Below are 72,089 nucleotides of genomic sequence, written 5' to 3'. Positions count from 1 at the left end.
GAACAGTTACTGTTCATTTGGTCATTCTGCAGGGGCTATTTGCAGGGTATCCGGATTGGGGCCAATTTTTGGTCCTCTTGCTTTGGTCTTTTAGGCATGGTTTCTTGAGAAAAAATGTGCCATTATAAGCCTAGTTTCATGTCCAATTGGCCAAACACCAATTGGACCAACACAGCCAAAGATATGGCAGTCCAAGTGGACTGAAATTTCAGTCACCCTGCTGCACTCCTTAGGCAGCCTACACATTCACTTTGGCATGCTATATTTTAGTCCAAATTGTGTTCAACTTACCTAAAATGGTCACTAATTGACCATTAAAATGTTCTCTAACAATTTCCTAAGCCAAGTCAAATTTTCACTCCTAAACCCTAGCTCAAAGTCATGGTTTTCACAATTTCTTTAGTTAACTCTTTCATTCTTTGTATATATATATGTATACACTTTAAACATAATCTCCAATTCACTCTAAGTCCATTAATACAATCAAACTCATTCCTTCCTTAGGGCTGCCAAAATTCAAGGGATGCATACACTTAACTTTTATTCATTTAATTTACAATTTCTCACTTATTTCAAGCTTCTAACATGGAATCAAAGAAGTATATATATAAGTAGGCACTAACCTCACTTTAACCTCTTGTAGGGCAGATTTCTCCAAGATAAAACTTCACTTTCCTTCACTTTCTAGGCTGCCAAACACTTGCCAAGAGGTAGAGACAAGTTTTTAGTGAAGGGACTTAGGAGAGTTTGTGGTAAAATAAGGATGAAAATGGAGCTTTGGTTGAGATTCAATGGAGGAAGAGGGGAGGGGATGTAAAACGTTTTTGAAGGAGAAGAAAGGGCTGCTGTTTTCTTTTTAATTTCTTTGGTCCTTATTTGTCTCTTTTATTAGTTAATTAAATGGATTGCTTGCATGTGATTGGTGGAGCTTTTAAATGACATCATAATGATGTCATATTTGGCATTTTATTGATTTTTCTTTTCTAATCATTTTCAATTCAATTTTCAACAATATTTATTCACATTTTATGTCATAATAATTATTTACTCAACTGGACAAGTCAGCCAAAAATCGTCTCTGAAGGCGAAACGACCAAAATGCCCTCCGTTTGGCTTAACGGGTCAAAATTGTCTGTACCGATTGAAAAATTTTTCTAGGTATTTTCTTGCCATTATAATGCCATAGGAACCTCAATGACCCTTCTCTGGAGTCCCGAAAATTATTTTATGAATTTTTACCCGGGTCTAGGGTTCCTAGTTGCGAGAACCGCAACTTCCCTCTAGTTACCCATCGCTTGGGCACCAGCTCATTTGACTTGGTTGTATTTTATTTCTAAAATTTTTACTAAATGTTTCTTATTAATATTTGAGTAAATTTTGGTTTCTCACTTAAGTTTAAATATTTTTCCGAACGTTCTAGCTGTTCGGACCGACACCGGTCACCGGAACAGTAAAATGTACGGAGTTGCTACGGGGAGGGTGTTACATAAATAGACACCTATTCAAATACAAATATCATTAGAAATATCAAGGAAAAATTAAATAATTAGTAAAAAGAAAGTGAGAAATCGAAAAACGGATAAAACCTGGTGTTACAGAAAAATCGGGAATACAACCCGAACAGGGGCATTGTGGTCATTTGACATCCCGAGTTGTCTTTTGACCCAAATTTCCATTAAAAATAAATAATATTACACTTGGAAAATATAATGAAAAATTAATTTAGGGGTACCTAATATAAATAGTAAAAATGGAGGGTAAATTGACTAATTAACACATTTAAACATATAATATAGTTTATAATTGGTGAGTGGAGCACTAAGGATTATAATAACCATTAAATGGGCAGATTTCTCCACTAACTAACTCATTTTCTTCAAGCTTCCAACAATGGCTGATTGTCACTCCCAATTCTCCATGGAAAATTTTCCATGCAAAGCTTAATTCTCTCCCATTTTCAACATAAAACCATAAATTCTCTTCATTAAACTTGGTCCACACCTCTTGGGCAGATTATAGGGAACAAAAAGGAAGAAATTTGGTGAAGATTTAACAACCCCCAACAATAGTGTTTAAATTATGTTCTTTCTTAAGTAAAGTTTATGGGAAGCTTGAGATAAAATGATTGATGAAGAAATTTTGAGTTTTTGGTGAGTTATGATTATGTGTACTTTTGGCAGCCATGGAAGCACCTTGAAGGCAGTTTAATTGTGCTTGTAAATGGTGAATTAAATGATTGATTAAATGTATATTGTGTAGGAAATTGTTGGGTAATGTATACTTAGTGTATGTAAATATAAAATGAGATTTAAAGCTTGGAAAGTAATGGAATGTAAGTGTACCATTGTGGCAGTTTGCTAACTCTTGAGGAATGCTGGAATTCATGCTTGGTTTATGGAATAATGATGTTAAAATGTGTTGGTTGTTATGGCAGTTTGAGTGCATGTATGATGGTGTAAAGTTGGACATGAAAATGAGCATGAATTGGTGATTGAATTGTTGTTAATTGAATTGGACAAATTCTGCACTTGTTGGTTCACATTAAATGTAATTGTAAGCTACCAAAATGACCTATAATATGTTGTAAATTATGTTTAGGTTGTGGTACAACCAGAATTGGTTTGAATGTTAAGTTTGGTGAGCATTAAAAGTGATGCTTGATGTGTATACAAGAATTGCAATAAGGCAGTTTGTATTTTAGGCCTATAACTTTAAGTGTGTGGCTCCAATTGGTATGAGATCAATTGGAGGTGAAACTAGGCACAAAATGTGCCAACTTTCATGAAGGAAGCTTGCCAAAATTCTGCTTGCAAGGTAGCTTGAAAAATGACCAAATCCGGATTAAGTGCAAATGAGGCTTGAAAATTGACCATTTGGGAAGCAGTTAGTGTTTAGGCCATAACTCACTCAAAACAGGTCCAATTGACCTGAAATTTTAACCATGAATAGTTAAGACCCATATCTACAAGTCTTATGAAGACACCAAAGCCCAGAAATGACCATAAGCAAGTCAAACTGCTTGCACAAGTTCGGGTCCAAAAACTGGCCGAACCTAAAATGACCTAAAGTGACCTAAAATGACCAATTTTGGTGCAATTTGACCAGCAATAGTAAAATGACCATAACTTGGTCTACATAACTCATAATGACCTAAAATTTTTCCCCGCGTTCCATAACACATAGATCTACAAGTTTGTAGTTTAGACCGAAACCCGAAAACGAGGGAACTAGGTCGTCCGGCTAGGTCAAACTAGTATCCCGGAATCCAGCAAATTGCAAGAAAATGCAGTATACACGGAAATGAACTTGGTAACATGTACCAACCCTAAAATACTATCGAATGTGACATATTAATAACATTAAAACCTAATTTACCTAGAATGCATCGAGGGTTGACATCTTAGGTTGACTAAAGAAATAATAGAATTCGTTAAATTAATTATTAAAACTTATTCTTAGAGACAGTTTAAATGAGTACTGAAACACTTCAAATTGTGTTTCTCAGTTAGCAAAGACTCAGGGAAGGGGAAGGAAACACTGAGTCAGAGCCAAGAAACAGTTATTAGAGGTTTGTGCACAGCTAGTTTTTAATTGATTTTGTTTTGAATATTTCAGATGATTAAATGACATAATTTTTCTTATGTACTATGTTTAACAAGCATTGGATTTGATTCAATGATTATTGAAATTGTTATAGTATGTATGAATTTAGCTTTGTGAAATGGTATTTCCACAAGTATTAGGCATTGTTATGGATTGAATAATTATGTTTTGGAAAATTGTGATAGAACATGTTTTGAATTGTGATGGTAATTTTCATGGAAAAATGCAAATTTATGATTTCAATTGTGATGAGCATAAAAATTATTAGATATTGGAATTGACTTTGAATTGAATTGTATTGTGATTTATGCTCACTAAAAGGATTGTGATATTATTTTGTATCTCACTATAGATGCTTGACTAGGTTATTACCCGTCTCTCTCATTTGTTGAGAAGACAATGGAGTTAGTTGTGTTTTGATTACCATGGTATGTGCACAGGCTTAGATTTTCCTCTGATTTGAGGTTAGATCTAAGTTTATTTTATCGTTATGGCCCTTGCGGAAGATTCATTATTGTGATGATGCATGCACGATGATTCGACCTCCCCGACCATAGGGAGTTAGAATCTGATTCGACCTCCCCGACCATAGGGAGTTAGAATCACATCGAATATGGCCCTTTCGGATTAGTCTTGCATAGTTAGTGAGATAAAGAATGATTTTTGAGATACAGAAGGATTTTTGAGATAAAGAATGATTTTTGAGATACATAATGATTTTTGAGATATAGAATGGCTTTTGAATGGTAAAGAATTGTGATTTCAATTATGGTTTATGTATAATTGATTTTGTTGGAATTACTTAAATGGTTTGTCATGATTTGATAAATTGAATTTTGTGATCAAAGTCATTTATACAAATGATTTACATTATTGGCAATGAATATTTTGAGTTTTGGAATTTGATGAGTATTCAGATTTCCAAATTATTTACTGTAAATTTTGTCAATGTATATTGTACTATGTTTTAAATTATAGTTGTGCACCACTGAGTTCACCACTTAGCGATAGCTTTGTATGCTGTCGCAGGTAAAAAGAGCATAGAGCAGTGAATAAGTTTCTTTGAAGACATATTCATATCAGCTCCAGGTATATCATAGGTATACCCATGTACATAGGTTTTGATGTATGCATGTAATAATATGTATGTAAATTATTTAAGCAGCAGTATAAAAACTCTTGTAAAATATTTTGGTATGTAATTAAATGTAAATTATTATAAATATAAAGTTGAGATTTCATTTACTTGAATAGTTTTGTATTATAAATTTTGAGTCTTGTAATCAATGAAATGTTTCTTTATGATGAGAGTAGTTTGAAAATGAATTGATTGTTTATTGAGAATTGAATTGTGAATTGAAATGAAGTTATTGAAGTTGTATTTGAGAAAACATATTGGGAGCATTTTCTTTTGCAGGATTGAAGAACTATTTTCTTAAAATACAGCCGGCACTTTGCCGAAATTCTGAAAAAAAAAAATTTATAACACCGGATTTTAACTGGTGATTTAAATTTCACGAAAATTGTTTTAAAATCCCTTGTAGTATATCTAATGGGTTATCGGTAAGCGAAGTACGGTAATTCATTAGGTGTACTACGGGATCATGTTGCATCTTACAGGGGAGTAGGGTGTGATAATATGTGGATGACATACTGTTGATGGATAATGACAAAGGTATGTTGACAACTATAAAGGTATGGTTGTCAAATACATTCTCCATGAAAGACTTAGGGGAGGCAACCTATATACTTAGGATTCGCATCTATAGAGATGGAGCGAAAAGAATAATTGGTTTATCCCAAAGTCTATACTTGAAAAAGGTGTTAAAGAGGTTTAACATGCTTGATTCCAAGAGAGGATTGTTACTAGTGACACATGGTATCCACCTTTCTAATGAGATGTCTCCAAAGACACCCGAAGAAAGAGATAAGATGGCCAGGATTCCATATGCTTCGGCTATTGGAAGTTTAATGTATGCAATGTTGTGTACCAGGCCGGATATCACATATGCTGTTAGTTTGACTAGCAGGTATCAATCCAATCAAGGTTTGGAACACTAGATAGCTGTCAAGAATATCCTTAAGTACTTGAGAAGAACTAAGGATTTATTCTTGATTTATGGAGGTGGAGACTTGCAATTGGATGGTTATACTGATTCTGATTTTTAACCAGATATCGATGATAGAAAGTTTACCTCTGGATATGTGTTCATTTGTAATGGAGGTGCAGTCAGTTGGAAGAGTTCCAAACAGAGCACGACTGCAGATTCCACTACAGAGGCTAAGTATATTCTTTGTATCGGATCTTTGCAAAGGAAAATTTGGATAAAGAAGTTCGTGATAGAACTTACAGTAGTTCCTTCCATTGAGTCACCAGTTCCACTACACTGTGATAATAATGGAGCAGTCATACAAGCTAAGGAACCAAGGTCTCACCCAAAATCCAAACACATAGAAAGTCCCTACCTCATTATCAGAGGAATCCTTGGGCGAGGCGATGTAGCCACGCAAAAAATAGCATCAGCTGAAAATCCAGCTGATCCATTCACTAAGCCTATGTCACAGAATCAGTTAGACCGACATCTTGAGAAGATAGGTCTAAGATATTGTAATGAATGGCACTAGTGCTAGTGGGAGATTGTTAGTAGTATGCCCTAGAGCAAATGATTTAGTATGTATCTTGTACATATTTTTATTAATAAAAGGCATTTCCACTTTTCCGTTTACATAATATATTTATGTGTAATATAAAAGGTCCATTGATATTTTGTTAGAAATATTATTCTTAAGTTGTTAAGAATATGAGTGACAATATTTTTAGCACAAAGTATCATAAATAGGTTCACAATCGAGGATACTTCACAAAAAGGACATGACTTATCCAGAAAGGTTACATTCATGTTTGTTCCCAAGTTATTTATATGAGATATAAATAAGATGGAATGGTGAGTCTCATGCCATATAACAAACATGATACGCACTTATAATGATAAGTAGGCCGAACCAGTGATACTTATGACAAGCACATGGAGTTTACTCTTGTCAATGTTTTGTCATAAATCATATCAGTGCATATAATCTTTAAACCTGAGATAAGCACAATTATCTTGTATATAGGTAGTTTGAGTTTGATACTGCTTTCATACTTGTACTATGTATGGGTATATGGGCATATGTTGGCTCCTACTAGTTATATATGGAGATAGGTGTTGATCAAGATAGAATTTGTTCCTCTACGTAAATAGAGATAAAAATCATATGTTCATTTAATTGTTCTTGATGTTTCAAGTTCCTGGCCAGGACAGATAGATTTATTCAGAAAAGAGTTTCTGATGAGAAAATCTTTTTAACCAAGAACTGAAATTAAAAGAAAACATAATATTCATAGCAAATGGAGTTTGACATAAACCATGACTCCAGCCTGAGTTGGGATTTTATAACAGAGAGATTCTAGTGCATGGTAACATATGATTATAGGTTCATTTAAGGTAAACCTTATTACTAATTGGGTGGCCATGGCATGCTATGCTAGGTGTTAACCATGGTCTATGAGGTTCATAAAAAGATTTAGAGAAATCATTTATGGTAAGAAAGAGTGATGATGATATTAAGAGTTGATATCATGTCTCATTGCCAATTAGTGATGAGCCTAGTAAGTCACACATATACACAAGTTATCACCTATTTAAATATGATTTAATTAATTAATTAAAGAGTTTAATTGATTAATTAAATAGGTTTGGTTTGTAATTAAATTGTGAAGTCCCTAGCATGACTTGAAACCAAATGTAGATTATTGGATGTGTAGTATAAATTAAATTTGTATTTAAAGTGTTTAAATATGAATTTAATTAATGAGAAATTAATTAATAGAGATTAATTAATTAATTTATATTTGATATAAATTAATTAGAATTAGAAAAATAATTATTTTGGGTTAAGAACTCAAAATTGAGACACAGGGGCATTTTGGTCATTTCACAGTGTGACACGTGGCACCATGAGATGGTGACACATGGGATTACACATAAGCTTGCCAAATGTTTTTTTAATCATGTGAGATGATTAAAATCATAATTAAATATAGGTTTGACACTTGGCATAATGTGATTGTGTCACTTAAACCTAGAGCTAATCAAAGGGTGACATGTGGCAAGGGTTTAATGTGTTAACCTAGCTATTTAAGTGTTGCTATGAAAAAAAATAAATAACCAGCAGCCACTCCTCTCCTTTGTCACGCCACTTTGAGGCTTTTCATCTAGTCTTCTTCATCTCTCATCAATTCAAAGAGATTAGCCATCAATCTCTTGAATTAAGAACGCTATAAATTGTTTCTAGTGTCCTATTTACATCTCTAATCTCTTAAACGGCAGAACTTGAATTTCTAATTAATAGAAAAGGCTTTAGAAGCTGTTCAAGGGCTGCCATAGGTGTTCTTGGTGTAGATAAGCTAGAGGGACAACATCTGGTGTCCTGAAGAAGAAGCTCAAAGGCGCAGACACGCTGCAGTGCATCAAGAGGTTAGTGTAATCGTTCTTGATTTAATCTAGGGTTCTAAAATTAATCTGATTAATTTTAAAATCTTAAATGGCAAATACAGATCCAAAACATATTAAAAGTGTTTTAATATGTTGTTTATTATTGAAATCAAATAGATAAAAAATAAATCTTGCATGATGCATGTGACCCTAGGTGAAAATTTTCAAATTCAATGGTATAAACTTGTGTTTTTCACGCTTCCGTTCCTTCAATTGGTATCAGAGCCACTATATTTGCCATTTAGATTGTTGATTATATGATTTAATTGTTGTTAGTAGTATGCCCTAGAGCATATCATTTAGTATGTATCTTGTACATATTTTTATTAATAAAAGGCATTTCCACTTTTCCGTTTACATAATATATTTATGTGTAATAGAAAAGGTCCATTGATATTTTGTTAGAAATATTATTCTTAAGTTGTTAAGAATATGAGTGACAATATTTTTAGCACAAAGTATCATAAATAGGTTCACAATCGAGGATACTTCACAAAAAGGACATGACTTATCCAGAAAGGTTACATTCATGTTTGTTCCCAAGTTATTTATATGAGATATAAATAAGATGGAATGGTGAGTCTCATGCCATATAACAAACATGATACGCACTTATAATGATAAGTAGGCCGAACCAGTGATACTTATGACAAGCACATGGAGTTTACTCTTGTCAATGTTTTGTCATAAATCATATCAGTGCATATAATCTTTAGACCTGAGATAAGCACAGTTATCTTGTATATAGGTAGTTTGAGTTTGATACTGCTTTCATACTTGTACTATGTATGGGTATATGAGCATATGTTGGCTCCTACTAGTTATATATGGAGATAGGTGTTGATCAAGATAGAATTTGTTCCTCTACGTAAATAGAGATAAAAATCCTATGTTCATTTAATTGTTCTTGATGTTTCAAGTTCCTGGCCAGGACAGATAGATTTATTCAGAAAAGAGTTTCTGATGAGAAAATCTTTTTAATCAAGAATTGGAATTAAAAGAAAACATAATATTCATAGCAAATTGAGTTTGACATAAACCATGACTCGGCTGAGTTGGGATTTTGCAGAGAGATTCTAGTGCATGGTAACATATGATTATAGGTTCATTTAAGGTAAACCTTATTACTAATTTGGTGGCCATGGCATGCTATGCTAGGTGTTAACCATGGTCTATGAGGTTCATAAAAAGATTTAGAGAAATCATTTATGGTAAGAAAGAGTGATGATGATATTAAGAGTTGATATCATGTCTCATTGCCAATTAGTGATGAGCCTAGTAAGTCACACATATACACAAGTTATCACCTATTTAAATATGATTTAATTAGTTAATTAAAGAGTTTAATTGATTAATTAAATAGGTTTGGTTTGCAATTAAATTGCAAAGTCCCTAGCATGACTTGAAATCAAATGTAGATTATTGGATGTGTAGTATAAATTAAATTTGTATTTAAAGTGTTTAAATATGAATTTAATTAATGAGAAATTAATTAATAGAGATTAATTAATTAATTTATATTTGATATAAATTAATTAGAATTAGAAAAATAATTATTTTGGGTTAAGAACTCAAAATTAAGACACAGGGGCATTTTGGTCATTTCACAGTGTGACACGTGGCACCATGAGATGGTGACACATGGGATTACACATAAGCTTGCCAAATGTTTTTTTAATCATGTGAGATGATTAAAATCATGATTAAATATAGGTTTGACACTTGGCACAATGTGATTGTGTCACTTAAACCTAGAGCTAATCAAAGGGTGACATGTGGCAAGGGTTTAATGTGTTAACCTAGCTATTTAAGTGTTGCTATGAAAAAAAATAAATAACCAGCAGCCACTCCTCTCCTTTGTCACGCCACTTTGAGGCTTTTCATCTAGTCTTCTTCATCTCTCATCAATTCAAAGAGATTAGCCATCAATCTCTTGAATTAAGAACGCTATAAATTGTTTCTAGTGTCCTATTTACATCTCTAATCTCTTAAACGGCAGAACTTGAATTTCTAATTAATAGAAAAGGCTTTAGAAGTTGTTCAAGGGCTGCCATAGGTGTTCTTGGTCTGGATAAGCTAGAGGGACAACATCTGGTGTCCTGAAGAAGAAGCTCAAAGGTGCAGACACGCTGCAGTGCATCAAGAGGTTAGTGTAATCGTTCTTGATTTAATCTAGGGTTCTAAAATTAATCTGATTAATTTTAAAATCTTAAATGGCAAATACAGATCCAAAAAATATTAAAAGTGTTTTAATATGTTGTTTATTATTGAAATCAAATAGATAAAAATAAATCTTGCATGATGCATGTGACCCTAGGTGAAAATTTTCAAATTCAATGGTATAAACTTGTGTTTTTCACGCTTCCGTTCCTTCAATTGGTATCAGAGCCACTATATTTGCCCTTTAGATTGTTGATTATATGATTTAATTGTTGTTAGTAGTATGCCCTAGAGCATATCATTTAGTATGTATCTTGTACATATTTTTATTAATAAAAGGCATTTCCACTTTTCCGTTTACATAATATATTTATGTGTAATAGAAAAGGTCCATTGATATTTTGTTAGAAATATTATTCTTAAGTTGTTAAGAATATGAGTGACAATATTTTTAGCACAAAGTATCATAAATAGGTTCACAATCGAGGATACTTCACAAAAAGGACATGACTTATCCAGAAAGGTTACATTCATGTTTGTTCCCAAGTTATTTATATGAGATATAAATAAGATGGAATGGTGAGTCTCATGCCATATAACAAACATGATACGCACTTATAATGATAAGTAGGCCGAACCAGTGATACTTATGACAAGCACATGGAGTTTACTCTTGTCAATGTTTTGTCATAAATCATATCAGTGCATATAATCTTTAGACCTGAGATAAGCACAGTTATCTTGTATATAGGTAGTTTGAGTTTGATACTGCTTTCATACTTGTACTATGTATGGGTATATGAGCATATGTTGGCTCCTACTAGTTATATATGGAGATAGGTGTTGATCAAGATAGAATTTGTTCCTCTACGTAAATAGAGATAAAAATCCTATGTTCATTTAATTGTTCTTGATGTTTCAAGTTCCTGGCCAGGACAGATAGATTTATTCAGAAAAGTGTTTCTGATGAGAAAATCTTTTTAATCAAGAACTGGAATTAAAAGAAAACATAATATTCATAGCAAATTGAGTTTGACATAAACCATGACTCCAGCCTGAGTTGGGATTTTGTAACAGAGAGATTCTAGTGCATGGTAACATATGATTATAGGTTCATTTAAGGTAAACCTTATTACTAATTTGGTGGCCATGGCATGCTATGCTAGGTGTTAACCATGGTCTATGAGGTTCATAAAAAGATTTAGAGAAATCATTTATGGTAAGAAAGAGTGATGATGATATTAAGAGTTGATATCATGTCTCATTGCCAATTAGTGATGAGCCTAGTAAGTCACACATATACACAAGTTATCACCTATTTAAATATGATTTAATTAGTTAATTAAAGAGTTTAATTGATTAATTAAATAGGTTTGGTTTGCAATTAAATTGCAAAGTCCCTAGCATGACTTGAAATCAAATGTAGATTATTGGATGTGTAGTATAAATTAAATTTGTATTTAAAGTGTTTAAATATGAATTTAATTAATGAGAAATTAATTAATAGAGATTAATTAATTAATTTATATTTGATATAAATTAATTAGAATTAGAAAAATAATTATTTTGGGTTAAGAACTCAAAATTAAGACACAGGGGCATTTTGGTCATTTCACAGTGTGACACGTGGCACCATGAGATGGTGACACATGGGATTACACATAAGCTTGCCAAATGTTTTTTTAATCATGTGAGATGATTAAAATCATGATTAAATATAGGTTTGACACTTGGCACAATGTGATTGTGTCACTTAAACCTAGAGCTAACCAAAGGGTGACATGTGGCAAGGGTTTAATGTGTTAACCTAGCTATTTAAGTGTTGCTATGAAAAAAAATAAATAACCAGCAGCCACTCCTCTCCTTTGTCACGCCACTTTGAGGCTTTTCATCTAGTCTTCTTCATCTCTCATCAATTCAAAGAGATTAGCCATCAATCTCTTGAATTAAGAACGCTATAAATTGTTTCTAGTGTCCTATTTACATCTCTAATCTCTTAAACGGCAGAACTTGAATTTCTAATTAATAGAAAAGGCTTTAGAAGCTGTTCAAGGGCTGCCATAGGTGTTCTCGGTGTGGACAAGCTAGAGGGACAACATCTGGTGTCCTGAAGAAGAATCTCAAAGGCGCAGACACGCTGCAGTGCATCAAGAGGTTAGTGTAATCGTTCTTGATTTAATCTAGGGTTCTAAAATTAATCTGATTAATTTTAAAATCTTAAATGGCAAATACAGATCCAAAACATATTAAAAGTGTTTTAATATGTTGTTTATTATTGAAAACAAATAGATAAAAATAAATCTTGCATGATGCATGTGACCCTAGGTGAAAATTTTCAAATTCAATGGCATAAACTTGTGTTTCTCACGCTTCCGTTCCTTCAATTGGTATCAGAGCCACTATATTTGCCATTTAGATTGTTGATTATATGATTTAATTGTTGTTAGTAGTATGCCCTAGAACATATCATTTAGTATGTATCTTGTACATATTTTTGTTAATAAAAGGCATTTCCACTTTTTCGTTTACATAATATATTTATGTGTAATACAAAAGGTCCATTGATATTTTGTTAGAAATCTTATTCTTAAGTTGTTAAGAATATGAGTGACAATATTTCTAGCACAAAGTATCATAAATAGGTTCACAATCGAGGATACTTCATAATAAGGACATGACTTATCCAGAAAGATTGTATTCATGTTTGTTCCCAAGTTATTTATATGCGATATAAATAAGATGGAATGGTGAGTCTCATGCCACATGACAAACATGATAGGCACTTATAAATGATAAGTAGGCCGAACCAGTGACACTTATGACAAGCACATGGAGTTTACTCTTGTCAATATTTTGTCATAAATCATATCAGTGCATATAATCTTTAGACCTGAGATAGCACGGTTATCTTGTATATAGGTAGTTTGAGTTTGATAATGCTTTCATACTTGTACTGTGTGTGGGTATATGGGCATCTGTTGGCTCCTACTAGTTATATATGGAGATAGGTGTTGATCAAGAAGGAATCTGTTCCTCTAAGTAAATAGAGATAAAATCCTATGTTCATTTAATTGTTCTTGATGTTTCAAGTTCCTGGCCAGGACAGATAGATTTATTCAGAAAAGAGTTTTTGATGAAAAAAAAATCTTTTTAATTAAGAACTAGAATTAAAAGAGAACATAATATTCATAGCAAATGGAGTTTGACATAAACCATGACTCCAGCTTGAGTTGGGGATTTTGTAACAGAGAGATTCTAGTGCATGGTAACATTTGATTATAGGTTCATTTAAGGTAAACCTTATTACTAATTGGGTGGCCATGGCATGCTATACTAGGTGTTAACCATGGTCTATGAGGTTCATAAAATGATTTAGAGAAATCATTTATGGTAAGAAAGAGTTCTGATGATATTAAGAGTTGATATCATGTCTCATTGCCAATTAGTGATGAGCCTAGTAAGTCACACACATACACAAGTTATCACCTATTTAAAAATGATTTAATTAATTAATTAAAGAGTTTAATTGATTAATTAAATAGCTTTGGTTTGTAATTAAATTGCAAAGTCCCTAGCATGACCTGAAACCAAATCTAGATTATTGGATGTATAATATAAGTTAAATTTATATTTAAAGTGTTTAAATATGAATTTAATTAATAAGAAATTAATTAATAGAGATTAATTAATTAATTTACATTTGATATAAATTGATTAGAAGAAGAAAAATAATTATTTTGGGTTAAGAACTCAAAATTAAGACATAGGGGCATTTTGGTCATTTTATAGTGTGACACGTGGCATCATGAGATGGTGACACATGGGATTACACATAAGCTTGCCAAAGGTTTTTTAATCATGTAAGATGATTAAAATCAAGATTAAATATAGGTTTGACACTTGGCACAATGTGATTGGGTCACATAAACCTAGAGCTAATCAAAAGGTGACATATGGCAAGGGTTTAATGTGTTAACCTAGCTATTTAAGTGTTGTTATGAAAAGAAAAAGCAACCAGTAGCCACGCCTCTCCTTTGTCATGCTACTTTGAGGCTTTTCATCTATTCTTCTTCATCTCTCATCAATTCAAAGAGATTGGCCATCAATCTCTTGAATTAAGAACACTAGAAATTGTTTCTAGTGTCCTGTTTACATCTCTAATCTCTTAAACGGCAGAACTTGAATTTCTAATTAATAGAAAAGGCTTTAGAAGCTGTTCAAGGGCTGCCATGGGTGTTCTTGGTGTGGACAAGCTAGAGGGACAACATCTGGTGTCCTGAAGAAGAATCTCAAAGGCGCAAACACGCTGCAGTGCATCAAGAGGTTAGTGTAATCGTTCTTGATTTAATTTAGGGTTCTAAAATTAATCTGATTAATTTTAAAATCTTAAATGGCAAATACAGATCCAAAACATATTAAAAGAGTTTTAATATGTTGTTTATCATTGAAATCAAATAGATAAAAATAAATCTTGCATGATGCATGTGACCCTAGGTGAAAATTTTCGAATTCAATGGTATAAACTTGTGTTTTTCACGCTTCCGTTCCTTCAATTGGTATCAGAGCCACTATATTTGCCATTTAGATTGTTGATTATATGATTTAATTGTTGTTAGTAGTATGCCCTAGGGCATATCATTTAGTATGTATCTTGTACATATTTTTATTAATAAAAGGCATTTCCACTTTTCCGTTTACATTATATATTTATGTGTAATAGAAAAGGTCCATTGATATTTTGTTAGAAATATTATTCTTAAGTTGTTAAGAATATGAGTGACAATATTTCTAGCACAAAGTATCATAAATAGGTTCACAATCGAGGATACTTCATAATAAGGACATGACTTATCCAGAAAGATTGTATTCATGTTTGTTCCCAAGTTATTTATATGCGATATAAATAAGATGGAATGGTGAGTCTCATGCCATATGACAAACATGATAGGCACGTATAAATGATAAGTAGGCCGAACCAATGACACTTATGACAAGCACATGGAGTTTACTCTTGTCAATGTTTTGTCATAAATCATATTAGTGCATATAATCTTTAGACCTGAGATAGCACAGTTATCTTGTATATAGGTAGTTTGAGTTTGATACTGCTTTCATACTTGTACTGTGTGTGGGTATATGGGCATCTGTTGGCTCCTACTAGTTATATATGGAGATAGGTGTTGATCAAGATGGAATCTGTTCCTCTAAGTAAATGGAGATAAAATCCTATGTTCATTTAATTGTTCTTGATGTTTCAAGTTCCTGGCCAGGACAGATAGATTTATTCAGAAAATAGTTTTTGATGAAAAAAAAATCTTTTTAATCAGGAACAAGAATTAAAAGAGAACATAATATTCATAGCAAATGGAGTTTGACATAAACCATGACTCCAGCTTGAGTTGGGATTTTGTAACAGAGAGATTCTAGTGCATGGTAACATATGATTATAGGTTCATTTAAGGTAAACCTTATTACTAATTGGGTGGCCATGGCATGCTATGCTAGGTGTTAACCATGGTCTATGAGGTTCATAAAATGATTTGGAGAAATCATTTATGGTAAGAAAGAGTTCTGATGATATTAAGAGTTGATATCATGTCTCATTGCCAGTTAATGATGAGCCTAGTAAGTCACACACATACACAAGTTATCACCTATTTAAAAATGATTTAATTAGTTAATTAAAGAGTTTAATTGATTAATTAAATAGCTTTGGTTTGCAATTAAATTGCAAAGTCCCTAGCATGACTTGAAACCAAATCTAGATTATTGGATGTATAATATAAGTTAAATTTATATTTAAAGTGTTTAAATATGAATTTAATTAATGAGGAATTAATTAATAGAGATTAATTAATTAATTTACATTTTGATATAAATTGATTAGAAGAAGAAAAATAATTATTTTGGGTTAAGAACTCAAAATTAAGACACAGGGGCATTTTGGTCATTCATAGTGTGACACGTGGTATCATGAGATGATGACACATGGGATTACACATGATCTTGCCAAATGTTTTTAAATCATGTAAGATGATTAAAATCAAGATTAAATATAGGTTTGACACTTGGCACAATGTGATTGGGTCACTTAAACCTAGAGCTAATCAAAGGGTGACATGTGGCAAGGGTTTATTGTGTTAAGCTAGCTATTTAAGTGTTGTTATGAAAAGAAAAAGCAGCCAGTAGCCACTCCTCTCCCTTGTCACCCCACTTTGAGGCTTTTCATTTATTCTTCTTCATCTCTCATCAATTCAAAGAGATTGGCCATCAATCTCTTGAATTAAGAACACTAGAAATTGTTTCTAGTGTCCTGTTTACATCTCTAATCTCTTAAAAGGCAGAACTTGAATTTCTAATTAATAGAAAAAGCTTTAGAAGCTTTTCAAGGGCTACCATAGGTGTTCCTGGTGTGGACAAGCTAGAGGGACAACATCTGGTGTCCTGAAGACGAATCTCAATGGCGCAGACACGCTGCAGTGCATCAAGAGGTTAGTGTAATCATTCTTGATTTAATCTAGGGTTCTAAAATTAATCTGATTAATTTTAAAATCTTAAATGGAAAATACAGATCCAAAAACATATTAAAAGAGTTTTAATATGTTGTTTATCATTGAAACCAAATAGATAAAAATAAATCTTGCATGATGCATGTGACCCTAGGTGAAAAATTTTTGAATTCAATGGTATAAACTTGTGTTTTTCACGCTTCCGTTCCTTCAATTGGTATCAGAGCCACTATAATTGCCATTTAGATTGTTGATTATATAATTTAATTGTGTGTATGATCATGAGATCAAAAGATTATTGCTGGTTGCAAAGCAAGGTGGCGGCATACTTGAAAAAAAGGCCATCAATTGTGCCCATGGTTTGGCTACCATGGGTGGTTCAAGGTTTGGCTTTTAATTCTGCAATTGTTGTATGATCTAAGGCCTATTCTTTGACTAATTAAAGTGCTTAATTAGTAGTTTTAATTACACAATTAAATTATGATTCAAATTAGAATTTTAAAAATTGTTTGAATGTGATTCAAATCTGAATTTTAAAAGTTGTTTGAATGTGATTCAAATCTGAATTTTTAAAGTTGTTTGAATCATATTTAAATCTGATTTTTTAAATTTGATTGAATAAAATTCAGATCTGTTTTTTTTTTTTAAATGTTTGAATGTGATTCAAATCTGATTTTTTAAAAAATGTTTGAATGTGATTCAAATATGAATTTTTAAAGTTGTTTGAATGTGATTCAAATCTGAACTTTTAAATTTGTTTGAATGAGATTCAAATCTAAATTTTTAAATTTATTCGAATCATATTCAAATCTGAATTTTTAAGTTGAATATGAGATATTCAATTTAATTTAAGTATATATGTTTTATTTAATTGTTAAATAGTGATTGGCATGATGGATGATCATGGACTATAAAAGACCAATGTGATTGGATTTATTTCTTTTATGTTTCTTTGGGATTGTAAATTAATTAATTTATTTCAATTTATTTTGGGCATGTATTATTAAGTTTGTAATAATTTTTGGGTTGTAATTTCATTTATTTAAGTTTTTGTAAATTCGCCTTGGTATGCCAAGGATTACTATGTAATATTGGATTGCAAGAAGTTCAAGGAGGTCAAGAGCATTGGTGGAACCAGTGGGAGGAATTCAAGATCAAGTGTTGATTATGTACTCCTTCAGCAACTCTTGTAAAATGAATGAACGAATTAAATGCACCTAGGAATGCCCTGATTCAATTCTTGGTGGCTCAGAATTGAATCCCTTAGAAAGTCCATGATCATACCATAGTTATTGCTTATCCATGAATGCATGAGATGTATGAGAATGTATGCTATTATATGATATATGCATGCTAATTGGATAATGTGCAAAGTGAGACCTTAATAGTAATTAGAATGACCATAAAATCTTCCAAACAAATGATTAAGTTGGAAATGCTATAATTAAAGTAATTATAACATAGGCCCTCCATTGGGGCAATTATTTTAAGAAATTTTAAATAGTTGCATAAGATGCAATTAATTTAAGAGATTTTCTTAAGAATAATTGTTAAGCATGAGATGTTGTAAATATGTAAATGGTTTAGTGGCCAATATTGGATGTACCTGAGGACATTAAAATTATTTGCATAATTACTGGCTCAATGGGATCAACTTAACTAATGCAAGATAAGTCAATAATTGATGTACCTGAGATTTTGAGTATTAGGGGCTAGGTAAAGGATTGAACCTCACATGAGATGTGATGGGCAAGGAGCTGCTCACTTATAGTTTATTGTAATTCCAATAATGGATGTACCTGAGGATGATCAATAGAATTATAAGAATTCAATCACCAACTAGAAATCCATCCAACTAGGATTTCCATTTTCTACTTTGGAAGTGTAGGATTTGCTAAGTTAGTGGGAGGACCAATTTGATTAAAAGACTATAATCATTTTGATTAATTACATGATACATTTACTAATTAATATGGTTATTTTCTGCAGTTAATTTTCTGATAAAAATGAGCACAAAACAACCACCACCATCCAATATCCTTGCAAGCATACTTGATCACAATAGGTTGACAGGACCTAATCTGTCTGATTGGCTAAGAAATTTGAAACTTGTCATGAACCTTGAACATATAGGATATGTTCTAGGTTCAAATGTTCCTGGTCCCTTACCTCCAGAGGCCATACAAGAGGAACATGAAACTTTGGATAAGTGGAAGGAGCATGATATGAGAGCTAAGTGTTACATGCTTGCTTCCATGAGTAATGAGTTACAGAAGCAACATGAGAACATACAGAGTGCGAGTGAGATCCTCCTTCACCTACAAGAGTTGTATGGTGAGCACAGCAGGAATGCTAGGTATGAGATATCTAGACAGCTGTTCCGTATGAGGATGTCTGAGGGACAGAATGTTGGAGATCATGTCCACAAGATGATTCGACTGATTGAGCAGTTGGAACATCTTGACTTCAACATGGATTTCCACCTACAGGCGGATTTGATCCTTCAGTCCCTTCCTGAGCCTTTTGGGAATTTTGCAACAAATTTCCATATGACTAAACAGGAATGCACCTTAGCTGGTTTACTCAACATGCTGGTTATTGCCCAAAAGAATATGCCAGGCAATAAAGGAAAAGAGGTAGCTTTGGTTGCATCTTCTTCTGCTGGAAAGTCCAACAAGAAGAAGGGCAATAAGAAAAAGAAACCTCAGATTCCTGGTCCTTCCAAGAAAATAGCTAAACAGAAAAGGAAGACTAAAGCTGATGGAGGCAAAGGAAAGTGTTTCCACTGCCAAAAGGATGGGCACTAGAAAAGTAACTGCCCAGAGTATCTTGCTTCTCTGAAGGACAAGAAGGGTACACCTTCAGAAGTTATGTCCATATCTTGTTATTTAGATTCTGATGATACTCATAGTTCATCTACAGCTTGGGTTTTAGATACTAGTGCCAGTTCTCACATTTCTAATGATATGCAGGAACTAGCAAATAGTAGCAGCTTGCGTTCTCAAGATATTAGAGTCCGAATTGGCAATGTCTCAACTGTTGAAGCTTTAGCCATAGGATCTAAATCTTTTTACATGTTTGGACATGTTTTGTGTTTGGATAATATTTTATATGTACCTGATGCTTTTAAGAACATCATTTCTATATCTAGTTTGACTAGAAATGGCTATGAATTTCAGTTCACAGATGATGTTTGCAATATTTATTTTGAAAATAAATATGTTGGTTCGGGTTATATGAATGATGGTCTTTATTATTTCGATAATAATGACAAACAAAAATTGAATGCAAGTGATCTAAAAGAATGTAGTGCCATGGTGAAAACCAACTCAAGTTCAAAATATATTTGGCACTTAAGGTTATGTCATGTTGCAGAAGATAGGATTGCAAAACTGGAGAAAATGGGGATTTTATCCTCATTGGGCTCTAAGCCTACTCCAACTTGTTAATCTTGCCTTCAGGGCAAAATGACTAGATCACCCTTTGTTGGACAAGGGCTAGGAGCTGAAAATATTTTGGAGCTAATACATAGTGATGTATGTGGTCCATTTAAAGAAATGGCTAGAGGGGGCTTTCATTATTTTATTACCTTTACTGATGATAAATCAATATTTGGGTATTTGTATTTGATCAAATACAGACATGAATCCTTTGAAAAGTTTGAAGAAATTAAATCTGAAGTAGAAAATCAAATAGGAAAGAGTATTAAAGCTTTTCGATCAGATCATGGAGGTGAATATTTGAGTACTGAATTTGATGAATACTTGAGAGAGCATGGCATTGTTTCTCAGCTGACTCCTCCAGGAACGCCACAGCTGAATGGTGTATTCGAAAGGAGAAATCGTACCCTATTGGATATGGTACGTAGTATGATGAGCTATACTGAATGCCAATCTTCTTTTGGGGATTTGCATTAGAATCAGCTTTGTATATTCTGAATAGGATTCCATCAAAATCAGTTTCTTCCACACCTTATGAGATATGGCATGGAAGAAAACCAAGTCTTAAGCATGTTAAGATTTGGGGTTGTCCAGCTTATATCGAAAAGCTGAACACTGATAAATTGGAGACCAGATCAGAAAAAGGTCGATTTGTTGGATATCCAAAAGATAGTTTTGGATATTATTTTTATTTGCCTACTTCACAAAAGGTTGTGATAAGTAGAGATGCCACATTTCTTGAACAACAGTTTGTTCAAGAAGGAGGCAAAGGAAGGCAAATAGAGTTAGAATTGGAGAATTCTGACCAACCAACAGTTCAGATGGATATAGATCCATCTAGTCAACCTATACCCGTTGATGAAACATCTACAGCTGTTCCTCGTAGAACAACCAAGATATCTCATCCACCAGTGAGATATGGTTTTCTTCATGAAGAAGAACAAGAGTTGTCTACTCATGAAGAAGTAGATCATGGAGATGATCCACTTACTTATGAAGAAGCTATATCAGATATGGACTCTTCAAAATGGATTGATGCTATGAAATCCGAAATTGATTCCATGTATAAGAATTAAGTTTGGGATCTTGTTGACCCACCTGAAGGTATTGTACCTATAGGGAACAAATGGGTTTTCAAGAAGAAAATTGGTTCTGATGGAAAGGTAGAGACCTATAAGGCAAGGCTAGTAGCAAAAGGGTTTCGCCAAAGGCAAGGAATCGACTATGAAGAGACTTTCTCGCCTGTTGCCATGCTTAAATCAATTAGGATTTTATTAGCAATAGCTGCATACTATGATTATGAGATTTGGTAGATGGATGTCAAAACAGCTTTTCTCAATGGATACATTGAAGAAAACATTTTCGTGGAACAGCCTAGGGGTTTTGAATCCCAAGATGGTTCCAAGGTATGCAAGCTAAAGCGATCCATTTATGGGTTGAAACAAGCTTCGAGGAGTTGGAACATCCGTTTTGATGAAGCCATTAAATTCTTTGGTTTTATAAAAAATGAGGATGAGCCATGTGTATATAAGAAGGTTAGTGACAGTGCTATCACTTTCCATGTCTTATATGTGGATGACATGTTGTTGATGGGTAATGACACAGTTATGTTGACAACTATAAAGGTAATACATTCTCCATCAAAGACTTAGGGGAGGCAACCTATATTCTTGGGATTCGCATCTATAGAGATAGAGCGAAAAGAATAATTGGTTTATCCCAAAGTCTATAATTGGAAAAGGTGTTAAAGAGGTTTAATATGGTTGATTCCAAGAGAGGATTGTTACCAGTGAGACATGGTATCCATCTTTCTAAAGAGATGTCTCCAAAGACACCTGAAGAAAGAGATAAGATGGCCAGGATTCCATATGCTTCGGCTATTGGAAGTTTAATGTATGCAATGTTGTGTACTAGGCCGGATATCGCATATGCTATTAGTTTGACTAGCAGGTATCAATCCAATCCAGGTTTGGAACATCGATAGTCACAAGAATATCCTTAAGTACTTGAGAAGAACTAAGGATTTATTCTTGATTTATGGAGGCGAAGACTTGCAATTGGATGGTTATACTGATTCTGATTTCCAATCAGATATGGATGATAGGAAGTCTACCTCTGGATATGTGTTCATTTGTAATGGAGGTGCAGTCAGTTGGAAGAGTTCCAAACAGAGTACGACTGCAGATTCCATTACAGAGGGTGAGTATATTGCTACGTCAGATGCTGCAAAGGAAGCTGTGTGGATAAAGAAGTTCATGATAGAACTTACAGTAGTTCCTTCCATTGACTCAGCAGTTCCACTACACTGTGACAATAATGGAGCAGCCATACAGGCTAAGGAACCAAGGTCTCACCAGAAATCCAAACACATAGAAAGGCGCTATCACATTATCAGAGAAATAGTTGGGCGAGGCGATGTAGCCATGCAGAAAATAGCATCAGCTGAAAATCCAGCTGATCCATTCACTAAGCCTATGTCACAGACTCAGTTAGACCGACATCTTGAGAAGATAGGTCTAAGATATTATAATGAATGGCTATAGTGCTAATGGGAGATTGTTAGTAGTATGCCCTAGAGCATATCATTTAGTATGTATCTTGTACATATTTTTATTAATAAAAGGCATTTCTACTTTTTCGTTTACATAATATATTTATGTGTAATAGAAAAGGTCCATTGATATTTTGTTAGAAATATTATTCTTAAGTTGTTAAGAATATGAGTGACAATATTTCTAGCACAAAGTATCATAAATAGGTTCACAATCGAGGATACTTCATAATAAGGAGATGACTTATCCAGAAAGATTGTATTCATGTTTGTTCCCAAGTTATTTATATGAGATATAAATAAGATGGAATGGTGAGTCTCATGCCATATGACAAACATGATGGGCACTTATAAATGATAAGTAGGCCGAACCAGTGACACTTATGACAAGCACATGGAGTTTACTCTTGTCAATGTTTTGTCATAAATCATATCAGTGCATATAATCTTTAGACCTGAGATAGCACAGTTATCTTGTATATAGGTGGTTTGAGTTTGATACTGCTTTCATACTTGTACTGTGTATGGGCATATGGGCATCTGTTGGCTCCTACTAGTTATATATGGAGATAGGTGTTGATCAAGATAGAATCTGTTCCTCTAAGTAAATAGAGATAAAATCCTATGTTCATTTAATTGTTCTTGATGTTTCAAGTTCCTGGCCATGACAGATAGATTTATTCATAAAAGAGTTTCTGATGAAAAAAAAATCTTTTTAATCAAGAACTAGAATTAAAAAAGAACATAATATTCATAGCAAATGGAGTTTGACATAAACCATGACTCCAGCTTGAGTTGGGATTTTGTAACAGAGAGATTCTAGTGCATGGTAACATATGATTATAGGTTCATTTAAGGTAAACCTAATTACTAATTGGGTGGCCATGGCATGCTATGCTAGGTGTTAATCATGGTCTATGAGGTTCACAAAATGATTTAGAGAAATCATTTATGGTAAGAAAGAGTTCTGATGATATTAAGAGTTGATATCGTGTCTCATTGCCAATTAGTGATGAGCCTAGTAAGTCACACACATACATAAGTTATCAGCTTTTTAAATATGATTTAATTAATTAATTAAAAAGTTTAATTGATTAATTAAATAGGTTTGATTTGCAATTAAATTGCAAAGTCTGTAGTATGACTTGAAACCAAATCTAGATTATTGGATGTATAATATAAGTTAAATTTATATTTAAAGTTATCACTTTCCTTGTCTTATATGTGGATGACATACTGTTGATGGGTAATGACACAGGTATGTTGACGACTATAAAGGTATTGTTGTCAAATACATTCTCCATGAAAGACTTAGGGGAGGCAACCTATATTCTTGGGATTCGCATCTATAGAGATAGAGCGAAAAGAATAATTGGTTTACCTCAAAGTCTATACTTGGAAAAGGTGTTAAAGAGGTTTAACATGCTTGATTCCAAGAGAGGATTGTTACCAGTGGGACATGGTATCCACCTTTCTAAAAAGATGTCTCCAAAGACACCTGAAGAAAGAGATAAGATGGCTAGGATTCCATATGCTTCGGCTATTGGAAGTTTAATGTATGCAATGTTGTGTACTAGGCCGGATATCGCATATGCTATTAGTTTGACTAGCAGGTATCAATCCAATCCAAGTTTGGAACACTGGATAGCTGTCAAGAATATCCTTAAGTACTTGAGAAGAACTAAGGATTTATTCTTGATTTATGGAGGTGGAGACTTGCAATTGGATGGTTATACTGATTCTGGTTTCCAATCAGATATCGATGATAGAAAGTCTACCTCATGATATGTGTTCATTTGTAATGGGGGTGCAATCAGTTGGAAGAGTTCCAAACAGAGCACGACTGCAGATTCCACTACAGAGGCTCAGTATATTGCTGCATCAGATGCTGCAAAGGAAGCTGTTGGGATAAAGAAGTTCGTGACAGAACTTATAGTAGTTCCTTCCATTGAGTCAGCAGTTCCACTACACTGTGACAATAATGGAGCAGTCATACAGGCTAAGGAACCAAGGTCTCACCAAAAATCCAAACACATAGAAAGGCGTTACCACATTATCAGAGAAATAGTTGGGCGAGGCGATATAGCCATGCAGAAAATAGCATCAGCTGAAAATCTAGCTGATCCATTCACTAAGCCTATGTCACAGACTCAGTTAGACCGACATCTTGAGAAGATAGGTCTAAGATATTGTAATGAATGGCTCTAGTGCTAGTGGGAAATTGTTAGTAGTATGCCCTAGAGCATATCATTTAGTATGTATCTTGTACATATTTGTTAATTGTTCTTGATGTTTCAAGTTCCTGGCCAGGACATATAGATTTATTCAGAAAAGAGTTTCTGATGAGAAAATCTTTTTAATCAAGAACTGGAATTAAAAGAGAACATAATATTCATAGCAAATAGAGTTTGACATAAACCATAACTCCAGCTTGAGTTGGGATTTTATAACAGAGAGATTCTAGTGCATGATAACATATGATTATAGGTTCATTTAAGGTAAACCTTATTACTAATTGGGTGGCCATGGCATGGTACGCTAGGTGTTAACCATGGTCTATGAGGTTCATAAAATGATTTAGAGAAATCATTTATGGTAAGAAAGAGTTCTGATGATATTAAGAGTTGAGATCATGTCTCATTGCCAATTAGTGATGAGCCTAGTAAGTCACACACATACACAAGTTATCACCTATTTAAATATGATTTAATTAATTAATTAAAGAGTTTAATTGATTAATTAAATAGGTTTGGTTTGTAATTAAATTACAAAGTCCCTAGCATGACTTGAAACCAAATCTAGATTATTGGATGTATATTATAAGTTAAATTTATAGTTAAAGTGTTTAAATATGAATTTAATTAATGAGAAATTAATTAATTGAGATTAATTAATTTATTTATATTTGATGTAAATTGATTAGAAGAAGAAAAATAATTATTTTGGGTTAAGAACTCAAAATTAAGAAACAGGGGCATTTTGGTCATTTCACAGCGTGACACGTGGCACCATGAGATGGTGACACATGGGATTACACATAAGCTTGCCAAATGTTTTTTAATCATGTAAGATGATTAAAATCAAGATTAAATATAGGTTTGACACTTGGCACAATGTGATTGGGTCACTTAAACCTAGAGCTAATCAAAGGGTGACATGTGGCAAGGGTTTAATGTGTTAACCTAGCTATTTAAGTGTTGTTATGAAAAGAAAAAGCAACCAGTAGCCACTCCTCTCCTTTGTCACGCCACTTTGAGCCTTTTCATCTATTCTTCTTCATCTCTCATCAATTCAAAGAGATTAGCCATCAATCTCTTGAATTAAGAACACTAGAAATTATTTCTAGTGTCCCGTTTACATCTCTAATCTCTTAAAAGGCAGAACTTAAATTTCTAATTAATAGAAAAAGCTTTAGAAGCTGTTCAAGGGCTACCATAGGTGTTCTTGGTGTGGACAAGCTAGAGGGACAACATTTGGTGTCCTGAAGACGAACCTCAAAGGCGCAGACACGATGCAGTGCATCAAGAGGTTAGTGTAATCGTTCTTGATTTAATATAGGATTCTAAAATTAATCTGATTAATTTTAAAATCTTAAATCGCAAATATAGATCCAAAAACATATTAAAAGAGTTTTAATATGTTGTTTATCATTGAAATCAAATAGATAAAAATAAATCTTGCATGATGCATGTGACCTTGGGTAAAAATTTTTGAACTTAATGGTATAAACTTGTGTTTTTCATGCTTCCGCTGCTTCAGGTATGATTTCTCCTTTCAGATACACCATTCAGCTGTGGCATTCCTGGAGGAGTCAGTTGGGAAATAATGCCATGCTCTTTCAAGTATTCATCAAATTCAGTACTCAAGTATTCACCTCCACGATCTGATCGAAGAGCTTTAATACCTTTTTTTGTTTAATTTTTTACTTCAGATTAAAATTTTTTAAACTTTTCAAAGATTCATGTTTGTATTTCATCAAATACAAATACCTAAACCTTAATTTATCATCAGTAAAGGTAATAAAATAATGAAAACTGCCTCTAGCCATTTCTCTAAATGGGTTAGCTCCAAAATATTTTCAGCTCTTAGCCCTTATCCAATAAAGGGTGATCTAGTCATTTTACCCTAAAAGCAGGATTCACAAGTTGAAGTAGGTTCAGAACCCAATGAGGATAAAATTCCCATATTCTCCGACTTTGCAATCCTATCTTCTGCAATATGACCTAACCTTAAGTGCCAAATATATTTTGAACTGGAGTTGATTTTCATCACGGCATTGCATTCATTTAGATCACTTGTATTCAATTTGTGTTTATCATTATTATCCAAATAATAAAGACCATCATGCATATAACTTGAGCCAACATATTTATTTCTAAAATAAATACTGTAAACATTATCTGTGAATTGAAATTCATATCCATTTCTTGTTAAACTAGATATAGAAATGATGTTCTTAAAAGCATCATGTACATATAAAATATCATTCAAACACAAAACATGTCAACACACGTAAAAAGATTAGATCCTATGGCTAAAGCTTCAATAATTGAGCCATCGCTAATCTGAAGTCTAACATCTCGAGAACACAAGCTGCTACTGTTTGCTAGTTTCTGCATATCATAAGAAATGTGAGAATTGGCACCAGTATCTAAAACTCAAGCTGTAGATGTACTATGAGTATCATCAGAATCTAAATAACAAGACACAAACATACCTTCTGAAGGTTTATCCTTCTTGTCCTTCAGAGAAGCAAGATACTCTGGGCAGTTCCTTTTCCAGTGCCCATCCTTCTGGCAATGGAAACACTTTTTTTTGCCTCCATCGGCTTTGGTCTTCCCCTTCTATTTGGCTATCTTCTTGGAAGGATCAGGAATTTGAGGTTTCTTTTTCTTATTGCCCTTCTTCTTATTGAACTTTCTAGCAGAAGAAGATGCAATCAAAGCTACCTCTTTTCTTTTATTGCCCAGCATATTCTTCTAGGCAATAACAAGCATGTTAAGTAAATCAGTCAAGGTGTATTCCTTTTTAGTCTTATGAAAATTTGTCACAAAATTCCCAAATGACTCAGGAAGGGATTGAAGGATCAAATCTGTTTACAGTTGGAAATTCATGTCAAAGTCAAGATGTTCCAGCTGCTCAATTAGCCGAATCATCTTGTGGACATGATCCCCAACATTCTATCCCTCAGACATCCTCATGTGAAATAACTGCCTAGATATCTCATACCTGGCATTCCTGCTATGTTCACCATACAACTCTTATAGCTGAAGGAGGATCTCACTTGCACTCTGCATGTTCTCATGCTGCTTCTGTAACTCATTACTCATAGAAGCAAGCATGTAACACTTCTCTCTCATATCATGCTCCTTCCACTTGTCCAAAGTATCATGTTCCTCTTGAGTGGCCTCTAGAGGTAAGGGACCAGGAACATTTGAGTCTAGAACATATCCTATATGTTTAAGGTTCAAGACAAGTTTCAAATTTTTAAGCTAATAAGAAAGATTAGGTCCTGTCAACCTATTGTGATCAAGTATGCTCGCTAGGATATTAAATGGTGGTGGTGGTTGTGTGCTCATTATTATCAAAAAATTAACTGCAGAAAATAACCGGATTAATCAGTAAATGTATCACATATTTAACCAAAATGATTATGGTCTTTTAATCAAATTGGTCCTCTCACTAACTTAGCAAATCCTACACTTCCAAAGTAGGAAACGAAAATCCTAGTTGGATGGATTTCTAATGGGTGATTGAATTCTTATAGTCTTATTGATCATCCCCAGGCACATCCATTAGTAGAATTACAATAAACTGTAAGTGAATAACTCCTTGCCCATCACATCTCATGTGAGGTTCAATCATTTACCTAGCCCCTAATGCTCAAAATCTCACACACATCCATTATTGACTTATCTTGCATTAGTTAAGTTAATCCCATTGAGCTAGTAAACATGCAAATAATTTTAATATCCTCAGGCACATCCATTATTAGCCACCAAACTATTTACATATTTACAGCATCTCATACTTAACAATTATTCTTAAGAAAATCTCTTAAATTAATTGCATCATATGCAAGTATTTAAATTTTTTTAAAATAATTGCCTCAATGGAGGGCCCATGATATAATTACTTTAATTATACCATTTCCAACTTAATCATTTGTTTGGAAGATTTAGTGGTTGGCTTAATTCCTATTATGGTCTTACTTTCCACATTATCCAATTAGCATGCATATATCATAAACTTGCATACATTCCCATACATCTCATGCACACATGGATAAACAATAAATATTGTATGATCATGGACTTTTTTAGGGATTAAATTCTGAGCCACCAAGAATTGAATCAGGGCATTCCTAGGTGCATTTCATTCATTCATTTTACAAGAGTTGCTGAAGGAGTACATAATCAACACTTGATCTTGAATTCCTCCCACTGGTCCACCAATGCTCTTGACCTTCTTGATCTTTTTGCAATCCAACTACACAGTAATCCTTGGCATACCAAGGCGAATTTACAAGAATATGGACTTTAAATTCCTCAAATAAATGAAATTATAACCCAAAAATAATACAACCTTTATAATACATGCCACCAAAATAAATTAATTAATTTACAACTCAAAGAAAAATAAAAGAAATAAATCCAATCACATTGGTCTTTTATTGTCCATGATCATCCATCATGCATATTATCATTTAACAATTAAATAAAACATACATACTAAAATTAAATCGAATATCTCATATTCAACTAAAAAATTCATATTTAAATCTCATTAAACCAAATGTAAAAATTCATATTTGAATCTTATTTAAAACAAGTTTAAAATTTCATATTTGAATCTCATTCAAACAAATTTAAAAATTCAAATTTGAATCTCATTCAAACAAATTTAAAAATTCATATTTGAATTTCATTCAATCAAATTTAAAAATTTGATATTTGAATCTCATTCAAACAAATTTAAAAATATATATTTGAATCAAAATTTAATTGTGTGATTAAAACTCCTAATTAAACATTTTAATTAGTCATGAGATGGGCCTTAGATCAGACAACAATTGCATATTCAAAACCATATACCTTTCGCACCATTATGGTGCTTAAACCATGTGCACCATGGAGGACAAACATGATGCCGCCACACTCTTCTTTGTAACCAACAATGAATCAATCAACTTTTGATCAAATCACACTATTAAATCAGATATTACACAATCTAAATGGCAAATATAGTGGCTCTGATACCAATTGAAGGAGCGGAAGCATGAAAATTATTAGATTAGAACATTGAATTCAAAAATTTTCTTCTAAAGTCTCATTCATCATGTAAGATTCATTATCTACCTAATTGATTTCAATGTTCAATTGCATATTAAAACACTTTTAATATGTATTAGGATCTACATTTGCCATTTAAGATTTTATAATTAACAAATTAATTCATTAGAATCCTAAATTGATACAAAAATATGTGCACTAACCTTTTGATGCATTGTAGATGTGATTGGTACCTTTGTGAAGTACCTAGGACCCCAAGAGTTGTCCCTCTAGCTTGTCCACACCAAGATCACCAATGGGCAATCCCTAAACTAGCTTCTCAAGCCTTGCCAACCAATTAGAAATTAGGGATTTGCCTTTAGAGAGGTTGTAGATGTGTATAGGACACTAGAAACAATTTCTAGCAATTTTAATTCAAAACAATTTAGGCAATTCTCTTTGAATTGATGAGAGAAGAGAAAGAAGAGAGGAGAACAAAGAGGTGGCGGCACACTTGAGGAAAAATAAGAAGAGTGGCTTATTTTTATTTTCTCATAACATCACTTTATATAATTAGGTCATCACTTAAAACCCTCGCCACATGTCATCACTTGATTGCATCTTAATATTAATCGACCTAATCACATTAAGCCAAGTGTCAAAGATAGATTTAATCTTGACTTTGATCACTTTGGATGATAGGAAGACAAATGGCAAACTTATATGATGCCATGTGTCACCATCTCATGGTGCCACATGTCACCCTTTGAAATGACCAAATTACCCTTGTGTTTTAATTTTGAGTTCTCAACTCAAAATAATTATTTCTCATCTTCTAATTAATTTATATCAAATATAAATAAATTAATTATTCTTTATTAATTAATTTCTCATAATTAAATTCATATTTAAACACTTTAATATAAATTTAACTTATACTATACATCCAATAACCTAGATTTGGTTTCAAGCCATGCTAGGGACTTTGCAATCTTATTGTAAACCAAACCTATTTAATTAATCAATTAAACTATTTAATTAATCAACTAAATCACATTTAACTTGGTGATTAACTTGTGTATGTCTGTGACTTACTAGGCTCATCACTAATTGGCAATGAGATATGATATTAACTCTTAATATCATCAGAACTCTTTCTTACCACAAATGATTTCTCTAAATCATTTTAGGCATCTCATAGGCCATGGTTGACACCTAGCATAGCATGCCATGTTAGTAGTATGCCCTAGAGCATATCATTTAGTATGTATCTTGTACATCTTTTATTAATAAAAGGCATTTTCACTTTTCCGTTTACATAATATATTTATGTGTAATAGAAAAGGTCTATTGATATTTTGTTAAAAATTCTATTCTTAAATTGTTAAGAACATGAGTGACAGTATTTCTAGCACAAAGTATCATAAATAGGTTCATAATCGAGGATACTTCACAATAAGGACATGACTTATCTAGAAAGATTGTAATCATATTTGTTCCCAAGTTATTTCTATGAGATATAAATAAGATGGAATGGTGAGTCACATGCCATATAACAAACATGATAGGCACTTACCAATGATAAGTAGGTTAAACCAGTGACATTTATGATAGCACATGGAGTTTACTCTTGTCAATGTATTGTCATAAATCATATCAGTGCATATAATCTTTAGACCTGAGATAGCACAGTTATCTTGTATATAGGTGGTTTGAGTTTGATACTGCTTTCATACTTATACAGTGTATGGGTATATGGGCATGTGTTGGCTCCTACTGGTTATATATGGAGGTAGGTGTTGATCAAGATGGAATCTGTTCCTCTTAGTAAATAGGGATAAAATCTTATGTTCATTTAATTATCCTTAATATTTCAAGTTCCTGGCCAGGACAGATAGATTTATTCAGAAAAGAGTTTTTGATGAGAAAATCTTTTTAATCAAGAACTAGAATTAAAAGAGAACATAATATTCATAGCAAATGGGGTTTGACATAAACCATGACTCCAGCTTGAATTGGGATTTTGTAACAAAGAGATTCTAGTGCATGGTAACATATGATTATAGGTTCATTTCAGGTAAACCTTATTACTAATTGGGTGGCCATGGCATGCTATGCTAGGTGTCAACCATGGTATATGAGGTGCATAAAATGATTTAGAGAAATCATTTATGGTAAGAAAGAGTTCTGATGATATTAAGAGTTTATATCATCTCTCATTGCCAATTAGTGATGAGCCTAGTAAGTCACACACAAACACAAGTAATTACCAAATTAAATATGATTTAATTAATTAATTAAAGAGTTTAATTGATTAATTAAATAGGTTTGGTTTGCAATTAGATTGTAAAGTCCCTAGCATGGCTTAAAACCAAAAATAGGTTATTGGATGTATAGTATAAGTTAAATTTATATTTAAAGTGTTTAAATATGAATTTAATTAATGAGAAATTAATTAATAGAGATTAATTAATTAATTTATATTTGATATAAATTTATTAGAAGAAGAGAAATAATTATTTTGGGTTGAGAACTCAAAATTAAGACACAAGGGCATTTTGGTCAATTCACAGGGTGACATGTGCCACCATGAGATGGTGACACATGGCACTACACATAAGCTTGTCAAATGTATTTTAATCATGTAAGATGATTAAAATTAAGATTAAATATAGGTTTAACACTTGGCACAATATGATGGGTCAATTAAACCTAGAGCCAATCAGAAGGTGACATGTGGCAAGGGTTTTAAGTTGTGACCTAGCTATATAAGGGAAAGGATGAAAAGAAAAATACCTAGCTGCTATTTGTTTCATTGTTGCTGCCCCAAAGCACCTCTACCTTTCATCTTCTTCATCTCTCATCATTTCAAAGAGATTTCCCAATAATCTCTTGAATTAAAAATACTAGAAATCATTTCTAGTATCCTGTTTACATCTGTAATCTCTTAAAGGAAAACCCTAATTTTCTAATTGATTGGAAAAGCTTTAGAAGCTATTCAAGGGGCTGCCATTGGTGATCTTGGTGTGGACAAACTAGAGGGACAACATCTGGTGTCCTAGGTGCATCCCAAGGGTGCTAAACACACTGCAGTGCATTGAACGGGTTAGTGCACTTGTTCTTGATCTAATCTAGGGTTCTTAAAATTAGTCTGATTAATTCTAAAATCTTAAATGGAAAATGTAGATCCAAAAACATATTAAAAGAGTTTTAATATACTGTTTATCATTAAAATCAAATAGATAAAAATGAATCTTGCATGATGCATGTGACCCTAGGTGAAAAATTTTTGAATTCAATGATATAAACTTGTGTTTTTCATGCTTTTCGCTCCTTCATGCCATAGCCACCCAATCAGTAATAAGGAATACCTTAAATGAACCTATAAACATATGTTACCTACACTAGAATCTCTCTGTTACAAAATCCCAATTCGAGCCGGAGTCATAGTTTATGTCAAACCTCATTTGCTATGAATATTATGTTCTCTTTTAATTCCAATTCTTGATTAAAAGATTTTCTCATCAGAAACTCTTTTCTTATTAAATCTGTATGTCCTGGCTAGGAACTTGAAACATCAAGAACAATTAAATGAACATAGGATTTTATCCCTATTTACTTAGGGTAACCAATTCCATCTTGATGAACACCTACCTCCATATATAAGTAGTATGAGCCAACACATGCACATATTCAAATCTGAATTTTTAAAAAATTGTTTGAATGTGATTCAAATATGATTTTTAAAAATTGTTTGAATGTGATTCAAATCTGAATTTTTAAGGTTGTTTGAATGTGATTCAAATCTGAATTTTTAAATTTGTTTGAATGTGATTCAAATCTGAATTTTTAAATTTGTTTGAATCATATTTAAATCTGAATTTTTAAGTTGAATATGAGATATTAAATTTAATTTAAGTATGTATATTTTATTTAATTGTTAAATAGTGATATGCATGATGGATGATCATGGACTATAAAAGACCAATGTGATTAGATTTATTTTTTTTTATGTTTCTTTGGAATTGTAAATTAATTAATTTATTTTAATTTATTTTGGGTATGTATTATTAAGGTTGTAATAATTTTGGGTTGTAATTTCATTTCTTTAAGTTCTTGTAAATTCGCATTGGTGTGCTAAGGATTGCTATGTAATTGAATTGCAAGAAGATCAAGGAAGTCAAGAGCATTGGTGAGACCAGTGGGAGGAATTCAAAATCATGTATTGATTATGTACTCCTTCCGCAACTCTTGTAAAATGAATGAATGAAATGGACCTAGGAACCTGATTCAATTCTTGGTGGCTCAGAATTGAATCCCTGAGAATGCCCATGATCATACCATATTTTCTGTTTATCCATGAATGCATGAGATGTATGGGAATGTATGTAAGTATATGATATATGCATGCTAAATGGATAATGTGCAAAGTGAGACCTTAATAGTAATTAGGATAACCATAAAATCTTCCAAACAAATGATTAAGTTGGAAATAGTATAATTAAAGTAATTATAATATGGGCCCTCTATTAAGGTAATTATTTTAAGAAATTTTAAATACTTGCATAAGATGCAATTAATTTAAGAGATATTATTGAGAATAATTGTTAAGCATGAGATGTAGTGAATATGTAAATGGTTCGGTGGCCAATATTGGATGTACCTGAAGACATTAAAATTATTTGCATAATTACTGGCTCAATGGGATCAACTTAACTAATGCAAGATAAGTCAATAATGGATGTATCTGAGATTTTGAGCATTAGGGGCTAGGTAAAGGATTGAACCTCACATGAGATGTGATGGGCAATGAGTTACTCACTTATAGTTTATTGTAATTCAAATAATAGATGTACCTGAGGATGATCAATAGAATTATAAGAATTCAATCACCCACTAGAAATCCATCCAACTAGGATTTCCATTTTCTGCTTTGGAAGTGTAGGATTCGCTAAGTTAGTGGGAGGACCAATTCGATTAGAAGACCATAATCATTTTGGTTAATTACATGATACATTTAATAATTAATCTGGTTATTTTCTGCAATTAATTTTCTGATAATAATGAGCATAGAACAACCACCACTATCCAATATCGTTGCAAGCATACTTGATCGTAATAGGTTGACATGACCTAATCTATTTGATTGGCTAAGAAATTTGAAACTTGTCCTGAACCTTGAACATATAGGATATGTTATAGACTCAAATGTTCCTGGTCCCTTACCTCCAGAGGCCACTCAAGAGGAACATGAAACTTTGGACAAGTGGAAGGAGCATAATATGAGAGCTAAGTGTTGCATGCTTGCTTCCATGAGTAATGAGTTACAGAAGCAACATGAGAACATGCTGAGTGCGAGTGAGATCCTCCTTCACCTACAAGAGTTATATGGTGCGCACAGCAAGAATGCTGGCTATGAGATATCTTGGCAGCTGTTCCACATGAGGATGTTTGAGGGACAGAATGTTGGGGATCATGTCCACAAGATGGTTCGGCTAATTGAGCAATTGGAACATCTTGACTTCAACATGGATTTCCAACTACAGACGGATTTGATCCTTCAGTCCCTTCCTGAGTCTTTTGGGAATTTTATGAAAAATTTTCATGTGACTAAACAGGAATGCACCTTGGCTGGTTTACTCAACATGCTGGTTATTAGCCAAAAGAATATGCCAGGCAATAAAGGACAAGAGGTAGCTTTGATGGCATCTTCTTCTACTGGAAAGTCCAATAAGAAGAAAGGCAATAAGAAAAAAAAAAAAACCTTAGATTCCTGGTCCTTCCAAGAAAATAGCTAAACAGAAAGGGAAGAATAAAGCTGATGGAGGCAAAGGAAAATATTTCCACTGCCAGAAGGATGGGCACTAGAAAAGGAACTGCCCAGAGTATCTTGCTTCCCTGAAGGACAAGAAGGATTGACCTTCGGAAGGTATGTCCATATCTTGTTATTTAGATTCTGATGATACTCATAGTTCATCTACAGCTTGGGTTTTAGATACTGGTGCCAATTCTCACATTTCTTATGATATGTAGGAATTAGCAAATAGTAGCAGCTTGCGTTCTCGAGATGTTAGAGTCCGGATTGGCAATGGCTCAACTGTTGAAGCCTTAGCCATAAGATCTAAATCTTTTTACATGTCTGGACATGTTTTGTGTTTGGATAATATTTTATATGTACCTGATGCTTTTAAGAACATCATTTCTATATCTAGTTTGACTAGAAATGGCTATGAATTTCAGTTCACAGATGACGTTTGCAATATTTGTTTTGAAAATAAATATGTTGGTTCGAGTTATATGAATGATGGTCTTTATTATTTGGATAATAATGACAAACACAATATGAATGCAAGTGATCTAAATGAATGCAATGCCATGGTGAAAATTAACTCAAGTTCAAAATATATTTGGCACTTAAGGTTAGGTCATGTTGCAGAAGATAGGATTGGAAAACTAGAGAAAATGGGGATTCTATCCTCATTGGGATCTGAGCCTATTCCAACTTGTTAATCTTGCCTTTAGGAAAAAATGACTAGATCACCCTTTTGTCGGACAAGGGTCAAAGGCTGAAAATATTTTAGAGCTAATACATAGTGATGTATATGGCCCATTTAAGGAAATGGCTAGAGGCGGTTTTCATTACTTTATTACCTTTGCTGATGATAAATCAAGGTTTGGGTATTTGTATTTGATGAAATACAAACATGAATCCTTTGAAAAGTTCATACAATTTAAATCTGAAGTAGAAAATCAAAAGGAAAGAGTATTAAAGCTCTTTGATCAGATCGTGGAGGTGAATATTTGAGTACTGAATTTGATGAATACTTGAGAGAGCACGGCATTGTTTCCCAGCTGACTCCTCCAGGAACACCACAGTTGAATGGTGTATCTAAAAGGAGAAATCGTATCCTATTGGATATGGTACGTAGTATGATGAGCTATATTGATATGCCAATCTCCTTTTGGGGATTTGCATTAGAATCAGCTTTGTATATTCTGAATAGGATTCCATCAAAATCAGTTTCTTCCACACCTTATGAGATATGGCATGGAAGAAAACTAAGTCTTACGCATGTGAAGATTTGGGACTGTCCAGCTTATATCAAAAAGCTGAACACTGATAAATTGGGAACCAGATCAGAAAAGGGTCGATTTGTTGGATATCCAAAAGATAGTTTTGGATATTATTTTTATTTGCCTACTTCACAAAAAGTTATGGTAAGTAGAGATGCCACATTTCTTGAACAACAATTTGTTCAAGAAGGAGGCAAAGGAAGGCAAATAGAGTTGGAATTGGAGAATTCTGACCAACAAATAGATCAAATGGATATAGATCCATCTAGTCAACCTACACCTATTGATGAAACATCTACAGCTGTTGCTCATAGAACAACTAGGGTGTCTCACCCACCAGTGAGATATGGTTTCCTTCATGAAGAAGAACAAGAGTTGTCTACTCATGAAGAAGTAGATTATAGAGATGATCCACTTACCTATGAAGAAGCTATATGAGATATAGAATCTTTAAAATGGATTGATGCTATGAAATCCGAGATTGATTCCATGTATAAAAATCAAATTTGGGATCTTATTGACCCACCTGAAGGTATTGTACCTATAGGGAACAAATGGGTTTTTAAGAAGAAAATTGGTTCTAATGGAAAGGTAGTGACCTATAAAGCAAGGCTAGTAGCGAAAGGGTTTCACCAAAGGCAAGGAATCGACTATGACGAGACTTTCTGGCCTGTTGCCATACTTTAATCAATTAGGATTCTATTAGCAATAGCTGCATATTATGATTATAAGATTTGGCAGATGGATGTCAAAACAGCTTTTCTCAATGGATACATTGAAGCAAACATTTTCATGGAACAACCTAGGTGTTTTGAATCCCAAGATGGTACCAAAATACGCAAGCTAAAGCGATCAATTTATAGGTTGAAACAAGCTTCGAGGAGTTAGAACATCCATTTTGATGATGCCATTAAGTCATTTGGTTTTATCAAAAAATGAGGATGAGCCATGTGTATATAAGAAGGTTAGTGACAGTGCTATCACTTTCCTTGTCTTATATGTGGATGACATACTGTTGATCGGTAATGACACAGGTATGTTGACAACTGTAAAGGTATGGTTGTCAAATACATTCTCCATCAAAGACTTAGGGGAGGCAACTTATATTCTTGGGATTCGCGTCTATAGAGATAGAGCGAAAAGAATAATTGGTTTATCCCAAAGTCTATACTTGGAAAAGGTGTTAAAGAGGTTTAACATACTTGATTCCAAGAAAGGATTATTACCAGTGAGACATGGTATCCACCTTTCTAAAGAGATGTCACCAAAGACACCTGAAGAAAGAGATAAAATGGTCAGGATTCCATATGCTTCGGTTATTGAAAGTTTGAAGCATGTAATGCTGTGTACTAGGCCGAATATCACATATGCTATTAGTTTGACTAGCAGGTAACAATACAATCCAGGTTTGGAACGTTGGATAGCTATCAAGAATATCCTTAAGCACTTGAGAAGAACTAAGGGTTTATTCTTAATATATGTAGGTGGAGACTTACAATTGGATGATCATGCTGATTCTGATTTCCAATCAGATATCAATGATAGAAAGTCTGCCTCTGGTTATGTGTTCCTTTGTAATGGAGGTGCAGTCAGTTGGAAGAGTTCCAAACAGAGTATGACTACAGTTTCCACTATCGAGACTGAGTATATTGTTGCATCAGATGATACAAAAGAAGCTGTTTGGATATAAGGAACCCCGGTCTCACTAGAAATCCAAACACATAGAAAGGCACTATCACATTATCAGAGAAATAGTTGAGTAAGGCAATACAGCCATGCAGAAAATAGCATTAGCTGAAAATGCAGCTGATCCATTCACTAAGCCTTTGTCACAAGCTCAGTTATACCGACATCTTGAGAAGATGGGTATAAGATATTGTAATGAATGGCTCAACTGCTACTGGGAGATTGTTAGTAGTATGCCCTAGAGCATAACATTTAACATGCATCTTATACATCTTTTATTAATAAAAGGCATTTTCACTTTTCCGTTTACATAATATAATTATGTGTAATAGAAAAGGTCCATTGATATTTTATTAGAAATTCTATTCTTAAGTTATTAAGAATATGAGTGACAGTATTTCTAGCACAAAGTATCACAAATAGGTTCACAATCAAGGATACTTCACAATAAGGACATGACTTATCTAGAAAGATTGTAATTATGTTTGTTCCCAAGTTATTTATATGAGATATAAATAAGATGGAATGGTGAGTCTCATGCCATATAATAAACATGATAGACACTTATACATGATAAGTAAGTCGAACCAGTGACATTTATGACAAGCACATGGAGTTTACTCTTGTCAATATATTATCATAAATCATATCAGTGCATATAATCTTTAGACCTGAGATAGCACAATTATCTTGTATATAAGTGGTTTGAGTTTGATACTGCTTTCATACTTGTACTATGTGTAGGTATATTGGCATGTGCTGGCTCTTACTAGTTGTATATGGAGGTAGGTGTTGATCAAGATGGAATCTGTTTCTCTAAGGAAATAGGGATAAAATCCTATGTTCATTTAATTGTTCTTCATGTTTCAAGTTCCTGGCCAGAACAGATAGATTTATTCAGAAAAGAGTTTCTGATGAGAAAATCTTTTTAATCAAGAGCTGGAATTAAAAGAGAACATAATATTCATAGCAAATGGGGTTTGACATAAACCATGACTCCAGCTTGAGTTGGGATTTTGTAACAGAGATATTCTAGTGCATGGTAACATATGATTATAGGTTCATTTATGGTAAACCTTATTACTGATTGGGTGGCCATGGCATCTATGCTAGGTATTAACCATGGTCTATGAGGTGCATAAAATGATTTAGAGAAATCATTTATGGTAAGAAAGAGTTCTAATGATATTAAGAGTTAATATCATGTCTCATTGCCAATTAGTGATAAGCCTAGTAGGTCGCACACATACACAAGTAATCACCAAATTAAATATGATTTAGTTAATTAATTAAAGAGTTTAATTGATGAATTAAATAGGTTTGGTTTGCAATTAGATTGCAAAGTCCCTAGCATGGCTTAAAACCAAATCTAGGTTATTGGATGTATAATATAAGTTAAATTTATATTTAAAGTATTTAAATATGAATTTAATTAATGAGAAATTAATTAATAGAGATTAAGTAATTAATTTACATTTGATATAAATTGATTAGAAAAAGAGAAATAATTATTTTGGGTTGAGAACTCGAAATTAAGACACAGGGGCATTTTGATCATTTCAAAGGGTGACATGTGGCACCATGAGATGGTGACACATGGCACTACACATAAGCTTGCTAAATGTCTTTTAATCATGTAAGATGAGTAAAATTAAGATTAAATATAGGTTTGACACTTGGCACAATGTGATTGGGTCAATTAAACCTAGAGCCAATCAGAAGGTGACATGTGGCAAGGGTTTTAAGTGGTGTCCTAGCTATATAAGGGAAAGGATGAAAAGAAAAATACCTAGCTGCTATTTGTTTCATTCGTGCTGCCCCAAAGCACCTCTCCCTTTCATCTTCTTCATCTCTCATCAATTCAAAGAGATTTCCTAACAATCTCTTGAATTAAGAATACTACAAATCGTTTCTAGTGTCCTGTTTACATCTGTAATCTCTCAAAAGGCAAAACCTGATTTTCTAAGTGATTGGAAAAGCTTTAGAAGCTGTTCAAGGGGTTGCCATTGGTGATCTTGGTGTGGACAAACTAGAGGGACAACATCTGGTGTCCTAGGTGCATCCCAAAGGTGCCAAACACACTGCAGTGCATCAAACAGGTTAGTGCACTTGTTATTGATCTAATCTAGGGTTCTTAAAATTAATCTGATTAATTCTAAAATCTTAAGTGGCAAATGTAGATCTAAAAACATATTAAAAGAGTTTTAATATATTTTTTATCATTGAAATCAAATAGATAAAAATGAATCTTGCATGATGCGTGTGACCCTAGGTGAAAAATTTTTGAATTCAATGATATAAACTTGTGTTTTTCATGCTTTCCGCCCCTTCATGCCATAGCCACCCAATCAGTAATAAGGAATACCTTAAATGAACCTATAAATATATGTAACCTACACTATAATCTCTCTATTACAAAATCCCAATTCGAGCTGGAGTCATGGTTTATGTCAAAACCCATTTGCTATGAATATTATGTACTTTTTAATTGCAATTCTTGATTAAAAGATTTTCTCATCAGAAACTCTTTTCTGATTAAATCTGTCTGTCCTGGCTAGGAACTTGAAACATCAAGAATAATTAAATGAACATAGGATTTTATCTCTATTTACTTAGGGTAACTGATTCCATCTTGATGAACACCTACCTCCATATATAACTAGTAGGAGCCAACACATGCCCATATACCCATACACAGTACAAGTATGAAAGTAGTATCAAACTCAAACCACCTATATATAAGATAACTATGTTATCTCAAGTCTAAAGATTATATGCACTGATATAATTTATGACAATGCATTGACAAGAGTAAACTCCACGTGCTGGTCATAAGTGTCACTGATTCGGCCTACTTATCATGTATAAGTGCCTATCATGTTTGTTATATGGCATGAGACTCATCATTCCATTTTATTTACATCTCATATAAATAACTTGGGAACAAAGATGATTACAATATTTCTGGATAAGTCATGTCCTTATTATGAAGTATCCTCGATTGTGAACCAATTTATGATACTTTGTGCTAGAAATACTGTCACTCATATTCTTAACGACTTAAGAATAGAATTTCTAACAAAATATCAATGGACCTTTTCTATTACACATAAATACATTATGTAAAGAAAAATGTGAAAATGCCTTTATTATTAATAAAACATGTACAAGATATATACAATATGATATGCTCTAGGGCATACTACTAATAATTTCTCCTCTTCAAATCAATTTATATTAAATATAAATTAACTAATCAATCTCTATTAATTAATTTCTCATAATTAAATTCATATTTAAACACTTTAATATAAATTTAACTTATACTATATATGTAATAAACTAGATTTGGTTTCAAGCCATGCTTGGGACTTTGCAATCTCATTGCAAACCAAACCTATTTAATTACTCAATTAAACTCTTTAATTAATCAATTAAATCACATTTCACTTGGTGATTAACTTGTGTATATGTGTGACTCACTAGGCTCATCACTAATTGGCAATGAGTATGATATTAACTTTTAATATCATCAGAACTCTTTCTTATCATAAATGATTTCTCTAAATCATTTTAGGCATCTCATAGACCATGGTTGACACCTAGCATAGCGTGCCATGGCCACCAAATCAGTAACAATGAATATATTAAATGAACCTATAATTATGTGTTACCATGCACTAGAATCTCTCCATTACAAAATCCCAATTCGAGCTAGAGTCATGGTTAAATGTCAAACCCCATTTGCTATGAACATTAAGTTCTCTTTTAATTCCAGTTCTTGATTAATTAGATTTTCTTATCAGAAACTCTTTCCTGACTAAATCTGTCTGTCCTGGCCAGGAACTTGAAATATCAAGAACAATTAAATAAACATAGGATTTTATCCCTATTTACTAAGGGTAACGGATTCCATCTTGATCAACACTTATCTCCATATATAACTGGTAGGAGCCAACACATGCCCATATACCCATACACAATACAAGTATGAAAGCAATATCAAACTCAAACTACCTATATACAAGATAACTATATTATCTCAGGTCTAAAGATTATATGCACTGATATGATATATGATAATGTATTGACAAGAGTAAACTCCATGTGCTTATCATATGCGTCACTGGTTTGGCCTACTTATCATGTATAAGTGCCTATCATGTTTGTTATGTGGCATGAGACTCACCACTCTATCTTATTTATATCTCATATAAATACCTTGGGAATAAACATGATTACAATCTTTCTGGATAAGTCATGTCCTTTGTGAAGTATCCTCAATTGTGAACCAATTTATGATAGTTTGTGCTAGAAATACTATCACTCATATTCTTAACAACTTAAGAATAAAATTTCTAACAAAATATCAATGGACCTTTTCTATTACATATAAATACATTATGTAAATGGAAAAGTGAAATTGCCTTTTATAAAATATGTACAAGATACATACAAAATGATATGCTTTAGGGCATACTACTAACAAACACGGCATTCCAAGTAAAACACGCCCTCTGTGAAAATAACACGGCTCGTGTAACAGTTACACGTCCTAAGGCGCCGAATTACACGGCCCTGTGGTGCAAAAGCATGACCCATGTTAATCAGTAACTTGGCCCGTGTAACCTTCTGCCCATTTTTTATGCCACAAACCCAGATACATGGTTTTTTCAATTCAAATCTCATTCAAATCACCCCAAACCTCATTCAATTACACAATTAAGTCCCATAAACAATCCTAATGGCAAATATAGTGGCTCTGATATCAATTGAAGGCAGTTTTGGGAAGCATAGTTAGGGCCTTAGAGGATGGATTTCAAAAATTTTATCTAGGATTTCATGCATACATACAAGTGTATTATGATCCTAGCCTTTCTCTAATGCCCTAAAGCATGTCAAAATACTCTTTTAACATGCATTTGCGATTCATTTTGTAACACCCTAAACCTCCGAGTTATGAATAGTACCATTTTTGGTCCGTAACTAGTACTATTCAAAGACACCTTAAGGATAAAAAATAAATAGAAAATTAAATAAGATAGACACAATAAAAATTCAAGTGACCAAAAAATATAAGGATTCACCAGGTATATTATAAAAGAGGGATTATGATCCGATAAGGGGCATTTTGGTCAATTCACTTTAAGAGTTGATTTTTTTGACCAAAAGGTCAATTTAATTAAATAAAAATAAATTACTGAATTATGAAGAAATATTTAGGAAAATTTAATGTAAATATAAAAAGAAAAGAATGGAAATAAAATTGTAAGTTTTATGACATTTTTTACACAATTAAAATTTTTAATTGAAATAAACTAATTTTGGGAATAAATATATATAAAAGATAAGACAAATTAAAAAACTATTTCTTCCCTTTCTTTCTCATTTAGTTACCATCCACTCTCTCTCTTTCTCCCTTTCTTTCTTTCTTTTTCTTCCTTCTTTCTCCATTGACACCATTCTTAAAACTCAATTCCTTGCTTTTCCTCCATGGGTTTTCCATCTAATTGGTAGAGAACATCAAATTAATTTTGATTTAGAGATTAAAAGCAAGGGGAAACAAGAGATTAGAAGAGGAATAAGATTTGGAAGAGATTGGAAGTGGGAAAAATCATCAAGTGAGGTAAGCTCTCTCTTTCATACTTGATTTACCAAGTATGCTTTAAATCAAGTTTGGCTGTGATGAAATGACATAAGAAATTGAAAGGAAACATGTGTGGGAATCTAAACTAGGGTTTTGGCCAACTTAGGGAAAATTAGGGTTTTTTTGTATTTTAGTTAAATTGATGATAAATCTAAGTTAAATTGAAGTAGTATGCATGATTGGGAGTAGTAAGATTTCATGGGATTGCATAAATTGAATTATGGAAGATTAAGGTTCATGGGGAAATTGGGTTTTAGTGCTAGAGAGTGAAATTGGTGTGTGTAGTGTTAAATTATGATCATTTGAGATTTATTTAGTTTGAATTGACATTGGGTTGATGAATAGAAGTAATGAAATTGTAGGATTAGGGAAAATTGCAAACTTTGGTGTTTCAAAATTGTGGGGTTTGTGCTAAGAAGTGCCATTGATGTGTTAATGCTAAATTATAGTCATTTTGGATGAATTAAATGTGAATTGAGGTTGGTTAATGGAAGTAATTGCAGAAATGAAAAATTGAACTTAGGGCAGAATTTTGCACACTGAATTCAGTGTGTTTAGAAGACCATAACTTAAGTTACACAACTCCAATTGGTGTGAAACTAATTGGAAACAAAACTTAAGACATAGGGCTAGAATTTTTGTGAAGATACTCTGCCCCGAAAATGACCTTAAGCTACCCGAAATAAGCCTTGGAATGGGAGATAAAATTCTGGAACCTGCAGAATTTGACCATATGAACAGTAAAATTTGCATGGCCATAACTCTCTCTATAAAACTCTGATTTAGGTGATTCTTCAACCGATAAAAACCTAAGACATAGTGGAACATTTCATATGAAGAACTTGAGGCCAAATTATGGACTTAACCCAATCAAATTGCTGAGCAAATTTGAATCACTGAATCTGCAGAAATCTAGAAATCTACAGATTTACATATAAACAGTAAATTTTACATGGCCATAACTCTCGCTAGAAAACTCCGATTTAGGCGATTCTTGAACCGATGCAAACCTAAGACATAGTAGAACATTTTGTATGAAGAACATTAGACCAAATTATGGACTTAACTTGATCAAATTGCTGAACAAATTTGGATCGATAAATCTGCCAGAACTAAATCTCCAGGATGAACAGTAACGTAAATAGTAACTGTCTTTTAGTCATAACTTAAGCCACACAACTCTGAATTAGGCAATTCAAAAAGGAAAATAAAGTTAAGACCTAGATGAACAATTTTCATGAAGAACACCTCACCAAATTATGATCAAAACTACGTAAAAATTGGGTTCAAACATTGGGGCACCAAGTTATCCAAAACCAAAACTCTCTAAAATTTGCAAAGCTAATTTGGGATGCCTTAGACATTCATGTAATGAGTTCTTGGTAACAATTAAGATGCTTATTGAGACATTCTATTTGTTTATTTTCAGTAGAGAAAGAGGTTGGGATGGACAAGGAATAGTGAGTAAAGAGAAAGGAGAACATTAAAGGTTTGTGCACAACTAACTTTTTCTTCGTTTTTAAACTTGTAAATTGCTTGGAATGTGTTAAATTGAATGAGTTTGCTTTGAACAAGTTTACTTGGACTGAAATATGGTTTTTCTCTTACATTTAAGAAATTTGGGTGTTGCCACCTTTATATGGATATTATGATGAATTTAAATGTGTTTATTGGTTTATAAATGTGATTGTTGAGTGGGAAATTTTTGGAAACTGTTTTGAAACCACAGTTAGCATGACAGTCCCTTTTGGAACTCCCCGATAGTAACGGCTACTTGGGGTTGATAATTGATATTGATTATGTCTACCATTAATAATGGTTAGTAGGGTAAGACTACATGAGTACTCATTAGCTAGCTAGCCCTTCCCTCATTAATAACGGTTAGTGAGGTTGAGATTGCTTTATCGTGGTGTACAACACGGCATTGATCGTGAAATTTTGTGTCATGGCCTAAACTGTGTGTTGATGTTGGCAACACTAATGCTTTTTAAATTGTGATTTATGAAGTGTGATTTCTCTTTTGAAATGTTATTCCAATAAATGGCTCTTATGGACTTAGAACTATTGTGAAGTTTTCATGCTTAAGAAAAATGTGATTTATTATGCTTTGACAAATTGTGTTTTACCTTAAGTTTTAAAGTTATTAGCTGTGCACCACTGAGTGATATACTCAGCGATAGCTTCTTTATCTCATCACGGGTAAGGGAAAGGAGAGAAGGTCACGAGTGAGATACTCGTGATAGCTTCTTTATCTTTATCACAGGTAAGGGAAAGGAGAAGGCTGCTGAGTGAGAGACTTGGAAGCAGCATTTTGGTATTGATTGTGGGTATTTACGTTAGGTATACCCTTGTGATTCCTTTGGATATATTTTGTATCTATATGTATGGATGTACGGACATTGAGCAGTTTGTATTAAAAAGTACTACATTACTAAAGTATTTTGAGTTTGTAACTATTTGTATTTTATTTTGAGACTTATGAAAATGTAACTTTTGCAATATTTAGTCTATCAATATTTATAATGAATGTTTACATGGAATTTTAACTATTCTCATGCAGTTTTCCGCAAAAGAATTGATAAGATAAAAAGCTATGATTTGTTTTAAAATCCTTTGTAACATAACTAATGAGTTATCGGTAGGTAGAGTTTGGTAATTCATTAGATATGCTACGAGAACATGTCATGCCTTACCAGGGATAAGTTGTGACACATTTGCTATTAAAGATTGAGGTTTAACAATTAAACCTAGCAAACCCTAACTAAAAGAGGGTTTAAAGACAACTGACCTGAAGGGATGCAGAGTCAAACTTCTTACTCCCTTTGGTAGTCTCCAAGAGCACCACTTGTTGCTCCTCTAGCTTGTCCACCACAAGCTTCCACCAAGATCACCTTAGGTAGCCCAAGTCCTCTCTTTGATGCTTGCCAACCACTAACTTTTAGGGTATTTGCTTTAAGTGATATTCTATGGATGTGTTTGAGCTAGAAACCTTTTCTAGTGTCTTTGATTCAAGAAAGAAACAAGCTTTCTTTCTATCATCAATGGAGGAAAAACGCAAGAAGGAGAGAGAGAGAAAGTGCTATCCAAGGTCTCAAGGAAGAAGAAGAAGTCAATTCTTCTTATCTTGTATTTATATATAAGAGATAAAACCCATTAATGGAGGGACATATGTCAAGCTCCAATTTAATCTAGCTTTTTACGTGTCTTAATCTCATTATAACACTTGTCAAGACAAGATTAAATCATCAATAATCATCTTTCATCACATGTGAGACAAATGGCATACATTCATGAGTGACACGTGTCACCATCTCATGGTGCCACATGTCAACTTGTAAAATTACCATTTTGCCCTTGCATTGAACTTTGAATTCTCAATCTAAAATTGTAATTTCTCCCTCAAATTAATTTGTATAACATATAAATTAATTAATTAATTAATCTCCATTAATTAAACTCACTATTGAATTCATATTTAAACTATTTAAATATAAATTCAATTTATATACTACATCCAACATGCAAGATTTGGTTTCAAGTTATACTAGGGACTTTGTAATCTTATTGCAAATCAAATCTATTTAATTAATTAATTAAACTCTTTAATTAATCAATTAAATCATAATTTACTTGGTGGTTAACTTGTGTAGGTGTGTGACTTACTAGGCTCATTACGAATTGGCAATGAGAAATGATATTAACTTTAAATATCATTGCAACTCTTCTAGACCGCAAATAATTTCTCCAAATCATTTTAGGTATCTCATAGATGATGGTTGACACATAGCATAGCATGCCATGGCCACCCAATCAGTAGTAAGAAATATCTCAAAATTAACCTTTAATCATATGTTACCATGCAGTAAAATCCCTTCGTATTATGCCCCAATTCCATTTAGGGTCATGGTTGAGTCAAATCCCTTTTTATGGAATCTTATGCACTCATTTGAAATATGATTCTTGACATATAAAACTTTACCATCAGGAAACACCTTTCCTAACAAAGTCATCCGTCCTAGCCAGAAACTTAATCTTGTCAAGAACAGCTCAAATCCGCATAGGACTTTTAACCCTGTTTACTCAAGGCTATGGATCCTCTCTTGACTGAACACCTGTCCCAACATATGACTAATCTGAGCCAACACAAACCGAAGTATCCATACATAGTACAGATATGTAAGTGGTATCAAACTCAAACCACCCATATAAGAGACAATCATATCATCTCAGGTCTAAGAATTATATGCATTAGTATGACACAGATAACATTTTGTTGACTCAAGTAAACGCCATGTTCATGTTATCTGAGTGTCACAAGTTCAACCTACTTATCTCTTAAGTGCCCACTATATTTATCCCGATATCTCATATCAGATGGCAGGAGGCTCACCATTTAATATTCATCAGTATCTCATACTGATCAATGGAGATAAAAAGAGGTGACAACTCTTTGGATATAATATACGCACCAAAATATCCTTTAGCTGCGAACTCTAATTTATAACGAATGTCCCATGTATTCTACCTCTCATATTCTTACCTCATAAGAATAGAACACATAACATATTGCTAATGGACAATTTCAAATAAATATGGTATTAAACACACATAACATTTAAATGAAACGTTTATTGCTATTATAATATTTACAATGTTATTTACAAGTTACAAGATTAGTGCATGCTCTAGGGCACACATAACAAATATGTTGTGTGTTCATTATTATTAGAAAATTAACTACAGAAAATAACTTGATTAATTAGTAAATGTATCAAGTAATTAACCAAAATGATTATGGTCTTTTAATCAAATTGGTCCTCCCACTAACTTGGCGAATCCTATACTTTTAAATTAGGAAACGGAAATCCTAGTTGGATGGATTTCTAGTGGGTGATTGAATTCTTATAGTCTTATTGATCATCCTCAAGCACATCCATTATTGGAATTACAATAAACTATATGTGAGCAACTCCTTGCCCATCACATCTCATGTGAGATTCAATCATTTATCTAACCCCTAATGCTCAAAATCTCAGGCACATCCATTATTGATTTATCTTGCATTAGTTAAGTTGATCTCATTGAGTTAGTAAACATGCAAATAATTTTAATGTCCTCAGGCACATCCATTATTGGCCACCAACTATTTACATATTTACAACATCTTATGCTTAACAATTATTCTTAAGAAAATCTCTTAAATAAATGCATCACATTCAAGTATTTAAAATTTCTTAAAATAATTGCCTCAATGGAGGGCCATGATATAATTACTTTAATTATACCATTTTCAACTTAATCATTTGTTTGGAAGATTTTGTGGCCGACTTAATTACTACTATGGTCTGACTTTGCACATTATCCAATTGGCATGCAAAAATCATATACTTGCATACATTCACATACATCTCATGCATACATGGATAAATAAATAATATGGTATGATCATGGACTTTCTAAGAGATTCAATTATGAGCCACCAAGAATTGAATTAGGGCATTCTTAGATGTATTTCATTCATTATTTTCAAAGAGTTGCTAAAGTAGTACATAATCAACCCTTGATCTTGATTTCCTCCCACTGGTCCCACTAATATTCTTGACCTCCTTGGTCTTCTTGCAATCCAATTACATTATAATCCTTAGCATACCAAGGCAAATTTGCAAGAATATGGACTTTAAAGTCCTCAAATAAATGAAATTACAACTCAAATTATTACAACATTTATAATAAAATGCCACTAAAATAAAATTAATTATTTTACATCCCAAAGAAAAATAAAAGAAATAAATCCAATCACATTGGTCTTTTATTATCCATGATCATCCTTTATGCATATTAAATTTTAACAATTAAATAAAATATACAAACTAAAAATTAAATTGAATATCACATATTCAACCAAAAATTAAATTTGAATCTCATTCAAATAATTTTAAATTTAGAACCTTTTCCAAATTTAATTCCTTGAAAATAATTTTCAAAAATTAATTGTGAGATTAAAATTCCTAATTAAACAATTTAATGAGGTATGGACTTAATTATGGGCCTTAAGATATACAACAATTCCATAAACAAGCCCAAAACCCAAGCACAAAACCAAAACGCACCCTTAGGGTGTGCATCTCAACCATGCCGCCCCCTTTGAGCACCCAACCAGCTTTGAATCAATCTAAATTTGATCCAATCACACAATTAAACCTCATATACAATCTTAATGGCAAATATAGTGGCTCTGATACCAATTGAAGGAGTGGAAGCATGATTATTAAACATTAGAACCTTAAATTTCAAAAATTATTTCTAAGGTTATACGCACCATACCAAGTTTCTTATGAACCTAATCAATTTCCAATGCCCAATTCCATACCAAAATATATTTTAGCATGCATTAAAATTTCATTTGCCATTAAATATTATGAATTAGCATTTAATTCAATTAAACCCTAACTAAAAAAGGGATTTTCAGGTACTAACCTCTTTATGCACAATTAATGCAATCTTAGGATATTCTTAGGACCCCAAATGTTGTCCCTTTAGTTTGTCCACCACAAGCACACATGAAAGTAGCAATGGCAGCCCCTAGATTGGCTTCTCAAGCCTTGTTGACCAATTATGAGATGGGGTTTATGCTTTGTGAAGGTTGTATGAATGTATTGGGTGTTAGAAACACTTTCTAATAATTTAATTCAATAGGAAATCTTAGTTTTCTCTTGAATCAATTGAGAAATTGAAGAGGAGAGGAAGAGAGCATATTGTTATCCAACATAAGAGAGAAAAGAGAGGTGTTACTAATTTTTTCTTTATAACCTTTTTTTATATACTTAGGTCAAACCCTAACACCTTTGCCACATGCCATCACAAGATCCCATCTTCTTATTATTTGATTTAATCCCATGAAGCCAAGTGTCAAGCTCCATTTAAATCATGACATGTGGTCTTCCTATTAGTAGTATGCCCTAGAGCATATCATTTAGTATGTATCTTGTACATCTTTTATTAATAAAAGGCACTTTCACTTTTTTGTTTACATAATATATTTATGTGTAATAGAAAAGGTCCATTGATATTTTGTTAGAAATTCTATTCTTAAGCTGTTAAGAATATGAGTGATAGTATCTCTAGCACAAAGTATCATGAATAGGTTCACAATCGAGGATACTTCATAATAAGGACATGACTTATCCAGAAAGATTGTATTCATGTTTGTTCCCAAGTTAATTATATGAGATATAAATAAGATGGAATGGTGAGTCTCATGCCATATAACAAACATGATAGGCTCTTATAAATGATAAGTAGGCCGAACCAGTGACACTTATGATATGCACATGGAGTTTACTCTTGTCAATGCATTGTCATAAATCATATCAGTGCATATAATCTTTAGACCTGAGATAGCACAGTTATCTTGTATATAGGTGGTTTGAGTTTGATATTGCTTTCATACTTATACTGTGTATGGGTATATTGGCATATGTTGGCTCTTACTAGTTATATATGGAGGTAGGTGTTGATCAAGATGGAATCTGTTCCTCTAAGTAAATAGAGATAAAATCATATGTTCATTTAATTATTCTTCATGTTTCAAGTTCCTGGCCAAGACAGATAGATTTATTCAGAAAGAGTTTCTGATGAGAAAATCTTTTTAATCAATAATTGTAGTTAAAAGAGAACATAATATTCATAGCAAATGGAGTTTGACATAAACCATGACTCCAGCTTGAGTTGGGATATTATAACAGAGAGATTCTAGTGCATGGTAACATATGATTATAGGTTCATTAAGGTAAACCTTATTACTGATTGGGTGACCATGGCATACTATGCTAGGTGTTAACCATGGTCTATGAGTTGCATAAAATGATTTAGAGAAATCATTTATAGTAAGAAAGAGTTATGATGATATTAAGAGTTGATATCATGTCTCATTGCCAATTAGTGATGAGTCTAGTAAGTCACACACATATATAAGTAATCACCAAATTAAATATGATTTAATTAATTAATTAAAGAGTTTAATTGATTAATTGAATAGGTTTGGTTTGCAATTAGATTGCAAAGTCCCTAGCATGACTTGAAACCAAATCTAGGTTATTGGATGTATAGTATAAGTTAAATTTATATTTAAAGTGTTTAAATATGAATTTAATTAATGAGAAATTAATTAATAGAGATTAATTAATTAATTTATATTTGATATAAATTGATTAGAAGAAGAGAAATAATTATTTTGGATTGAGAACTCAAAATTAAGACACAGGGGCATTTTTGTCATTTCACAGGGTGACATGTGGCACCATGAGATGGTGACACATGGCACTACACATAAACTTGCCAAATATTTTTTAATCATGTAAGATGATTAAAATTAAGATTAAATATAGGTTTGACACTTGACACAATGTGATTGGGTCAATTAAACCTAGAACCAATCAGAAGGTGACATGTGGCAAGGGTTTTAAGTGGTGACCTAGCTATATAAGTGTTGTTATGAAAAGAAAAAATAACAATCAGCTGCTGCCTCCTTTGTAGCGCCACCTTTGAGGCTCCCATTCTCTCTTCTTCTTTATCTCTCATCAATTCCAAGAGATTGGCAAACAATCTCTTGAATTAAAAATACTAGAAATTGTTTCTAGTGTCTTGTTTACATCTTTAATCTCTTAAAATGCAAAACTTGATTTTCTAATTAATAGAAAAAGCTTTAGAAGCTGTTCAAGAGCTGCCATAGGTAAACTTGGTGTGGACAAGCTAGAGAGACAACATCTGGTGTTCTGAAGACGCATTTGAAAGGCACAAATACACTGCAGTGCATCAAGAGGTTAGTATATTTGTTATTGATCTAATCTAGGGTTCTATCTGATTAATTTTAAAATCTTAAATGCAAATACAGATCCAAAAACATATTAAAAGCATTTTAATATATTGTTTATTATTGAAATCAAATAGATAAAAATAAATATTGCATGATGCATGTGTCCCTAGGTGAAAATTTTTGAATTCAATGGTATAAACTTGTGCTTTTCATGCTTCTGCTCCTTCACTTCCATCATAGGAAGACAAGTGGCAAGATCATATGGTCCCATGCGTCACCATCTCATCGTGCCACATGTCACCATGTGAGAAGACCAATTTGCCCTTACTCTTTAATTTGAGTTCTCAACCCAAAATAATAATTTCTCCTCTTTAAATTAATTTATATCAAATATAAATTAATTAATTAATTAATCTCCATTAATTAATTTCTCATAATTAAATTCATATTTAATCAAATTAAATATAAATTTAATTTATACTATACATCCAATAACCTAGATTTGGTTTCAATTCATGCTAGGGACTTTGCAATCTTATTGCAAACTAAATCTCTTTAATTAATTAATTAAACTCTTTAATTAATCAATTAAATCACATTTTAAATAGTGATTAGCTTGTATAGATGTGTGACTTACTAGGCTCATTACTTATTGGCAATGAGAAATGATATTAACTCTTAATATCATTAGAACTCTTTCTTACAGTAAATGATTTCTCTAAATCATTTTAAGCATCTCATAGACCATGGTTGACACCTAGCATAGTATGCCATGGCCCACCAATCAGTAATAAGGAATACTTTAAATGAACCTTTAATCATATGTTACCATGCACTAGAATCTCTCTATTATAAAATCCCAATTGGAGCTGGAGTCATGGTTAATGTCAAACCCCATTTGCTATGAATATTATATTCTCTTTTAATTATAGTTCTTGATTAATTAGATTTTTCTTGGCAGAAACTCTTTTTTGACTAAATCTATCTATCATGACTAGGAACTTGAAACATCAAGAACAATTAAATGAACAAAGGATTTTATTCCTATTTACTTAGGGTAACGGATTCCATCTTGATTAACACCTATCTCCATATATAACTAGTAGGAGCCAACACATGCCCATATATCCATACATTGTACAAGTATGAAAGCAGTATCAAACTCAAACCACCTATATACAAGATAACTGTGTTATCTCAGGTCTAAAGATTATATGCACTGATATGATATATGACAATGTATTAACAAGAGTAAACTCCATGTGCTTGTCATAAGCGTTACTGGTTTGGCCTACTTATCATGTATAAGTGCCTATCATATTTGTTATGTGGCATGAGACTCACTATTCCATCTTATTTATATCTCATATAAATACCTTGGGAACAAACATGATTACAATCTTTCTGGATAAGTCATGTCCTTTGTGAAGTATCCTCGATTGTGAACCAATTTATGATAATTTCTGCTAGAAATATTGTCACTCATATTCTTAACAACTTAAAAATAGAATTTCTAATAAAATATCAATGGAACTTTTCTATTATACATAAATATATTATGTAAACGGAAAAGTAAAATTGCCTTTTATTAATAAAATATGTACAAGATACATATAAAATGATATGCTATAGGTTATAATACTAACATGCCAAGCTGTCGAAATGTGAGTTTTGGCTAAAGGAGATTACTTTCTTAGGGCATATTGTATCTTCAGAGGGTATCCAGGTGAATCTTAGTAAAGTAGAAGCCATTCTTAATTGGAAGCCACCTAGAAATGTCACGAAAGTTTAGAGTTTCCTTGGTTTAGCCGGGTATTACCGAAGATTTGTGAAGGGATTCTCTAAGCTAGCATCTCCACTAACTAAGCTACTTAGAAAGGATGTGAAATTTCAGTGAACTGATTGGTGCAAGGAAAGTTTTGATGAGTTGAAGAGGTGTTTAACTGAAGCTCCAGTCTTAACCTTGCCCACTTTGGGTCAAGAGTACACCATATACAGTGATGCTTCCCATAACAGATTGGGTTATGTGTTAATGCAAGATATGAACGTCATTGCCTATGCTTCACGCCAACTTAAACAACGTGAGAGAAATTATCGTAAACATGACTTGGAGCTAGCAGCCATTGTCTTTGTCTTGAAGATCTAGAGATTGGGGAGAGATGTTAAATATACACGGATCATAAAAGTTTGAAGTACTTGGGCACACAGAAGGAGTTAAATTTGAGGTAGAGGAGATCGTTAGAACTGATAAAAGATTATGATTGCTTGATAAACTATCATCCTGGAAAAGTGAATGTTATAGCTGATGCTTTAAGTCGCAAGACTATGGCTAGTTTCAGGATTTCTCCATTGTCCATGGTGCATGAGTTAAGTGAAGGAACGGAAGCATGAAAAACACAAGTTTATACCATTGAATTCAAAAATTTTCACCTAGGGTCACATGCATCATGCAAGATTTATTTTTATCTATTTGATTTCAATGATAAACAACATATTAAAACTCTTTTAATATGTTTTTGAATTTGTATTTGCCATTTAACATTTTAAAATTAATTATATTAATTTTAGAACCCTAGATTAAATCAAGAACAAATACACTAACCTCTTGATGCACTGCAGTGTATTTGCGCCTTTGGGATGCGTCTTCAGGACACCAGATGTTGTCCCTCTAGCTTGTCCAGACCAAGAACACCTATGGTAGCCCTTGAACAGCTTCTAAAGCTTTTTCTATTATTTATAAAATAAAGTTCTGCCTTTTAAGAAATTAAAGATGTAAACAGGACACTAGAAATAATTTATAGTATTTTTAATTCAAGAGAATGTTTGTTAATCTCTTGGAAAGATGAGAGAAGAAGATGAAGAAGAGAGAAACCTTCTTGGGTGGCGGCACCAAAGAATGAGGCTACTGGTTATATTATTTTTTTTTTCATAATAACACTTATATAGCTAGGTCAACACATTAAACCCTTGCCACATGTCACCCTCTGATTGGTTATAGGTTTAATTGAACCAATCACATTGTGCCAAGTGTCAAACCTATATTTAATCTTAATTTTAATCATCTTACATGATTAAAAGACATTTGGCAAGCTTATGTGTAATTCCATGTGTCACCATCTCATGGTGCCACATGTCACCCTGTGAAATGACCAAAATGCCCATGTGTCTTAATTTTGAGTTCTTAACCCAAAATAATTATTTCTTTTCTTTTTATCAACTTATATCAAATATAAATTAATTAATTAATCTCTATTAATTAATTTCTCATTAATTAAATTCATATTTAAACACTTTAAATATAAATTTAACTTATACTATACATCTAAAAATCTAGATTTGGTTTCAAGTCATGCTAGGGACTTTGCAATTTAATTGCAAACTAAACCTATTTAATTAATCAATTAAAATCTTTAATTAATTAATTAAATCATATTTAATTAGTTGATAACTTGTGTATGTGTGTGACTTACTAGGCTCATCACTCATTGGCAATGAGATATGATATCAACTCTTAATATCATCAAAACTCTTTCTTACCATAAATGATTTCTCTAAATCATTTTATGCACCTCATAGACCATGGTTAACACCTAGCATAGCATGCCATGGCTACCCAATTAGTAATAAGATTTACCTTAAATGTACCTATAATCATATGTTACCATGCACTAGAATCTCTCTGTTACAAAATCCCAACTCAAGTTAGAGTCATGGTTTATGTCAAACTCCTTTTGCTATGAATATTGTGTTCTCTTTTAATTCCAGTTCTTGATTAAAAGATTTTCTCGTCAAAAACTCTTTTCTGATTAAATCTATCTGTCCTTCCAGGAACTTGAAACATCAAGAATAATTAAATGAACATAGGATTTTATCTCTATTTACTTAGAGGAACAGATTCCATCTTGATCAAGACCTACCTCCATATATAACTAGTATGAGCCAACACATGCCCATATACCCATACACAGTACAAGTATGAAAGCAGTATCAAACTCAAACTACCTATATACAAGATAACTGTGCTATCTCAGGTCTAAAGATTATATGCACCGATGTGATTTATGAAAAAATATTGATAAGAGTAAACTTCATGTGCTTATCATAAGTGTTACTGGTTCGGCCTACTTATCATTTATAAGTGCCTATCATGTTTATCATATGGCATGAGACTCACCATTCCATCTTATTTATATCTCATATAAATAACTTGAGAACAAACATGAATACAATCTTTCTAGATAAGTCATGTCCTTATTATGAAGTATCCTCGATTGTGAACCTATTTATGATACTTTGTACTAGAAATACTATCACTCATATTCTTAACAACTTAAGAATAGAATTTCTAACAAAATATGAATGGACCTCTTCTATTATACATAAATATCTTATGTAAATAGAAAAGTGGAAATGCCTTTTATTAATCAAAACATGTACAAGATACATACTAAATGATATACTCTAGGGCATACTACTAACATTAAGGGCATTGCATGCTAATATAGAGATTGATGAAGATGACCAGATGGTAGCTACTTAGCCAGTGAAGCCATTACTGACAGAACAAATTAAAGTAGCTACACAAAATGATAATAAGTATGTGAAGTTGATGGAAGAGGCTCGGGATGGTAAAAAACTATAGTTGTTAGTAAATGTTGAGGGCTTATTGTTATATAAGGGAAAAATGTGCATTCTTGATAATGTTGAACTAAGGTAGACCATTTTAAAGGAAACACATAATTCACCTTTTGCGATGCACCCTGATGGAACCAAAATGTACAAAAGTGTGAAAGAGCACTATTGGTGGAGGTGAATGAATAAAGACATTGTAGAATATGTTGCCAAATGCTTAACTTGTCAGCAAGTAAAGGCAGGACACCAAGTGCCTACAGGGTTGCTACAGCCATTGCCAATTCCCGAGTGGAAATGGGAAAGGATCATTATGGATTTCATGATAGGACTTGTAACACCCCTATGTTCAGTAGTGCGTTCTACTGTTCCAGTGACCAGTGTTGTCTGGACAGCTAGGATGCCTATTACTACACTTAGATATGGGTGAGGAGACATAAAATAATGAAATATAAGAAAAAAAATACAAGAAAAACAAAGGAAAAATAATAGCAATGAAATGTAACCAAGTTAAACGAGCCGAAAACCATAGCGATAGGTGACCGCATCAGGAAGTTACGGCGTGGACTGTTAACTAGCCCTAGACCACGGGAAACCCTGGAAAATATTTTTGAGACTTAAATAAACATCTATTGAAGTATAAATATCATTAGAAATATCAAAGAAAAATTAATTAATTAGTACAAAGAAAAATGAGAAATTGAGAAAATGATAAAACTCGGTGTTATCGAAAAATCGGGAATGCAACCCGAATAGGGGCATTGTGGTCATTTGACACCCTGAGTTGCCTTTTGACCTAAATTTCCATTAAAAATAAATGATATTACACTTTGAAAATGTCATGAAAAATTAAAATGGTGGTACATAATCTAAATAGTAAAAGAAAAGAAGTTAAATGTGGGAAATTAGAAATTTTGGATTAAATAAATCATAAACTCACTTGGTGCTCCACTAACTTCAGCATTTGGACACCTAAAGGGACACTGGGGAGGTGCATCACTCATCTTCAATCTTAGGAAGAGAACTAGCCGAAATTCCATAGGACTCCTCCATGGCCGTCCACACTCCAAGCTCAAGTTCACCATGTTCTAGCCACTTTTTCCATTAGGTTCCTTCACTAAAATTGACCACCATACCTTGGGCAGCATACTAGGAGCAAGAAAGTTAAGTTTTTGTGAGGTTTTGAAGAACTTCAAAAGTGGTAAGTGAGTGTTTTCAATTATTGTTTCATTAAAAGTGTAACAAGGTTGTGGGTAGTTGATTTATGGAAGAATTTTTTAAGTTTGATATTTTAATGGAGATGTACATTTTGGCAGCCATGGAAATTCAGTATATATAGCTTGTTTTTACTTGTTTATGGTTGTTTAAGATATTGTTATTGATGGCAGCATGGATATGTGTATAATGGTTTGGAATTGGGTATGTAAATGGGGTATGTTCATGTGGTTAAATGGTGTAAATGGACTTTGGAAAATTCTATTTTATATTGTGCATATTGAGAATGCTTATAAGCTGTCCAAAATGACCAAAATGTGTTGTTAAATGTGTTACTGGTAAGGTACAAATCAGAATTGGCATGAAGGAAGTAGTTTGGTAAGTGTTGAATATGTAATTGGTAAGTGATGAGAAGTGTGTAGTAGGGCAGTGTGTGACTCCAATTGGTATAAAACCAATTGGAGGTGAAACTAGGCACAAAATGTGCCAACTTTCATGAAGGAAGCTTATCAAAATGCTGCCTAGAAGGTGACTTGAAAAATGACCAAATCCGGATTAGTGACATAAAAGCCTAGAAATTGACCATTTGGGCAGTAGTTAGTGTTTTGGCTATAACTCACTCAAAACAGGTCCAAATGACCTAAAATTTTTACCATGAATAGTTTAGACATAGATCTACAATTCTTAAGAAGACACAAAAGCCCAGAAATGGCCAGAACCAATCCAAATAGCTTGTATAAGTTCAGGTACCAAAACTAGCCGAACCAAAAGTGACCTAAAAATGACCTAAAGTTATCATTTTGGTACATTCTGTCCAGCATTGGTAAATTGACCATAACTTGGTCTACACAACTCAGAATGACCTAAATTTTTGCCCCGCGTGCAATAAGACATAGACCTACAAGTTTGTAGTTTGGACCAAAACCCAAAAACCGAGGGAACTAGGTCATCCGGCTAGGTAAAATTAATACACCAAAATCTGGTAAATTGCAGTAAAATGCAATATACTTGAAAGTGAATTTGATAACATGAACCAATACTAAAAGGCTATAAAATGTGACATATTGGTAATATTAAACCTAATTCGCCTAGAGTGCATAGAGGGTCAACATTCTAGGTTGACTAAGGAAAATAATAGAATTCAATAAATTAATTATTAAGCCTTATTGTTAGAAACAGTTTAAATAAGTACTGAAACACTTTAAATTGTGTGTTTCAGTTAGCAAAGACTCAAGGAAGGGGATGGAAATACTGAGTGGGCTAAGAGACTTTTATCAAAGGTTTGTGCACAACAATTATTTCTTTTGAATTTTCAATTGAAATGAATTATGACAATTTGTCTATTATTGTTTAAATTGTGAAAATTGGTTTGAATGATATTTAATGGATACTTATTGCTTGAAAAACATTATAAATGGTTTGAAACCACAGCTATCATGTATATTGATTGAATTCCTTGCTAGCTTGTCTAGTGGGATGAATTGACTTTGAATTCCTTCTCTAGCTGAAGTGTTGAGGTGTGTGCCTGTTGAGGACGAATAGAATGAGTACTCATATTATTGCTAGCTAGCTATGCTATTCCTCACTAGTCATCGGCTTTTGGGACGAATTGGACTTTAATTAAGCTGTGTGTATGATTTATTGATATTTATTGTGATACTGTGAAATGGAGTTTAAATTCTTTATGAGATTCGCTGTCTTTGAATTTAACTATGGTTTTAAGTATCCACTATTTATATGATTTATGGCTTATGATTTAAAGTTGCATTTTGTTAATGTTATGCACCACTAAGACATTGGCTCAGCGATAGCTTTTCATTACTGTCGCAGGTAGACAGACTGACAGGGCAGCAGACTAGGCTGCTAGTACTACATTGAGAGTTCATCGAGTATGTTAAATACACCATATTTTGTATTTTGTATTGTAATGTATGTTCACTGTATGTATATATTTTCTTGATTTTGAGCATTTGTAAATTAAAATTGTACATTAAAGTTGTAAACTAAATTTGTAAATTATTTTAGCTTGTAAATATTGGGATATATTTCTTTTATCTCTGCTTTTGAAAACACTAGAAAATTGTTGTGGATTTGAGTTGGCAAATGTTGAGAAACTTATTATATTAATTGGATATTGGAGTTTGGGGATTGAACAAAATATTTAAAGTGCTTTTTACAGGTTTTTGAAGAACTTTTTTATTCAAAATATAGATGGCACTCTGCCAAAATTTTTACAGAAATTATTAATACTTCTAATGTGTTATCTAGTTTCACTTCAGTTAAAAAAAAATTTTTTAACACCTGTATGTTAGTAGTATGCCCTAGAGCATATCATTTAGAATGTATCTTATACATATTTTTATTAATAAATGGCATTTCCACTTTTCTGTTTATATAATATATTTATGTGTAATAGAAAAGGTCCATTGATATTTTGTTAGAAATATTATTCTTAAGTTGTTAAGAATATGAGAGACAATATTTCTAGCACAAAGTATCATAAATAGGTTCACAATCGAGGATACTTCATAATAAGGACATGACTTATCCAGAAAGATTGTATTCATGTTTGTTCCCAAGTTATTTATATGAGATATAAATAAGATGGAATGGTGAGTCTCATGCCATATAACAAACATGATAGGCACTTATAAATGATAAGTAGGCCGAACCAGTGACACTTATGACAAGCACATGGAGTTTACTCTTGTCAATGTTTTGTCATAAATCATATCAGTGCATATAATCTTTAGACACGAGATAGCATGATTATCTTGTATATAGGTAGTTTGAGTTTGATACTGCTTTCATACTTGTACTGTGTATGGGTATATGGGCATGTGTTAGCTCCTACTAGTTATATATGGAGGTAGTTGCTGATCAAGATGGAATCTGTTCCTCTAAGTAAATAGAGATAAAATCCTATGTTCATTTAATTGTTCTTGATGTTTCAAGTTCCTGGCCAGGACAAATAGATTTATTCAGAAAAGAGTTTCTGATGAGAAAATCTTTTTAATCAAGAACTGGAATTAAAACAGAACATAATATTCATAGCAAATGGAGTTTGACATAAACCATGAGTCCAGCTTGAGTTGGGATTTTGTAACAGAGAGATTCTAGTGCATGGTAACATATGATTATAGGTTCATTTAAGGTAAACCTTATTACTAATTGGGTGGCCATGGCATGCTATGCTAGGTGTTAACTATGGTCTATGAGGTTCATAAAATGATTTAGAGAAATCATTTATGGTAAGAAAGAGTTCTGATGATATTAAGAGTTAATATCATGTCTCATTGCCAATTAGTGATGAGCCTAGTAAGTCACACACATACACAAGTTATCACCTAATTAAATATGATTTAATTAATTAATTAAAGAGTTTAATTGATTAATTAAATAGGTTTGGTTTGCAATTAGATTGCAAAGTCCCTAGCATGACTTGAAACCAAATCTAGATTATTAGATGTATAATATAAGTTAAATTTATATTTAAAGTGTTTAAATGTGAATTTAATTAATGAGAAATTAATTAATAGAGATTAATTAATTAATTTATATTTGATATAAATTAATTAGAAGAAGAAAAATAATTATTTTGGGTTGAGAACTCAAAATTAAGACACAGGGGCATTTTTGTCATTTTGCAGTGTGACATGTGGCACCATGAGATGGTGACACATGGGATTACACATAAGCTTGCCAAATGTTTTTTAATCATGTAAGATGATTAAAATCAAGATTAAATATAGGTTTGACACTTGGCACAATGTGATTGGGTCACTTAAACCTAGAGCTAATCAAAGGGTGACATGTGGCAAGGGTTTAATGTGTTAACCTAGCTATTTAAGTGTTGTTATGAGAAAATAAAACACAACCAGCAGCCACACTCCTTTGTCACGCCATTTTGAGGGTTTTTATCTCTTCTTCTTCATCTCTTATCAATTCAAAGAGATTAGCCATCAATCTCTTGAATTAAGAACACTAGGAATTGTTTCTAGTGTCCTGTTTACATCTCTAATCTCTTAAAAGGTAGAACTTGAATTTCTAATTAATAGAAAAGGCTTTAGAAGCTGTTCAAGGGCTGCCATAGGTGTTCTTGGTGTGGACAAGCTAGAGGGACAACATCTGGTGTCCTGAAGACGAATCTCAAAGGCGCAGACACGGTGCAGCGCATCAAGAGGTTAGTGTAATCGTTCTTGATTTAATCTAGGGTTCTAAAATTAATCTGATTAATTTTAAAATCTTAAATGGCAAATACAGATCCAAAAACATATTAAAAGAGTTTTAATATGTTGTTTATCATTGAAATCAAATAGATAAAAATAAATCTTGCATGATGCATGTGACCCTAGGTGAAAATTTTTGAATTCAATGGTATAAACTTGTGTTTTTCACGCTTCCGTTCCTTCAATTGGTATCAGAGCCACAATATTTGCCATTTAGATTGATGTTTATATGATTTAATTGTGTGTTTGATCATGAGATCAAGAGTTTATTGCTGGTTGCAAAGTCAAAGTGGCGGCACAAATGATGAACACCATGGTGTGCATGGTTGATGCATCACAATTGTGTGCAAAGGTAAATGGATGGTGAATGTGCAATTGTTGTATGATTTAAGATCCATTTTATGTCTAATTAAATTGTTTAATTAGAATTTTTATCACACAATTAAATTATGATTCAAATCAGAATTTTAAAAATTGTTTGAATGTGATTCAAATCTGAATTTTAAAAGTTGTTTGAATGTGATTCAAATCTGAATTTTTAAAGTTGTTTGAATCACATTTAAATCTGATTTTTTAAAATTGATTGAATAAAATTCAGATCTGATTTTTTAAAAAATATTTGAATGTGATTCAAATCTGATTTTTTAAAAAATGTTTGAATGTGATTCAAATCTGAATTTTTAAAGTTGTTTGAATGTGATTCAAATCTGAATTTTTAAATTTGTTTGAATGAGATTCAAATATGAATTTTTAAATTTATTTGAATCATATTCAAATCTGGATTTTTAAGTTGAATATGAGATATTCAATTTAATTTAAGTATGTATGTTTTATTTAATTGTTAAATAGTGATATGCATGATGGATGATCATGGACTATAAAAGACCAATGTGATTGGATTTATTTCTTTTATGTTTCTTTGGGATTGTAAATTAATTAATTTATTTTAATTTTTTTTGGGCATGTATTATTAAGTTTGTAATAATTTTTGGGTTGTAATTTCATTTATTTAAGTTCTTGTAAATTCGCCTTGGTATGCTAAGGATTACTATGTAATATTGGATTGCAAGAAGTTCAAGGAGGTCAAGAGCATTGGTGGGACCAGTGGGAGGAATTCAAGATCAAGTGTTGATTATGTACTCCTTCAGCAACTCTTGTAAAATGAATGAATGAATGAAATGCACCTAGGAATGCCCTGATTCAATTCTTGGTGGCTCAGAATTGAATCCTTAGAAAGTCCATGATCATACCATATTTCTTGCTTATCCATGAATGCATGAGATGTATGGGAATGTATGCAATTATATGATATATGCATGCTAAATGGATAATGTGCAAAGTGAGACCTTAATAGTAAATAGAATGACCATAAAATCTTCTAAACAATTGATTAAGTTGGAAATGCTATAATTAAAGTAATTATAACATAGGCCCTCCATTGGGGCAATTATTTTAAGAAATTTTAAATAGTTGCATAAGATGCAATTTATTTAAGAGATTTTCTTAAAAATAATTGTTAAGCATGAGATGTTGTAAATATGTAAATGGTTTAGTAGCCAATATTGGATGTACCTGAGGACATTAAAATTATTTGCATAATTACTGGCTCAATGGGATCAACTTAACTAATGCAAGATAAGTCAATAATGGATGTACCTGAGATTTTGAGCATTAAGGGCTAGGTAAAGGATTGAACCTCACGTGAGATGTGATGGGCAAGGAGTTGCTCACTTATAGTTTATTGTAATTCCAATAATGGATGTACCTGAGGATGATCAATAGAATTATAAGAATTCAATCACCCACTAGAAATCCATCCAACTAGGATTTCCGTTTTCTACTTTGGAAGTGTAGGATTCGCTAAGTTAGTGGGAGGACCAATTTGATTAAAAGACCATAATCATTTTGGTTAATTACATGATACATTTACTAATTAATCTGGTTATTTTCTGCAATTAATTTTCTGATAGTAATGAGCACAGAACAACCACCACCATCCAATATCCTTGCAAGCATAGTTGATCGCAATAGGTTGACAGGACCTAATCTGTCTGATTGGCTAAGAAATTTGAAACTTGTCCTGAACCTTGAACATATAGGATATGTTCTAGATTCAAATGTTCCTGGTCCCTTACCTCCAGAGGCCACACAAGAGGAACATGAAACTTTGGACAAGTGGAAGGAGCATGATATGAGAGCTAAGTGTTACATGTTTGCTTCCACGAGTAATGAGTTACAGAAGCAACATGAGAACATGCAGAGTGCGAGTGAGATCCTCCTTCACCTATAAGAGTTGTATGGTGAGCACAGCAGGAATGTTAGGTATGAGATATCTAGGCAGCTGTTCCGCATGAGGATGTCTGAGGGACAGAATGTTGGGGAATGCACCTTAGCTGGTTTACTCAACATGCTGGTTATTGCCCAAAAGAATATGCCAGGCAATAAAGGAAAAGAGGTAGCTTTGGTTGCATCTTCTTCTGCTGGAAAGTCCAACAAGAAGAAGGGCAATAAGAAAAAGAAACCTCAGATTCCTGGTCCTTATAAGAAAATAGCTAAACAGAAAAGGAAGACTAAAGCTGATGAAGGCAAAAGGAAAGTGTTTCCACTGCCAACAGGAAAGTGTTTCCATTGCCAATAGGAAAGTGTTTCCATTAGCCAGAGTATAGCAATCTAAATGAATGCAATGCCATGGTGAAAACCAACTCAAGTTCAAAATATATTTGGCACTTAAGGTTATGTCATGCTGCAGAAGATAAAATTGCAAAACTGGAGAAAATGGGGATTCTATCCTCATTGGGCTCTGAGCCTACTCCAACTTGTGAATCTTGCCTTCAGGGCAAAATGACTAGATCACCCTTTGTTGGATAAGGGCTAAGAGCTAAAAATATTTTGGAGCTAATGCATAGTGATGTATGTGGTCCATTTAAAGAAATGGCTAGAGGGGGTTTTCATTATTTTATTACATTTGCTGATGATAAATCAAGGTTTGGGTATTTGTATTTGATGAAATACAAACATGAATATTTTGAAAAGTTCAAAGAATTTAAATTTGAAGTAGAAAATCAAACAGAAAAGAATATTAAAGCTCTTCGATCAGATCGTGGAGGTGAATATTTGAGTACTGAATTTGATGAATACTTGAGAGAGCATAGCATTGTTTCTCAGCTGACTCCTCCAGGAACGCCACAGCTGAATGGTGAATCTAAAAGGAGAAATCGTACCCTATTAGATATGGTACGTAGTATGATGAGCTATACTGATATGCCAATCTCCTTTTGGGGATTTGCATTAGAATCAGCTTTGTATATTCTGAATAGGATTTCATCAAAATCAGTTTCTTCCACACCTTATGAGATATGGCATGGAAGAAAACCAAGTCTTAAGCATGTTAAGATTTGGGGTTGTCCAGCTTATATCAAAAAGCAGAACACTGATAAATTGGAGACCAGATCAGAAAAAGGTCGATTTGTTGGATATCCAAAAGATAGTTTTGGATATTATTTTTATTTGCCTACTTCACAAAAGGTTGTGATAAGTAGAGATGCCATATTTCTTGAACAACAGTTTGTTCAAGAAGGAGGCAAAGGAAGGCAAATAGAGTTAGAATTGGAGAATTCTGACCAACCAACAGATCAGATGGATATAGATCCATCTAGTCAACCAATACCCGTTGATGAAACATCTACAGCTGTTCCTCGTAGAACAACCAGGGTATCTCACCCACCAGTGAGATATGGTTTTCTTCATGAAGAAGAACAAGAGTTGTCTACTCATGAAGAAGTAGATCATGGAGATGATCCACTTACCTATGGAGAAGCTATATCAGATATAGACTCTTCAAAATGGATTGATGCTATGAAATCCGAGATTGATTCCATGTATAAGAATAAAGTTTGGGATCTTGTTGACCCACCTGAAGGTATTATACCTATAGGGAACAAATGGGTTTTTAAGAAGAAAATTGGTTCTGATGGAAAGGTAGAGACTATGGCAAGGCTAGTAGCGAAAGGGTTTCGCCAAAGGCAAGGAATCGACTATGAGGAGACTTTCTCGCCTGTTGCCATGCTTAAATCAATTAGGATTTTATTAGCAATAGCTGCATACTATGATTATGAGATTTGACAGATGGATGTCAAAACAGCTTTTCTCAATGGATACATTGAAGAAAACATTTTCATGGAACAACCTAGGGGATTTGAATCCCAAGATGGTTCCAAGGTATGCAAGCTAAAGCGATCCATTTATGGGTTGAAACAAGCTTCGAGGAGTTGGAACATCCGTTTTGATGAAGCCATTAAATCCTTTGGTTTTATCAAAAATGAGGATGAGCCATGTGTATATAAGAAGGTTAGTGACAGTGCTATCACTTTCCCTGTCTTATATGTGGATGACATACTATTGATGGGTAATGACACAGGTATGTTGACGACTATAAAGGTATGGTTGTCAAATACATTCTCCATGAAAGACTTAGGGGAGGCAACCTATATTCTTGGGATTCGCATCTATAGAGATAGAGCGAAAAGAATAATTGGTTTATCCCAAAGTCTATACTTGGAAAAGGTGTTAAAGAGGTTTAACATGCTTGATTCCAAGAGAGGATTGTTACCAGTGAGACATGGTATCCATCTTTCTAAAGAGATGTCTCCAAAGACACCTAAAGAAAGAGATAAGATGGCCAGGATTCCATATGCCTCGGCTATTGGAACTTTAATGTATGCAATGTTGTGTACTAGGCCGGATATCGTATATGCTGTTAGTTTGACTAGCAGGTATCAATCCAATCCAGGTTTGGAACACTGGATAGCTGTCAAGAATATTCTTCAGTACTTGAGAAGAACTAAGGATTTATTCTTAATTTATGGAGGTGGAGACTTGCAATTGGATGGTTATAATGATTCTGATTTCCAATCAGATATCGATGATAGAAAGTCTACCTCTGGATATGTGTTCATTTGTAATGGAGGTGCAGTCAGTTGGAAGAGTTCCAAACAGAGCACGACTGCAGATTCCACTACAGAGGCCGAGTATATTCTCGCATCGATGTCGCAAAGGAAGTTGTTTGGATAAAGAAGTTCGTGACAAAACTTACAGTAGTTCCTTCCATTGAGTCAGCAGTTCCATTACACTGTGACAACAATGGAGCAGTTATACAGGCTAAGGAACCAAGGTCTCACCAGAAATCCAAACACGTAGAAAGGCACTACCACATTATCAGAGATATAGTTGGTCAAGGCGATTTAGCCATGCAGAAAATAGCATCAGCTGAAAAACCAGCTGATCCATTCACTAAGCCTATGTCTCAGACTCAGTTAGACCGACATTTTGAGAAGATAGGTCTAAGATATTGTAATGAATGGCTCTAGTGCTAGTGGGAGATTGTTAGTAGTATGCCCTAGAGCATATCATTTAGTATGTATCTTGTACATATTTTATTAATAAATGGCATTTCTACTTTTCTGTTTATATAATATATTTATGTGTAATAGAAAAGGTCTATTGATATTTTGTTAGAAATATTATTCTTAAGTTGTTAAGAATATGAGTGACAATATTTCTAGCACAAAGTATCATAAATAGGTTCACAATCGAGGATACTTCATAATAAGGACATGACTTATCCAGAAAGATTGTATTCATGTTTGTTCCCAAGTTATTTATATGAGATATAAATAAGATGGAATGGTGAGTCTCATGCCATATAACAAACATGATAGGCACTTATAAATGATAAGTAGGCCGAACCAGTGACACTTATGACAAGCACATGGAGTTTACTCTTGTCAATGTTTTGTCATAAATCATATTAGTGCATATAATCTTTAGACCTGAGATAACACAGTTATCTTGTATATAGGTAGTTTGAGTTTGATACTGCTTTCATACTTGTACTGTGTATGGGTATATGGGCATGTGTTGGCTCCTACTAGTTATATATGGAGGTAGGTGCTGATCAAGATTGAATCTATTCCTCTAAGTAAATAGAGATAAAATCCTATGTTCATTTAATTGTTCTTGATGTTTCAAGTTCCTAGCCAGGACAGATAGATTTATTCAGAAAAGAGTTTCTGATGAGAAAATCTTTTTAATCAAGAACTGGAATTAAAACAGAACATAATATTCATAGCAAATGGAGTTTGACATAAAACATGACTCCAGCTTGAGTTGGGATTTTGTAACAGAGAGATTCTAGTGTATGGTAACATATGATTATAGGTTCATTTAAGGTAAACCTTATTACTAATTGGGTGGCCATGGCATGCTATGCTAGGTGTTAACCATGGTCTATGAGGTTCATAAAATGATTTAGAGAAATCATTTATGATAAGAAAGAGTTCTGATGATATTAAGAGTTAATATCATGTCTCATTGCCAATTAGTGATGAGCCTAGTAAGTCACACACATACACAAGTTATCACCTAATTAAATATGATTTAATTAATTAATTAAAGAGTTTAATTGATTAATTAAATAGGTTTGGTTTGCAATTAGATTGCAAAGTCCCTAGCATGACTTGAAACCAAATCTAGATTATTAGATGTATAATATAAGTTAAATTTATATTTAAAGTGTTTAAATATGAATTTAATTAATGAGAAATTAATTAATAGAGATTAATTAATTAATTTATATTTGATATAAATTAATTAGAAGAAGAAAAATAATTATTTTGGGTTGAGAACTCAAAATTAAGACATAGGGGCATTTTGGTCATTTTGCAGTGTGACATGTGGCACCATGAGATGGTGACACATGGGATTACACATAAGCTTGCCAAATGTTTTTTAATCATGTAAGATGATTAAAATCAAGATTAAATATAGGTTTGACACTTGGCACAATGTGATTGGGTCACTTAAACCTAGAGCTAATCAAAGGGTGACATGTGGCAAGGGTTTAATGTGTTAACCTAGCTATTTAAGTGTTGTTATGAGAAAATAAAACATAACCAGCAGCCACACTCCTTTGTCATGCCATTTTGAGGGTTTTTATCTCTTCTTCTTCATCTCTTATCAATTCAAAGAGATTAGCCATCAATCTCTTGAATTAAGAACACTAGGAATTGTTTCTAGTGTCCTGTTTACATCTCTAATCTCTTAAAAGGCAGAACTTGAATTTCTAATTAATAGAAAAGGCTTTAGAAGCTGTTCAAGGGCTGCCATAGGTGTTATTGGTGTGGACAAGCTAGAGGGACAACATCTGGTGTCCTGAAGACGAATCTCAAAGGCGCAGACACGGTGCAGCGCATCAAGAGGTTAGTGTAATCGTTCTTGATTTAATCTAGGGTTCTAAAATTAATCTGATTAATTTTAAAATCTTAAATGGCAAATACAGATCCAAAAACATATTAAAAGAGTTTTAATATGTTGTTTATCATTGAAATCAAATAGATAAAAATAAATCTTGCATGATGCATGTGACCCTAGGTGAAAATTTTTGAATTCAATGGTATAAACTTGTGTTTTTCACGCTTCCGTTCCTTCACTGTAAATAGTGCTCACCACTATAAAAAGAAGTAAGAAAAGGTTTAAAATCCCTTGTAGTATATTTAATGGGTTATCAAAAGACGAAGTTGGTAATTAATTAGGTATACTACGGAATCATGTTATGCCTTATGGAGGGATAGGCTGTGACATGTTTAAGTAGTATCAGAGCTAGTTTTTAAATTCTGTTTTCACCTGCAATTTGAATATTCTTTCTTCATAGTACAACTGCTCATTGTCATTATTTAATACATACAGTACATTACATTATAAATATGCACTAACGGGAGGAAATCTCCTTGTGTTATTTGTTTAGGAGGTCTAAGATCATCAAATTGACTATGGAAGAAGGGGATCGTTCAGTCAATCAATCAATAGAGGCTGAGGTACAAGGGAATGCCCCAACCCTACACAATGTCAGTGGATCACCGCCAAATTTCCTCGATCTGCAGCTTCGATTCGCTCGGCCAAACAGATGGTCGCAATGTTCTAACATATGGCTGGTAACATGCCTACTCAAGTCCCACCACAAACACCAGTGGTACAACCACAGTCTTCAACTAGGCAGTATGACAAGCTGATTAAATATGGGGCTACTGAGTTCAAGGAGACAGTAGATCCTCTAGAGGCAGAACAATGGTTAAAGAGAATGGATAGGGTATTCAAGAAGCCACATTGTACAGAGGAGCTCAGATTTGATTATTCAGTGTCTCTACTATAGGGGGATGTATATGACTGGTGGAAAACCATTCCCCATAGTCTGGTAGAACCTTCAGTGCTAACATGGATTGACTTTCTACGGGAGTTTAGACAAAAATATGTCCCTGATGCTTATGGGGACCAGAAGCTGCAAGAGTTTCTATGTCTGAAACAGGGGAGTAGATCGGTGGCTGAATATGAAAGGGAATTTTCCCGCCTGAGCGATTATGCAGTAAGTCTACTTTCTACCAGTAGGGAGAGATGTAAAAGATTTAAAACCAGCTTGAAGCCCAGTATCAGAGTACAAGTGGTCGGATTCAAACATAACAACTTCTCTGAGCTTATTTCTCAAGCACTAGAATTAGAAAGAATTGAATCTGAAGCAGCCCCTGAGAAAAAGAAATCAGAGAAGATAGAAAAAGAGGGAAAGTCAATAGAACAGAGTTTCAGTGGTCCTACTAGAAAGAGGAAGAACCATGGGGGACATAGCAGAGGTGGTAAGAAGTCCGGTAGGGGAAGGTTTTCAGGACAGAAACCT

This window comes from Hevea brasiliensis, chromosome 6, assembly GCF_030052815.1.
Source record: "Hevea brasiliensis isolate MT/VB/25A 57/8 chromosome 6, ASM3005281v1, whole genome shotgun sequence".
Taxonomy (NCBI): domain Eukaryota; kingdom Viridiplantae; phylum Streptophyta; class Magnoliopsida; order Malpighiales; family Euphorbiaceae; genus Hevea; species Hevea brasiliensis.
The sequence above is the reverse complement of the archived record's forward strand: the minus strand, read 5'-3'. Positions refer to the sequence as shown.